We start from the raw sequence: 69,894 nt of genomic DNA, 5'->3' as shown, positions 1-69,894 counted from the left end.
CTTCTCTCCCTCTTTGTCTCTCTCTAAAATTGATTTAAAATTTTTTTTGAAGCATCCATACTGTATGATTGCACTTACATGAGGTACTTAGAGTAGTCAAATTCGTCGACAGAAAGTAGGACGGTTGTTCTCATGGACAGGAGAGGAGAGGATGGAGAGTGAGTGTTTCTTGGATCCAGAGTCTCTGTTTTGCAAGAGGAGAACAATCTGGACATGCGTGGTCGCGGTGGTTGTACAACGTTGTGGATGGATTCAACGCCACTGCACGGTTCGCTTAAAATCCGCAAAGACGGTTAACTTCGTCATGTGCGTTTCACTCAAGCTCTCAAATACATCTCCCCTCACCTTTGTGTTTCTGCTTTACGGTTTTACCTTTCACGTTTAGGTATCAAATCCAACAGGACTTGACCTTTTTCACACAGTGTGAGGGAGGGACTGAGCTCCACGCCTTCCATTTCCCGAGCCCGTTTCCCGGCCTTTGCTGCTAACTCACCCACGTCTCCCCTGCCGGTCCCGGGCGCCGGCTCTCTCCTGTGCCCGCCCCTCGCGGACGGATCCATCTCCTTGCGTGTCCTCTGCCAGAACCAGAGTGTGACCGCTGCGACTTGCGGTGTGACTTCGCGTGGACGGACTGCCCTACATCCCCTCGCTCTTCGTCTGCCAAATCCTCACGGCTGCTCGTGGACCTTACTCACCTGGATGCATTTCACAACCCAGTTTTTCGGTTCCTCTGACTTTAGGGAGAAAAGCAGCAATCTCTCACTCGCGGAAGACTCTCCTGGAATTTTACCATTGTGTGTGTGTACGGGGCAAGCTCTGAGGTCGACTTTGGAACCTAGGGATGAAACTCCAAGAGTTAACAGATTTAAAGTCCATTCCGTGGGGGTCTGATCAGCCTGTAAAGACTCGCTGCCAAAGCACTTCTTCGCCTTCCGAGGCTCCTACGGCGGGCAGTGTGTTGCCATGGTAACGGTTACTTTTAGTTAGTACTTTTTATAGATGAAAGTGTTACACCCTGGAGTCTCTTCTTGTAAATGAACAAACCTACAGACAGTGTGGCGCTTCATTTGATGTGGATATTGAATGGCACAGAGCCAGACTGAAGCCACCAGACATGGGCCATTTTTAGCAGTTCTATCTGATGGGGACATGCCCTGTTACCAGAAATATCACATTTCCATCAAAAGGTTTGACGAAATGCAAGTTAACCCCTTGTATCCACTGAAATGTGTCAATAATTAATAAACTGTGACCCTGGCCAGGTAGCTCAGTGGGTTAGAGTGTTGTCCTAATACGTCAAGGTTGCGGGTTCGATCCCCAGTCAGAGCACATACAAGAAGCAACCAATGAAGCCTGGCTGGCGTAGCTCAGTGGATTGAGCGCGGGCTGGGAACCAAAGTGTCCCAGGTTCGATTCCCAGCCAGGGTACATTCCTGGGTTGCAAGCCATAACCCCCAGCAACCGCACATTGATGTTTCTCTCTCTCTCTCTCTATCTCCCTCCCTTCCCTCTCTAAAAAATAAATAAATAAAATATTTAAAAAAAAAGAAGCAACCAAAGAATGCATCAGTAAGTGGAGTAACAAATCAATGTCTCCCCTCCCCCCCGCCTTTCTCTCCTTTCCTCTCTCTAAAACTCAATGAATAAAAATTAAAATAAGTAAATAAACAGCGGCAGAAATGCATGTGTCCATCAGGAGTTCGCACACATTACTTCGTTTTCTACCTTGGAGCAAAATCCCCAGCTCCTGTGAGGAACCCGAAGACTTGGAGAGCGCTGTGTCTCATGAATGGATGGAGGAGATGCCACTGGGCACTGTGGGTTGGAGGAGCACGCAGTCTGAGTCCGGGTCTTGGCTCTGACCTTTACTAGCTATATAGTCTTGAACTTCAGTTTCCTCCACCAGAAAACGGAGATTATCATATTTACTTTGTCGAGCAAATGCATCTTCAGTTAGTGGCACCTATGGTTACACATATGACTAGGCAATGATTTCAAGTCAATAGTAAAGGCCAAAGGGGGTGGAAACATCCACTTTAAAAGCGTCAAGGGACCCTGGCTGTCATGGCGCAGTGCATTGAGCACTGGCCTGCAAACCAAAGGGTCGCCGGTTCGATTCCCAGTCAGGGCACATGCCTGGGTTGCCCCCACTAGGGGGACACACAAGAAGCAACCATACATTGATGTTTCTCTCCTTCTCTCTTCCTCCCTTCCTCTCTCTCTCTAAAAATAAATAAAATTTTAAAAATTAAAAGTAAATTGTTAAAGTGCTGAGGGAAGTGAATACCACAGTGGCTGCAAGGCATCAGGGAGGAGACAGGGGCCCTCTGCTTCCATGCACAGAAGGAAAAGGAACACAGACAAGACCGCAGCAGGGCTGCGCATCTGGGCAGGGGCACCAGGGGGCACTGGTGGGTGAGGATCGGTCAGTGAGGGACAGTGGGGCCAGAGGCCCCACAGGCGGGCAGAGAGTGACATGGCAATAAGAAGAATTGTAGACAAAAGGTCCAGGGAAACTGAGAGGCACTCGGAGACGGCATGAGGGCTGCGCGTGCCCCCGGCTTGAGGAGAGAAGGGCTTGAACTGAAGGATCTGGAGAATAAGATAAGATACAAATCTCAAAGCCGTACAGGGAAGGCCTCCTCCAGGGACGCAGGGATTAGTTGTGCTGGAACTAGAAAGAGCGGGCGGAGCCAGACCCTGTCTGGAAGGCTTTGATCTTTTCTGATAAACAGTCGTTTCAAGCCACAGCAACAAGGGCAACAACGCGTGCTTGGAATAGCTGCCATGCATGCCCTTTTGGAAACAGCGTTTCCAGACACATTGAGGAACACGGTCTCACTGGGCTCCCAAAAGAGGTTGGTGAGACAGAGCGGGCAGACGGTCCGGCCCTGTCCAAAACAGGCAGAGACCATTGCGAGAAAAGTTACATCCGCAGTCGAGGCAAAACAATTTCTGGGATTTATTCCATCTCAAAAAATACACAAATATCTCCAAGCGGCTTCTTTGCCGGTGTGGTTCAACATCATGGACAAGGTCAGTTTCATTGGCCAGTGCTCTGGGAATCCGGAAGAAACTGCTGAAAAGTGGACATTCCCCAAAGCGGTCCCCAAGAGTGCTTGGGGTCAGACCTGGCTGTCCAGATGGCAGAGCCGTTAGTGTTCGATGACATTAAGTATACAGGTCCTCACGTGGTCACAGAGGGACACTTCCTCACCCAAGTCTCCAGCCTGCTGTCTCTCCTGAGCTCTTCCACGGCTTCTATGGCTGCTGGTCGCGGCCCTGGATGCTGTTCCTCACACCCACCGGGAATACGGCTCAGCTCTCTGCCCTGACTTTCCCGTTGTGGTCCATGATATTCCCTCTCTTCCAGCCCCTAGTGTGACAGGCAGCTTCCCACATGGCCCCCAGTGACCCCCACCTCCTGGTGCTCACACCCTTGCATAGACCCTGCCCCCTGTGTGTACAGGCTGGACACAATGACTTGATATGAATGAATAAAATAGAGCAAAGGTAATGGGATGTCACTTCTGTGATTAGGTTACAAAAGACCGAGACTCCATCTTTTTTATACACGCTTGCCTCGGATTCATCTTCCATGTTTGTTTGTTTGTTTTTCCTGATAAAACAAGCTGGAGACACCCACACGGCAAGAAATGGGGCGGGGGGGGGGGCAGCCGACCAATCACCTGCCAGTGAGGAGTCGAGAGCCTCGTTCTCACCTCTCCTGAGGAACTGAGTCCCGCCCACAGCCGCGCAAGTGAGCTGGGCAGTGGATCCTGCTCCCGTCAAACCTTCAGATGAGACCACAGCCCTGCCCAGCAGCTCGCTTGCAGCCCTTTGAGAGACCGAGCCTGGGTTCCTGACCCACAGGTCATGCCAAATAATGTGTTGGGGTAAGTAAGGCGTGAGATAATTTCTTATGCAGCCACGGAGGACTAATATGGCCATAGTCCAACACTTGGAGTTACCTCTGATCCTATCGATCATAATAAAGCACCTGCGAGTTCTCCCACACTTTCCAAAGCCCTGAAATGTATGCTCTTCTGGAATCCAAGGGGAGGTGATGGGCTTTTTAGGGAGGGAGAAGTCGCTCAGTATACGCCTCCAGGTCCTCTGTCCCCTGCTGGACACCTGTTCCTCAGTCTCCCCCTGCTCCAGCTTTTTGCTGGAAGAAAACACTCTCTCTGCTCTTCTTCCTTGCACTTGCCATGTTCCAGAACTCGACTTCAGTCCAGACTACATTCTTCCATGATCTTGACCTGGATTCTAACCCCAGAGCCTGACTGCTGGGTTTCTGTGCCTGGCCCGGCCCCCAGACCCTTCCCCCCTACTGCTGCATTTGATGCTGGGTTTGTGGTGTTCCTGACCTTGCATTGCACGCACACAAGTCCAAACGACCTTGGCAGCCCTGCAGGACAGTTCAGTTCCCTCTCCCAGCCTTTCAAGGGCAGGTCCTAAGCAACCACTTCAGGGCCCCGGCCAGGCTGGGCACACTCTCTGAGAGGCCGGTGCCAAGTTTTGAGCTGGTGGTTCCTATCTTTCCAGGGGCTGTGGGATGGGACCATAAGCATGCCAGTTCTCCAAAGGGAGATATGACCACAAGAGCTCCAAGTGGAGTTTGGCAACAGGCAGCGATGACTCACGAAAAACAGGGGGAGGCAATGTGGCAACGGAGAATCGGCTCGCAGCCCCTCTCAGCAATGATGGAGGAGGCGGTGGACTCAGAGCTGGAAACACAGAGTAAAACGTCCTCTTACTGGCTTCCAAGGAGTGTGCTTGATGGACGCCCGTCTGCCTGCCCAACCTCCTCCCTATCTCGAGCCCTCTGCCCCCACCGATTTCTAGTCCAGAATTCTTTCCTTTAGAAAATATTTATGGCATGGGCCCTGGCCTGTGTGGCTCAGTTGGCCGGAGCATTGTCCTATAACTGAAAGGCTGCAGGTTCGATTCCCAGGCCGGGTGTGTACAGGAGACAACTGATCGATGTCTCTCTCTCTCTCTCCCCCTTCCTTCCTCTCTCTCTAAAAGCAATGAAAAAATGTCCTCAAGTGAAGATAAAAATAAATAAAAATTAAAAAACGTTTATTAAATGAATGAACCTCACAGACAATACGTGAAGCGAAAGAGTCTGGACTCTAAAGTGTAAGTACTGTGTGGTTCATTTCGATGACATTTTAGAACAAGCAAAATTCATCTAGTGGGAAAAAAAATTGTATTAGCGGCCTCGGTGGTGAAGGGTCGCTGGGAAGAGAGATTCAGAGCAAATGGGTTCCCTAACCGTACACACTTGTTGACATCGAACAGCCGATTCTGTCATGGCGTCATCTCGATATATGTAATTTTTACCTCCAGTGAACCCCCCCAAAAGTAATGACTGAGTGAAGGTCAGGGAATGGATTGAATTATAGAAGCAGAAATGGCAGAATGTCGGCAATTACTGAAGCTGGTAATTGGTACACAGGGGCTCATTACATGATTCTTTTTTTTAAAGACTTTATTTATTTATTATATATTTTTAAAATATTCTATTTATTTTTTTAGAGAGAGGGGAAGGGAGGGAGGGAAACATCGATTCGTTGCCTCTCACACTTCCCTAACCAGGGACCTGGCCCGTACCCCAGGCACGTACCCTGACTGGGAATTGAACCAGCGAACTTTTGGTTCCCCGAGAGAAACATCCACCGGTTGCCTCTCGCACGCCCCCCTTCCGTTCCTCTAAACCTGTGCGAATCCCACTCACGATTTGGCAGCGCGACTCAGAACAGGACTCGAGAAGATGAGGACCTTGTCGCAGCAGGCAAATCAACTTACTGTGTCTTTCAGTGAGAATGTCCTAGTAGGTTATTTTCATGAGAAGAATGTCGGCAGGACTAAACATTGTGCTAAGTTGATGTGGTGGATTTACGCTCTGGTTCAAATTTGATTCTTGGACCAACAGCCAGTCCTGGGACCAGCACTCAGGCAGTGGCTCCTGAGAGCCACCTGGGGAGCATCCCGATTGGCTAACTCAGAATCCTTGGGGGCGGGGCCCGAATCCCTGGTGGGCGGGGCCCAGGCGCAGCCTGGGGAGAATGGGTGATGGACGTCATCTCTTCAGGAAGCCTTCTCTGTGCCGGCTCACGGAGAGCTTTGTTTTATCCAGCCCGCTCAACCTTGCTGACTTCCACTCTGCCAGCTAGCGTTTCGGGGCCTTGTCCTGATCACACTTGCTGGGTCCATGTTTGGTTTCTTCAGCGAGGATGTGTGCATATGTGTTCTTGAGCGTAGAAACCATCCTTTTACTTTGCATTCCTCGCGACACTTAGCACTGTGGTGCTCGGTGAACATGCGCTCAACATTTTTATTTAGAAAACAATGGACTGCTTCCTTATTAATAGTGGGCTGTATTCTTTAATTTAATATATTCATTTAATTATACATTCTTTAAAATAGATATTCCTATGGTCTGAATGTGTGTCCCCCAGAACCCATATGTTGAAATCCTAACCCCTTGGGATGGGATTGGAAAGTGGGGTTTTTGGAAGGAGCTCAGGTCCGAGGCTGGGGCGCTCAGGATGGGATCAGTGACCTTATGAAGGGGACCCCACAGGGGTCCCCCACCCCTTCTGTCCTCTGAGGATGTAACAGTGTGCAGCCAAGAGGGAGCCCCAAATAGGGATTTGTAAGGGGGACCAGAAGAGCTTGGAGATGATTGGCTCCACACTACAGGGTCACACCTGCTGGGAATGCTGGCATCTGTGGCCAATTGTGGGAGGAGCCAGAAATGAGGCTGCAGAGGAAGCTTGGCGCTGGGATTTAAAGGAAGGCACAGCAGCCATTGAGCGTCTCTCTTTTGGCGACCACACAGCTTTGGCGAGAGTCAGGACCACGAGGCTTTGGAAGTGTTCGCTTTTGCCACGTGGAGGGTGCCGGAAGGACTGTGTGCATTTGTGGAGAACGTTAATTTGTATTATTTCAAATAAATAACAAATTCCTTTCCTTTTCACTGATCTCTGATATTAAGAGACGTCTTTCCTCAGGTGGTGGGCAAAACGAACCCAGTAGATGGGGAGGAACCCCTGGAGAAAAAGGGGAGTCCTTTATATCATTCAGCACCACCCCCTGTCTGTTCTGTAACAAGGACACAGAGCAAAGACAGCCATCCATGAACTAGGTAGCAGGTCTCAGCAGACGCCAAGTCCGCTAGCACTATGATCTTGGACTTCTTAGCCTCCAGAACAGTGAGAACTAAATGTGTGATGTTCATAAATTGTCCCATTTATGGCATTTTGTTTTAACAGCCTCAATGGACTAAGACATATATATGTATACTTATAAATGTACCAAGAATTACTTTTCAAGGTACTAAACTAAAGGTTTGTAACTAGGATGTGTTCTTTTATGAAGGAAGTATTTTTTAAATGTATAGTCCTGGCTGGTGTGGCTCAGTGGCTTAAGAGCCAGCCTGTGAACCAAAAGGTTGCCAGTTCGATTCCCAGTCAGAGCACTTGCCTGGGTTGTGGGCCAGGTCCCTGGATGGGGGTGTGTGAGAGGCAACCGATGGATGTATCTCTTGCACATCAATGTTTCTCTGCTCTTCTTTTTCCCTTCCTTCTCCTCTCTCTAAAGATAAACAAATAAAATGTTTTTTTTAAAAGGTGTAAACTTATACTTTTCAGTTATTTAATGTTGTTTTACCAATTCAATGCATTTCCTCTTTAATAGATTCTAAGTCTATTATTCTTCAGAGATTCTGTATTTATTATTTGTGCTATCTGACCTCCTGTAAAGCATTCAAATGCTGGGATGGTTGTAGGGGAAACATTAATTCTAAGGAGGTTCCTGGAAGTGGTGCCGACGCACGCAACCCACCATTCTTACCAGCCGACCGCCAGCGAGAGGGGAGCTCGAGCTGCGCGCTCCGAATCAGCATCAGAGTGACCTTCACACGGGATGGCGCGGAACGTTTTCTTCCCCAATGAAATATGGAAAAATTTAGCAGCAGAGAGTGAGCTTGGCCTCAAATGCTCCCTGAAGGGAGACCACGACGTTCTCCTGGGTGACAGCCCGGTACAAATGCCCACCGGGGAAGCTGCCAGAAACTGCACTGCTCTGATTTAGACAGGGCATTAAGCAGAGCCGGGCCCGCTGGAACCGCCGAGATAAAGACGGTCCCAGCCTTGGATTCGCCCTATCTCCCCGAAACATTCTCCTCATGCAAGACTTAGCAATGGAAATAAACAACAGCTTCAGCTGTTAACTGCGTGTATCATGAAAGGTGGCGAAGTTTGGGTTTTTGTTCATGGTTTTTGTGTTTTTTTTTGTCCTTTTAATTGCTCCGTTAGCCATGAAAGTCATTATTTGCATTCCTTTATGATACTAAGCGTGAAGGTAACTATGAAAGCAAATGGAGAACTAATGTCACCTCCCAGAAGCCCCCGTTTCATTGAACCTGAAGAGCTTTCTTCTGCAGGCAATTTTGTTCTGAATGGAAGGCCGTCATCCCTTCCTAATGGGGTGATTGAGCAGACTCGAGTTAGGAGAGGAGTCGGCAGCACTCATGGGAGTGGCAGGAATGCATTAACGGTGATGTATTCCTTGAAGAAAAACAGTCACTGTCAAGTTCAAACAATGTGCCATTTCATCACTACTTCATGGTATCATCCGAGGGGGATAGATCTCCATGTTTGCATTAAGTGAGGATTGTGGTTTATCTTAGCCAGGGACTGGCACGCCACCTCCATCACACACCCTGTGAGTGTACACCGTCGAAGGGCGAAAGGAGAACGGTATCGTTTGTCATTCGCAATTCATTTGATAAAGTGATTTATGGTAGGGAAAGGAAGCATTAGGAGCCCATACGCGCTCATGTTACATTTTTGAATGTTCCTAGCTCTCAGCTGTGGATTCTCGATAAGTCGTGTTTCAGGATATTGAACTAGAACTGTGCTCACACTTTTCCAAAATCATTACAGCCGTGTGTTTGGGGTTATACCGTAGAATATTGAGCGCTGCCTCAGTTTTTCTAAGTCTGAACAATTATAGTTGGTGTTTTTCTTCCAGTGAATGCAACCTGGAAAAACAAACACTTTGAACTTGGTAGGTGGTGTTGGAACACAGTTATCTTTATTTAATGAGATTAATGGAGGATGGAGAAAATCATTTTTCAGGGGGACTGTTTCTTCTCTGATGGCTAGAGGGCAGAGTTGAGAGTGTTACAGGTAATTTGGGAATTTTTAGATCACCTACAGATGTAAAAAGGCATTTATACTCAGTTTACCAATATTTTTAATGGTAAGCACGTTTTCAGACTTACCGGTCTGACTGTAGCTTAAACATAGACAAGATTCAATGTGAGTCTTTTTTCTTGTTTCAAGTATTGCTTTTCTAAAATTTTAATTTTTAGATAGAGAGGAAGGGGAGAGAGAGAGAGAGAAAAAGGGAGAAAAAGAAACATCGATTTGTTGTTCCATTTATTTATGCATTTATTGGTTGACTCTTTTTTAAAAATTTGTATTTATTTTGAGAGAGAGAGAGGAAGGCAGGGAGAAAGAGAAGCAGAGAAACATCGATGGGCAAGAGATACATCCATCGATTGCCTCTCCACGCCCCCAGCTGGGGACCTGGCCTGCAACCCAGGCATGTGCCCTGACTGGGAATCGAACCAGCGACACTTTGGTTTGCAGGCTGGCACTCAGTCCTCTGAGCCACACCAACCAGAGCCATTGGTTGATTTTTGTATGTGCCCTGACTGGGTATCGAACCTGCAACTTTGGTGTATCAGGACAACACTCTAACCAATAGAGCTGCCTGGCCAGGGCCAAGTACTGTTTTATAAAAGTGACATTGATTGGCTTGGAATGGGTAAACCTAACAATTTAATCTGCCAAATGCCATATCTCATCCATAAAGAGTCTGAAGAGTAAATGTTAATGTCTAGGCCAGAAATTATTTTTTAAAAATTCACAGTGTATCTATTCCATTTTGATTACTGAATTAACAAATCTTTTAAAAAAACTTTCAGCCCTGACTGGGTTGGCTCAGTGGGCTGGGCATCCTCCCGCAAGGTGAAAGGTCGCTGGTTCGATTCCCGGCCAGGGCACATGCCTGGGTTGCAGGTTCGGTCCCAGTGGGGCGTGTGTGAGAGGCAACTGATGGATGTTTCTCTCTCACATCGATGTTTCTCTCCCTCTCTTGCTCCCTTCCTTCCTCTCTCTCTAAAAATAAATAAAATCTTTATAACAAAATAAAGAAAACCTTCATATGTACTATGGCCATATGACTTATTCCATATAGTGATATGAATTATTGAACACGAGAGAAGGTCTCCCTTTCAACTCACCGAGAACAACAAGGAGAAGGGGAGAAGAAACAGAAATGGCCCCTTTGTCCTGGCAGGTCCTGTCCTGGGAAGGTCTGTGACCAGCGGGCACCCGACCTCAGCCAGGTGAACAGGGCTCCCAGAACAGCACGCTCTCCATGCAGAGCCCTCACTCCCGAGCCACCAACCCGGCCCCAGCCAGAGCGTCGCCTCCTGGTCCTGCAGGAGGACCCACCAGCGCAGGCACCCAAGGCCACCCAGGCCGGGCTCGGGGACCTCTGGGAGCTTTGCCCTGAGACTCCGTGGCTGCCCTCACACTCAGAAAAGGGACAGACAGCAGGCTGCAGACTTTCTGAGTGAACAGACTCCGATAATGGCCCCCAAGTACATATTCATATTAAGAAGCCCGAGAAATGGCAAAATCAATTATGCACCCTCATGCAAAACACTAACTGTTGGCCATACACTTTTCTACTATGCTTACTAATGATTGTGACTTATTTAGAAGCAAGCCCTAAGCAAACTCAAGAGAATGGATGGTGTACATTTTTCATGCCTTTTAGAGGCGGGAGGACATTGAATGGAGTGGGGACCATTTGGACGGTCGTTTTGAGTTCTTGGTTTATTCAAATCCTTCCTGTTAGAGAGTCTGTACCTGAAGAAATGGCCACAGAGGATACCATAATTCACATTTTTTTTGCTTCTTTTTTTTTTTCCTTACCGGAGGACATGCTTAGTGATTTTAGAGAGAGGGGAAGGGAGGAAGAGAGAGAAAGAGAGAAACATGGGTCTGTTGCTGGGGATCCAACCCACCACCCAGTATGTGCCCTAATTGGGAATCAAACCAATGACCTTTCGGTTTATGGGATGATGCTCCAACCACCTGAGCCACACTGGCCAGTGTAGTTCAAGGTTTCTTCTAGCTCATAAAACATGTAATTTGGGAGACAAAAAAAGCAGGCGAAGGCCACTCCTATCTGGGCCACTCCAGAACATACCACAGTAGGGGAAGCACAGCACGATCCTTCTCCCGAGCCAGATTTTAGAGTTTCACGAGCGACGAGCACAGTTATCTGAGACACTGTAAATGCGCCCATCTGGGGCCCCGACAAAGAACAAAGGCTAAACACAGTCAGGCACACACTTCAACAGCATCAACTGCCTGTAACAAAAGGCTGCTGTCCAAGGACCGTTCTTTGTACACTGTGGGACAAGCCAGGAAGTCACCAGTGGTTTGGGCACGACTCAGAAGATACGGTATCAGCAAAACGTCATGTGCACGGCCAGAGGACACGGTGAGCGGAGAGCCACGAGGGGAGGAAAACAACGGAAAGGAAAACGGGGGCTTTTCAAAGCTGGTCAACACACAGATTGTTCACGTACTTGTTAAATAACTGAAGACCTCGTTCTTGACCTTGACCTTCAGTCGTAGGGGCACTGCTGGGTTCGGGCTGAGTGCCAACTCCCGCTTTTCCTTCTGCAGCGGACACATCTCGTAAGGTCCTGTGTGTTTGCTCTGCGGTATAATATAAACAGATGTCACAGTTCTGGTAAGAAGCTCACCCACTGCCTCTTCTCCCCGCTGCTTCTCTCAAGTTACATGTTGCTGGAGGTTTGGCTATTCCGACTTGTATACAGAAGGATGAAAGTTATTTAGTTCAGCCCTGGCCGGCGTAGCTCAGTGGATTGAGCGAGGGCTTTGAACCAAAGTGTCGCAGGTTCGATTCCCAGTTAGGGCACATGCCTGGGTTGCAGGCCACGGCCCCCAGCAACCACACATTGATGTTTCTCTCTCTCTCTTTCTCCCTCCCTTCCCTCTCTAAAAATAAATAAATAAAATTAAAAAAGACACTCAAATTCTGTTTAAAAAAAAGAAAGTTATTTAGTTCATATTTATCAAGACAAATATCCATTGGCTCATGGAAAAAATGGATCATGCCCTGGCCGGGTAGCTCAGTTGGTTAGAGCATTGTCCCAATATGCCAAGGTTGTGGGTTCGATCCCTGGTCAAGGCACATACAAGAAGCACCCAATGAATGCATCAAAAAGTGGAACAACAGCCCTGGCTGGCGCAGGTCAGTGGATTGAGCGTGGGCTTCAAACCAAAGGGTCGCAGGTTCGATTCCCAGTCAGGGCACATGCCTGAGCTGCGGGCTAGGTCCCCAGTGGGAGCCACTATGTCTGCTTACTCATTTTTAAAAATTAAAGGAATGAACAAACTTTAAAAAAAAGCAGAACAGATCAGGTAGTTCTCTCCTTCCCTCTGTCTCTAAAATCAATAAATAAATTTTTAAAAAGGGATTTAAAAAAAAGAAGCCCCTTATAAACATGCATTTTCACCTATTCAACTTTTTCAGTGGATGGACCATTTTACTGAACATTATGGGGTTGTAGTGTGGGAAGGTTTATGATAAGACTGTAATTCACAACTTCCCTAAAAAACACGGGATAGTTTTTCCATGGAAACAAATCAAAAATACTTGTAACCGGTGTAAAGCGGGGGCCCTTCTGGTTCCATCTTGGAGCAACATTGTGGCCCCATGAAGACCAACAACCAAACACAGCTTCTAAAGAGCTCAGAGTGTTTCCTGCGTTCTCACAGGCTGCAGTGGGCACCCACGTACGCAGGCAGCAGCATCACAGACAGGGGCCCCCTTCTTTTGCCTCAGTCCCTGTCCCTCCTGTGGCTGTCCCAGGACCTCTGCCACCGTCACTTCCCCCAAACCCTCCCCTGAGTCCAGCTCTGTGTTGCTTTTCTCTCCCCCACCCCACCCCCCACTCCTCATGTCTTCCTTATATTGGCCAACCCCACCCTTCTCTTAGCGGGAGAGAACCCCTTCTCTCTAGAAGGAAGGAGCTAGGGAAATTGGGATATTCATCACAGGGCTCCCTTTGGAAGGCTAGGAGAAGAGAAACAGAGGAAAAGACTTCTGTGCTGATATTTTAAAATAGCTTTATCCTATATAATGCAGACATATATACAATGCACATATATGTTCTATATAATGCACATACCATAAGATTCATCCTTTGGAAGTAATACAGTTCAGTGGTTTTTAGTCGAATCATGGACATACTCAACAATCACACTGTCTAATTTCAGGCCACTGGACCCCATTCCCCCCACTTCCAGCCCTGGGCAGCCACTAGTCTACTTCCTGTCTCTGTGGATTCGTCTATTATGAACTTTCCATAGGAAGGGAATCATACCACACGTGGCATTTTGTGACTGGCTTCTCTCTTAGCATAAGGTTTTCAAAGTTCATCCATGCTGTAGCATGTATCTGGTTTCCATCCTTTTTTTTTCTTTTTTAAAAAGATTTTACTTATTTACTTTTAGAGAGAAAGGAAGGGAGTGAAAAAGAGAAGGAGAGAAACATCAATGTGTGGTTGCCTATTGCCCATCCCCTACCGGGGACCTGGCCCGTAAAGCAACCCAGGCATGTGCCCTGACTGGGAATCGAACCAGTGACCCTTTGGTTCGCAGGCCAGCACTCAATCCACTGAGCCACACCAGTCAGGGCACCATTCCTTTTTATGGCCGAATAATGTTCCATTGTTGGGCATCTGGGTGGTTTCTACTTGTTGGCTCTTAGTTGTGAGTTGTGCAGTCATGAACACTTTGCCAGGTTTTTGTGCGGACATATGTTTTCATCTCTTTTGGGCGTATCCCTAGGAGCGGAGTTGCTGGGTCACGTGGTAGCTCGTAACCTTCTGAGGAACTGTGATCAAAACTAAAATTGTCCCCCAGCTTGTCTTGGAGGTCAAGTAAGGTTTTATCTGGTGTCAGCAACACTTCTTTCTTTTTTTTTAGAATATTTATTTTTTCATTTCTTGATTTTTAGAGAGAGAAAGGAAATATCAATTTGTTGTTCCACTTATTGATGCATTCATTGATTGCTTCATGTATGTGCCCTGACTGGGGATCGAACCCGCAGCCTTGGTATATTGGGATGACACTCTAACCAACCAAGCTACCCAGCCAGGGCCCAGCATTAACTTCTGGATCATGAGGTTTTTAGAGCGAAGCATTGGATATTTTTGTTACAATAAAAATTCACGCTGTGTGGAAGCTCATTATTACTGCAGCTGGGACACCCAGTATTTGATCAGACCCTCAAGGAAGCTTACTACTTTCCAGAGCCAACTAGGTCCTTACCTTGGTAATAAAGAAAGAAGCAGGTGAGCAGGTAAGGGCAGAATTCTTCCAGATGAGAGCAAAAAGCACAGAAAGCCTTCGGACCTTTGGAGCAAAGCTTCAGAAGAAAAGACTCCACTCTCTCCCCATAGCAGTCCCGGGACATGACGTCACGGTACTCCTGCAAGGAGAACACGCCCTCGTACACTAACGCTGGGAGCACCCCGCTCACGTTCAATTCACTCAGTATCTTCTCTTTATAAGTCCCGGGTATTTCCGCGAGCTGCCTGCGCCTCTTCTTCTTCTCTCTCTGTGCCGCGAACTCACAGCCATAGAACCAGGCCCTGGCCCCTCTCTCGACCATCTGGGCTCGGGGAGAGCCGGTGCAAGCTCTCCGCGCTGGGCCACGCTGCTCTGGGGCTCGGTCTGCGCCACATGGACACCTGCAGGCGGACTCGCCCGCCCTCTGGAAGGACTGCGTATCTGTGGGGAGAGCGGGGGCGCCTAGGATTAAACCTGAGGTGCTGACCGTCGCGGCCTAAGAGGATTGCGCTGTATTCCTTAGTCCCTCGCGGCAGTTAGATCCAAAAGACGAAGGACAGACGCCAGCTGTTGAAATTCTTCCTCAGATTCCCAGATGATCGTTGTCCCAGGCTCCTCCTTGCCTTCCCCCAAATGCTGGTTTTCAATGTTATGCATGCAGCACACGCATAGTCTATACTGAGTGGTGTCATTACAGTGGTGGGGGCTGTGCAGTATCAGGCTCTGTGTCTGTCTCTTCCTGTCACCATAGTTTGGGCTTAGACGCAGCCTTGGGGGAAAGCTGGGGGCGGTAGAAGTAGCCAAAGCCAGGGGTGGCAAAATAATGTTTAGATTTTGTGTGTTTTTAAGATTTTATTTACTTATTTTTAGAGAGGGGAAAGGAGGGAGAAAGAGAGGGAAACATCAATGTGTGGTTGCCACTTGCACGCCCCCTGCTGGGGACCTGGCCTGCAACCCAGGCATTGGCCCGCAACCCAGGCATTGGCCCTGGCGGGAATTGAACCGGAAACTCTGGTTTGCAGGCTAATGCTCAATCTACTGAGCCTCTCCAACCAGGTATGTATTTATTTTTAGAGAGAAGGGAAGGGAGGGAAAAAGAGAGGGAGACAAGCATCGCTGTGAGAGAGAAACACTGATCGGTTGCCTCTTGCATGCGCCCTGACCAAGGATTGAACCTGCACCCCAGGCATGTGTCCTGACTGGGAATCGAACCAGTGACCTTTCACTTTGCAGGAGGGCTCCCAACCCACTGAGCCACAGTAGTCAGGGCCAGTGCTGGTTATGTGATTCAGCTGCCTACCGGACCCCTCTCCTCTGATCTGGCCCTGGTGTCCACTTAATGAAGCAGATTAGAGGGAAGGATGATCCCTGGCTCGGGGAGGGGGGCAGGGCTTCTAGCACGAGCAATGCCTTACCGTGGATCGCTTGAATATAACATGATACCTCCAAGCCAGCCTCCATGGCCACCTGCCCAGGATGTCCCAGGCCCTGGAGTAACCTCAGGACACTCCACGGCTGGGTCTGTGGGTGACCAGCCCTGTCCCCCAGGTACCCTCTCTCCTGTTCCTCTCCAGGTGCCCACGTGAGTGAATGATGGCATCAGGGTCCTTCTGCCACCCACGCCATACATGTCTCCCCTCTGGGAGCCACCCTAAGACCGTGTGTGGGTAGACAGGAATGGTTTAATGAAGCCCAAGTATGTCTTCCTTTTTCCCATTTAGGAAACTAACAAAAAGATCTGTGGCTATTGAAATACTCTTGCCTGTTGGGTTTATAGAAACAATTAGATATTTTTCTACCGCCTTGGGGTGGAAAATATATTCTTCAGAAATCAAAACTCCCTTGGGGTGGTCGGGCAGCCAGAACCGGGAGAGAAGACTTTTCCTGCCTTTGCTTCTGACTTCACGTGAGACTGTGAGAAAATAACTTTAGACTACCATTGTCCTTGGAGGTGTGACACCTGGAGGCCAATTCCTGGAGACAGCAAAGGACTGGCCTGGATGCAAACTAGCCAATCCAGAGCCCATCTCCCAACCATCTCCTTCACCAGGGTCTCACACTCCAGGCCACCATCCCTCTGCCCGAATCACCCCACCGTCAGGCACCAGACAGCCAGGGACAGCCCCGAGACCCCCAGAGCCTGCCAAAATGCCAACTAGCCGATCCTAAGCCTGCTTACCCTGCCTTGCCTGTTTCTTACTACGGAAACTAAAATAAAGGCTCAGACGTGTTTTCCTCTAACTTCCTGGACCCCCTCCTCTGGGGAACTGGGAATAACAATCTTTTCATAGGCAGCAGTCACCTGATCTGTTGGCCTCAACATACGTGCAGAATAATACACCTACGTTGTAGAACACCCACTGAAAGCACACACCCGGGGCTGGGCTGTGACAATATTGTGAAGCGCTTTGAGCCTCGTGAAAAACCGGATGGGCAGTCCTAGAATCCCCACTGCTTCCCTCTGCACCAGCCCTGTGGGTCCTTGGGGCCGCGCATTGAAAATTCTGAGGGAAATAGTGCCACCTTGTGGTATTGTGCAGTATTTCAGTCCACATTTTTTTCTGTTCTTTTTCTTTTTTAAAAGATTTTTTTAATTTCTTTTTTTTAGAGAGAGGAAGGGAGAAACATCGCTGTGTGAAAGATACGTCCATCGGTTGCCTCTCGCTTGCTCCCACCTGGGGGCCTGGCCTGCAACGCAGACATGTGCTCTGACTGAGAAACCGGCAACCCTTTGGTTCGCCCAGGCCAGCACTCAGTCCGCTGAGCCACACCATCCAGGCCTCTTTTTTTTTCATAGACATTTTCAGAGCAGTTTCAGGTTTACATAGCAAAGTTGAGCAGAATGCACAGCAGGTTCTCGAATGACGTCATTTCATTCAATGTCATTTTCCCACTACGCCATAGGAACCAAACTCTTCTTTGTACCAATTAGCCTACAGTATAGCTGGTTTGGTTATCCCTACAATGCCATGGTTCACATTATTATGCAAAGGCAAAAAAGCCAGACAAAAGAAGAAGTAATTCTGTATGATTTCATTTACAGAAATCTCTAGACAATGAAAACTAACTCATAGTGACAGAAAGCAGACCAGTGGTTGTTTGTGGGTTGGGGTTGGGGGCCCAAGAAAGACGAACTGCCAAGAAGCCAGAGGAAACTTGTGGGGCACCTACATGGGGTCCCCTGACCTGATTGACCCACGACAATACAAAGGTCGCTGCAGAATGGGAGTAGTAGAAATCTGGTGACAGAAGGTTGAGAAGTGACTGAGTCTCTGTCACTGTCCAGAAGCTTCCTGGGGAAGGGTATGAGAAAGAGACAGTGGGTTTAGTGCCATACTTTACGGAACCTTCTCCTGGGAGCTGTTTGCAATTCCAGTTCCCTTAATGTAAATAACTTTGGAACTCCAAAGGCATTTATTAACTGCATCTCATCACACGATACATCCAATTCCATTTTACCAAGGCTGAAATGTACCATCATTTAGGTCGCAAAGACACTGGCCTCAGCTATTCTGAGTTTGAATCTCAGCTCTGTCATGCAGTGGCTGTGTGAATTCTGTCCATTTGCTTAGCCTCTCTGTGCTCCAGTGTCTTCATCTAAAAATGTTTAAGAGTATCTCCTGTTAAAAGTATTATCGTTAATATTTGTAAAAAGCTTGGAACATTCTAAGTTTCCCATATTCTGACCCCTAAGAATGTTAATAGAATCATTTTTCATTCCCACTACAGGAAAGTTTGTGCTCAAGGTTATGAGGGATACCAAAGACATATGTGGGTGGCATTTGCCCCAGCCTCGAGGAACACTATAGCAACTGCCGGTCAGATTTAAAATTTTGTCGAGTTCTTCTGTGTAGCCTGGCCCAGCAGCCTCCAGCCTCTGCTCTTGGTCAGCCTCAGCATGAAGGCCAAGGAGGCTGATTCTCAGCAGCCACTTTTACAACGTTGATGTAAGTTGCAAGAATAGCGAAAGCCAGAATTCTGTAGGGTTAAGACAGGCGCCGTACTGCCAAGGGGAGACATATGATTTTCACAAGATTCTGGACGATTTTTGTTTCAGCCGAGGAATGGCGACAAGTTTATGGCCTGAGAGTACCTTGAGTTTATTCAGGCCCCTCCTCACTCTCCGGGACGAAGCCACCGCGGGATTCCGCACTCGGTAGCCCCTATTGCTTTAGTGTGGTCAGCCTCGGCCCCGCCCCTGCAGTGTGCTGGCCCAGTAGCCCCGCCTCATCAGTGTACAAACCCGCAGTCCCGCCTCGCACCGTCGCCCCGCCTCTCCATAGCCACGCCCCGACAGTGTACAAACCCCAGCCACGCCTCCCCGTAGCCCCGCCCCTGCTAGGTACGTAACCGCAGCCACGCCTCCATGTAGCCCCGCCCCCCTGCCGTGTACGTAACCGCGGTCACGCTACTCCCAGCGCCGGCGACCCGCAGTTCGTTCCTAGTAGCTGCCCTGCATTACGGGTGGCTGCTGCCTCTCCCTACCCACCCAGCGCGGCGTCGCTGGACGAGGGAGGCGGGTGCCATGGCGACTGAGGCCCTGACGGCGGAGACGGTGGCTTTGCGCCTGCAGCAGCAGGAGGAGGACATCACCTGGCTGTGGGAGGAAGTCCTGCGCCTGAGGGAAGAGCTGTTGAACGCGCCCGACCGGTGCCTGGCCGAGGGGCCCTGTCTCACGCGGGATGTGGCGCAGCTCCGGGCCGAGAACCGCGACCTGAGCTACCGCCTGCACCGCCTGCGGGCGTGCCTTGCGGAGGAACTGAGCCACCACGTGAACCTGGAGAGGGCGACGCAGGCGGCAGCGGCGGCTGCAGCGCAGGACGAGGCCGGGCGCTTGGCTCCCGGCGCGCAGGTAGCGGGGCATGGGGACTCCTGGCGAGGGACCGGGTGGGACGCCACCTAGGCCTCGGGCAGCGCCGCGACCCGCGACGTGCCCGCGCAGCGTTTTTCTCGGGAACGACAGGGGCAGGTGCGGGCCGCTCCGGGGGGTGTGCGGGGCCTGGTCCCGCCCAGACCCTGCGGCGCTCCCTGCTCTCAGGTTCCCTCCTGCGGAACCGCGGAGTGGCCTGGACACCGCGGAGTCCCAGCCTTTGCAGCAATCGCCAGACTGACCTCATGGTGCACCTGCTTAGCTTTTCCGTTAAATTGCTGCCACACATTTTTTTCAGTAGCAGAAATAGCATTTTCCATTGGTTGGAAGAAAAAAAAAAAGCTGGCGCGTTTAAAGCTCTGTTCTTTCCTTGGGCAGGAAGACCGTAGCTACATAGGTGAACGTTCTCTCTAAGGATGGCAGTTCTGAGCTAGTTAGGACAGGTGGTGGGTGGGGTTTTGTGTTGAGATCTGTATATGTAACATCATTATTTAATATGGGGTTTTGCTATTTTAGTTCATTGAAGGATACATTATCTTTCTGTAATGTGATACATCCTAAGTTCTGAAGGCTTTTTCAGACCATGGTATCTTTTTCAGTCCTTTCCCAAGGAAAACCACGGTAAAAAAAAATCATGAAGTAATATGATTGAAGTCTCTGGTGGCAGCTACAGAACCATTTTCCAGTGACTTTAAAATACATTAAATATGTTAAAGTGTGTTGCCTGTTCTGAGCAAAAATATATGGAAATGCACAGGCAGGAAAGGCCAAACCTCAGAAAACACCTTGCCCGTTGGGGGTTGTAGGTGGTTCTCAGGACACTCCAGCTATGAGCCTCTAAATGGGGGGGGGCACTTGCTGCCCGCTGGCATGTCCCCCTCCTCCCTCAGGTTTCAGACATGTTGCTCTGTCTTGTCATTGGTGTGAGTTGTTTACAATTTCCCTTTATTTCTCAGCCTCTTGCTAGTCAAAACCAAGAAAAGGACAGTAAAAAGAAGAAGGAAGAGGAACCTGCCAGTGAGGTGAGTCGTTGCTATGGAAATAATGTACAAGACTACGTGGCATTGAAATATGCTCATATAGTTAATACCTCGGGTTTTTCTGTTAAAAAAACATAATTCCTAATCAAATTGCCATTCGGGGCACAGTAGTGTATTTAAAACTTTGCATTCCTTAGATTTAAGAAGTCTTGATTTAGCGATGAGCTAACCATGCAGCTGTGAACTGCTCCTTAGTCTGTATACGTTGAGATGGTTGAGCTCTTCCTTTGTGTTAACCAGCCTTTGTTAGGAGTGAAGAGGGACTCCATAGCCTTAAAGGGCTGAGTCTAGTTGAGGATTTTAGACAACAGCAGGCGGAACAGCTGGAGAGCAAGGTCAGCTGGTGTATAAGTAAGTGCTGAATTATGTGACTCCTCATCCATGGGTATTGAACATGGGGAAAAGGGACATACCAGTGGGCGCAGTAGTTAGCGGGCCTGGGCTTGGAGCTGGACCGTGAGAGCTGAGAAGGAGGTAAGAGGAGCCTTCTGGAGGAGGGCGGGATTGGAGGGATAGTAGAGACTGGCACAGGGCACGGCCTGTGGCATGCTGAGAAGGGGGCGGGACTTACGTAATGCTGAGCCGTTGGGAAAAAGTGTGCTGTGCAAGTTGACCTTAGTGTCCACTAATGATTTTTCAGGTGAAAAATCCACCAAATTTCATAAAGGAACGGTTGAAGCTTTTTGAAACACTGAAGAAAGATCATCAGCTGTTATTTGCTACTCATGAAAAAAAGGGGGACACAAGCAATGGGATCACAGTAAGAGTGGCTGATGGGAGAACCGTCGAAGGGGAAGTCTGGAAGACAACGCCTTACCAAGTGGCCTCTGGCATCAGGTAAACCATGGTTTGGAGAAGCTGTCAGTATCGAGTATTGTAAGCCAGGGCTTGTTGAAACGTGTTCTTGGGGACTACTCAAATCTTTTCTTCTTACTCATTGACTACATCAGATGAAATCAGTTATATTTTTTTTTACCCCCTCTGGCTTCTGACGAGGCCATTTAAATGAGTAATCAAATATCAGAGCACAATCTCATCCTCTTAGAACATCCAGATTTTAGGGTTTTCGTAAAAGCGTAGAGTAGAGGAAAATAGAGTAGAATCCTTGACAGGACGCATGACATTGACTTGGTTCGTTGCCGAGGTTTGAGTTTTTGCAGGTTTTCAGCTGGACTTGGGGTCAGGAGACGTAACTCAAGCCAGTGTTCCACCAGTAGCTGATGTCGGATAGCTCGATGGACCAACTTGGGCAGGTCCTGAAAGCTTTGCAAGCCTGTGTTCTTGCATCTTCTTTGAAATAATAATACTTTCCTCATTTACCTTATGAGGTTGTAAATAGTGAAATGGTATATACGAAAATACTCTGAAAACTGAAGTGTCTCTGGGAATGTACAAAAGGCTTATTAATTGTAGATTGAACATGTTTGTGTTAGGCTTATTATCAGCCTGAATAAGTACTTTGACCTTCCTGGAATTTAAATCCATTAGTGAAAGTGTGTTGTTTGGACTGACGTTAATTCCTAGCGTTGAGTAGAGTTCTACAGAAGCTGTGACTCCAAACCACCGTGTAAATAAGCACCTGCTATTTTAACAGCAGACTTTGCATCAATGGAAATGCTTGGATTTCCCTTGAAAGCCATGGTTAAGGTCATATTTCTTTTTCGGCCTATGTCACATCGTGTACCCTGAAGGCCGCTCCCAGCCCATTGCTGTGTTTTCCAGGAGAGATGGATCGATGTGCTAGAGAAAAACAGGTTTTGAGGCAAAAGTAACTTTATGTTCACTGATAAAGAGTCAGGTTGCAAGTCCTGCAGAGGGATTGCGGGAGTGTCTAAAAATAACACTGTCCAAGACCAAAGGATGAGCAAAGCAGTGGTCATCATCATTTTACTATCAGACAGCAGAACTCCGGACCAAAATCCTAGAATGGGATAACGAGACACATTTTAAGGATAGATGAACATGATAACCCACCCTGATTATTTGTCACAAACCTCTGTGAATTAAACAATGTAGCATAAAATAAGAAACCCAAAGCAGTCGACTTTACTGTGCTTTTCTGAGCTGACAGATCACACAGGCAGAACTTAAGGTTACCCGTGTTTGAACAACGACACTGTAAAATAGGCTTGGGGACCGCTCACCGGTCTCTGCGCTCTGCAGGTAGGGATGGCGCCTGTCTCTTGGCTCCTGCGGCCAGTCTTTGCGCTCCTCAGAATCTTAACAAAACACAGGAACATGCAGTTCGAGTGCTGTGGGTAAAACGGAATCAGGCATGTACTCAGTAACCAGGTGAAATGACAGCAAAGCAAACAGTAAAACTTGGACATTGAAAAAAAGCCTCTTCAAAATAACTCAGGTGAAAGGAAATAAAAACAAACACAGAATTCTTAGGAAACACTTTCTATGAGGAGAATACGTGTCCAGATGCATGGACTGTATCCAAAGTGGTGACCAGACACAGATTTGTAGTACAGAAGGCTTTTGTTTTAGAATAAGAAAGGCTAGAAAGAAACAGATTAAGAATTCAACTGAGACAGTTAGAAAAAGAACAATGAAGAAGGAAACTCTAGGGAAGAGTATTAACTGAAAAACAGGTAGAACAAATAAGGATCCAGTGCGGTGGCCGGATGTCAAAGTTTAGAAATAATAGCTTTATTAAAGTATGCTGTTTGCTCCCTTGGTTAATGGAGAGTTGGTTGCATAGGTAATTATCCCTGCTCATTTACTATGCTGTAGGTGGTTACCTTTTACAGATAATGAAAGAATGTTGCTAATTACTCAAAGAGAAGGATGTTGTAGATCAGGGGGAAAAGTGGTTGAACTGGTTACACTCCCTCCTTGGGAGGTTTAGCACAGATTTTAGGAAGTTACTTTAGAGATACGCACTAAACATTTACTGCCTCAATCCAGGGTGAGGGAGTTTTAGCAAAAGCAAGTCTCAAAGCAGCCCAGGTACAATGCAGGCCTGGTTCCCTACGACAGAACCTATCCGTGGGTGTGGGTCCTCTGTGCCAAGCTCGCTCCCCACTGGCCTTTCCGAGTGGGGGCTGGGCTACTTTTCCCACGCCACTTGGAACAGTCCCCTGTAGAAGTAGGTTCCCAAATAATGCATAGAACGATACTGCTGAAAGTGAGTTTGTATTGGTGTACGTAATTGGTCCAAAATTGTGGAAGGACGTACAGCTAGTGGACATGCAGTCATTTCTGGGTGGAGGGATTGAGGACGCTGTTCTTTTCTGTGCTTTCCAGGCTTCTTAACGTGTTATTTTTGTCCATTTTTAAACAGTAAATTTTATTTAAACGATAACGCACAAAAAAGATTAACATAACACCTAGATAGGAAACAGGCAAAGGACATGGGCAGCTCATAAAAGTAAAACTGGCCAGTAAACATTTCCTTGAGTTAATCAAATAAATCAAACTAAAGTAATTTGATTTCCAACATGATATCGACCACGATTTAAAAAACCTTCTGAGACACGTGGAAGTGGTGCACTCAGATAGTCGGTTCAGAAACCTTTCAGAGGCTCGCGTCCTTTGACGTAGCGATTCCACGTCCGCGGGCTTGTCCCAGAGGCCACCGAGCCGCCTGTGCAGAGGCGTCTGTGCAGGAGTGGAAGCTTTCTTAACAACGGTGCCGCTTCTGGGCTCAGCTGGAAGTCTGTCTGCTGGCAGGGCTGGAATAAAGCGGGCTCTAAAATTTCCATGGCAACCATGCTTTTTAAAAAGTGTGTGTGTGTGTGTGTGTGTGTGTGTAAAGGAGGGGTGGGATGTACCAGAATGTTATGAGTACTTACCTCTGGGTGCGAAGATGTGTATGTGATCTTCGTTTCACTCTGTTTTCCAAGTTCACTACAGTGAACATATATCCCTCTTGTACTTAAAAGAAATGTTACAGAATAAAAAACCGATCTGTCCCAGTAGTTTGCACTGGTACTTTTTATCCTCTTGGAAAAAAAAAAGAAACAAGCCCCTAGAAGTTATTTCAATCCTTTGTTTTAGCGAATCATTCTAGCCCGGGATAAGGTTAACTGCCGAGTGGCTTTTCTCTCACTAGTCAAGAGCTGGCTGAAAGCGCAGTGATAGCCAAGGTCAATGGCGAACTGTGGGACTTGGACCGTCCGCTGGAAGGGGACTGCACTCTGGAGCTGCTGACGTTTGATGATGAGGAAGCTCAAGCTGTAAGTATGGGACACCTAGCCACCAGGCTCGGGCTGCTTTTGTTGTGAATAATATGTATCGGGTCCCTGTCACAACAAGAATGATGCCTTTTGTGGCTCCGTAAGGTTTAAAATGCGTATATTGCTGTTCCATAGTATTTCATAAGTGTTTATGGAATGATCATGCACAAATACATACATACCAGGTTTTCCAAGTAGCTTGTATTTATCATGTCTCAGAATAATTTTTTCCTTAAGTTAGAATGCTGTAATTATTAAAGCAATGTGTATTTGAAATGGATTTTAAAAGGACTCTTAAAAATGGATCTACTTTATAATTTAGTACGTGTAGGAGACTTTTAAAAATGATCAAGACTCAGATATCGTTTAATTACTTGTGGTGGTCTAAAACGGACTCCACATGCTCATGTGGATCTCTGGTAAACATGGCCAGCTTAATGTGGGATTCTCCGGTCCACCACCTGCCTAAACCCAACCTATGATCAGCTGAAGTTAAATGAACTTGTGATGCTCATGCTAAATTTCTTGATTTATTAATCCAAAGTGCAAGAATGCTGTTATAATTACTTTCTCTTTAAAACATGCAGAGCATAACCATTAATACATTATTAACGAAGCCATTTTCAAAAGGGATTCAGAAAGCAGTTTTTAAGGGGAGTAAGTAGCTTTATCCGTATTATTTCATTTTTCTCAGTGGTCCTTAGCAGCTGTCACCTAACTGCATCCCAGGTGTTGTCAAATGCCACCTATTCCCTCAGTCAGCTGACCAGTGTCCGAGGCGCTGGGCGCGTGCATCGGACTCTGTGGGGCCCCACCTCGGGGTGATTCCACCTGGGGGAGGAGGCAGTAAACAAGAGAACTAACAGCCGGTGCTTTCAGAGAGCGTCGGTCTTCAGAGAAAGTCCAGCAGGAGCTGGAACAGAGAGCAGGCGGGACAGACTCTGTGACCGTCTCCCGAGGGCGTCAGCCAGCCCTGCCCTCGGCGGTGCCAGCCCGCTCCACGCCCTCCTTCCCTCGCTCCCCTTCAACGGTGGCTCCTGAACTCTTTGAATCTGTCAGGTGTTTGACGGCAGGGGATGGGGAAACCTGCCGAATTTCACGTGCCATGGAGGCGTTGGCGTCTTTGGAGTTCTTTTCCTCTTTGCGTTCAGTGATATCACGAGAAAGACAACGTTGCTTCTCGTGGAGACTCTCCAGAGGAACGCACCAGCACGCCCCCCAGAGTCACGGCGGGCTGCCTGGCTTCCCATTGTGGGGCTTCCATAAATGCGTGTGGCCGTCGGTGAAAGGGACAAGAAACCCAGCCCCTGACGGGCATTGTCTCCTTAAGTCCCAGGTACCCTGGCAAAGATTGAAAAAATATGCCTTCTACAGTGAAAGCCACTGGGCCTCAGAATGGCTAAGTTGCTTTTCCAAGACCCTGATGCTTCTGTTAGCGTGATTTGGCAACAGAGATTTTGTTGTTGCTCCTGGATTCTGTTTCCCTGTTACGATGGGCCTATTCACGAGATTTTGAACATCAACCAAGTTATGAATGTTGAGCGCATGTCCGTGAGAGAGAAACCCTATAGGAAAACAATTCTAGAAAGCTCAGATCTCCAAAATGATAATTGAATGATTTTGTAAAAGCATCTTCTGCTCTACTGAAAAATTCGTGTCTCTTATACAGCAGACACGTAGACTTTCATTTTAAAAGATGACCCTATTTATAAGAATATTTAGTGCGTAATGCACCATATGAAAGAAGTACTTCGGCCCTCTAGATAAATTCACGTGCAAAATTGCAGTAAAGAAATATTCCCGTAAAGTTGATAAAGACGCACACGAGAAACAAGGGGTGTTTTATGTAGTGACACAGCTTTCAAGTTTAAAGCAGAATAGGTCCTCCCTCTTGTACTGCTCAGTAACAGACTATACGCAGGCACACACACGCTCTACTTTAAAGCTTTGGTGAAATCCCAGGAGCCGTCAGGGGCACGCAGCTCTGTGTGCTAAAGGACTCAGAAGATACGTACTGGGAAGTATGAACGACAAACACAAACTTACGGAAGAGCCGGAGCTGCCCGTTCTGCAATGTGGGTGCAGTCGTGGTCCGGGGCCTCTCCCCGTGGGTGGTGGCCCGAGCCCCGGTGCCCCCTCTGTTTTCCAGGACGCCCCCATCTCCCCTCCCATCCTGCGTACTTTCTCAGCCGAGCTGACAGTTACGACTCCCTTCTTTTAGTACTGTCTGTGGCAAACCTCTGGCTCCTTCTGTCTTTTTGCTGGCTGCGGCTTCTTCATCCGCCTCCAAATGTTAGGAAGTCCCCAGTGCTCGGCACCAGCCCCCTTCTGGCCTTCTCCTCCTGTCCTCCGCTGTCACATCCCCACCAGAGATGAGACTTCATCTCTGCTCTCTGTAACGACACAGCCCTCTGTCGAGACTATGCTGCTGCCCACAGGGTGTCTCCACCTAGACGTTGTACAGGAAGTGTCAGTTCAGTGGGTTAAAATCAACTTTTAACCCCAAACTTAAGACCCAGGTGCTCAGCCTGGAATCCTGGAGGCTGTGTGTGACCGCTGCCCGCCCCTCAGCTCCAGTCTCGGGTTGCTTGGGCCACGTTACTGTCACAGTGCCGCCTGGCCCTGTCCACCTCTGTCCAGGCGCACTGCCACACTGCCCAGGGACCCACAGTGGTGCTGCTGTAGCGCTGCCCAGGGGGTTGTACCCCCACCCCATGCCTCCTTCCGGAAGTCCGTTCTGGTCCTGCTACCAAAGGACGTTTTAAAACGTAAATTGAGTCATTTCCTTTCTGCTTAAAACCCTGTACTGTGCTCTATTGCATTCAGAATAAAGTCCAAATCCTCCCCCAAGGGCCCTGCCCCAGTCAGTGGCCCTTTCTGCCCTCTCCAGCCTTTCTCCAGTCACTCTGTCCCCGCCCCTGTGTGGTACCCCCACAGGCCTTCCCGGGGCCTGTCGGTGGGGGGCCGTCACTGCTGTCTGTCACTGCGGTGCCCGGTCCCTCTCCCAGGGACTCCTGTCTACTGTCTGCGGTTGTGACTTGTGTCTTCCGGTCTCGTATCACTAACACACTGTTCACACAATGGCTATCTGAGCTTGGACAGGGCATCGAAGAGGAGATGTGACTGATGCTGGGCGGCAGCCTGTCACCCCGACACCCACCAAAGCAGAGGGCTCTGCCCTGAGGACTGACCGTGTGGGCGTGTCTGCAGATCACGTCCTGGCCACTGCCCTGGCCGGGGTGGTACAGGGCCTGCCCATCGAGCTCACTCCCTCTGCTCTGACTGATTTTATCAAACAGCTTTCTCATCGTGATTTGTTTCCTCTTGAGGAAAAGGACTTGATTATCTTGTTCCTTTGGCATCTCTATTTATTTGGTGACTGGTCAGTTTTAGTTTGTCCATAAGCCATGGATTCCTTGGGAATTCAAAACCAAATCAACCTTGTGAACTTGTCGAGCTGATGACCCGCCCTCGGACTACAGTGAATTAGCTACGTGTACCTGGTTGGGGTCTCTGCAGCCAGGGGGCGTTCACTCCCTGGCGACGCCCTTTTCAGAGGTCCTCAGTCCCACGCTGGCCAGCACACGAACACTGCCACGTGGATGCCACATTCCGTGAACGGCAGCAGTGTCCTGCGTGAGCGGCCACTTCGGCCCGTTCTCTCCGCATCCGGCTCGGAGGCCACGCCTGGGCCGGGGGAGGGGAGCGCACGCCTGCCTTTCTCCGCTCTGGGCGGAGCCAGGTTTCCGAGTGGCCGCCTGGGCCGAGAGCAGCAGTTTCACACCAGAAACAAGCAGGCGGATGGTCCTGGTGGCATCTCGGGGAGGGCTCCGAAAAACAGTCCCTTCTCCGTGGGCACCAAAGGTCTGTTTCCTTCCAAACAGACGCGGCCCTGTGTCCCATTGTTTATCCCCCTAAAAACGCATCCACTCGCTAACTCAGTCCGCTAGCCCTTTCCACGTGCTCGCTCTGACAGCCCGTGTCCTGTGTCCGCAGGTGTACTGGCACTCCAGTGCCCACGTCCTCGGGGAGGCCATGGAGCTGTACTATGGGGGCCACCTGTGTTATGGGCCGCCCATCGAGAATGGATTTTATTATGACATGTTTGTCGAGGACAGGTAACGCCCCTGAACAGTCCCCTCCTGAACGCGCGTGTCTTTAGCTCCATGTTTTGTGATGGCTCCCTATTAGTGTGGTGGCTGTATATGTTCCATAATATGATTATAGCTTGGTTAATCAGTTTTGAAAAACAATTTTAATGAGTTTAGGGGCAAGGGTAGCTTCTCAAATGTTTTTTTCTTTTCCTAGAAGGAAGTGATACGCTCTTTATCTAATCTGGGACTTGGTAAGAGGGGGGTGCTAGTGAAGACCAGAATCTCAAGGTCAACCCCTGGGGAAATAGTTCAGGTTTTCTCCATGATAACTGAGGGCGCTGTCCACCTGGGGCAGACACCTCCCACGGGTAAAGATCAGGGGGTGGTTCACGGGGGTCTCGCCTTCGGAGGTCTGTGCTGGAGTGCCTCAGCGTCGGGCCAACCCCCACCTTCCCCGGATTCCTCAGACATAGCTCTGCAGGGCACCACCGGCTGCCAGAACTGAAGTCTGGGAGTCCTTCCAGTCCCCCTGCTCCTCCACCACCCCAGCACCCAGGCCTCGGTCCAGCTCTGCCCATTGGATCTCCTAAGTAGATCCCCCACCCGCCTCTCCTCTCTCCTCCTCTCTCCTCCCTTCGTGTACAGCTAGAACGTCTCTTGCCTGGACAACTAACGGCACATTTCGCCTTTCCCTTTCACCTCCACGCTGTTCAGCTCATCTCCCCAAGCGAGCCTGTCTTTAGTCCTCTGTAGCTCCTGCGGAGGGGCTCCTGCAGCGTCATCTCCTGTCACCCCCGCCCCAGGACCCATTCCTCCCACAAAACCTTGACTGCCTGCTGTGTGCTCCGTGCTGGGGTGCTGGTGACGGAGCAGTGAGCAGACCAGTGTGTACTGGAGGAGCCTACAGCCTGGTGGGGGGAGACACACAGTAAACCGACAGCCGCCTCCCACCAGGTGGTGACCCGCGCTGTGAGGGACAACACATGCAGGGGTGGGCAGGTCCGTGTGCCGTGACAGGCAGGTGGCTGGGAAACAGGACGTGACACTGAAGCAGGCCAGGACGAGGGAGGGAGCGAGCTCCTGAGGCTACTGGGGGGACATTTATGGGCCTCCTGGGAAAGAGGCTCCGTGAGACAGCCCGGGCCTGGGAACGCATGCAGCTTGTTTGAGGAGCGGCAGGGAAGCCGGTGTGGCCGGCAGGGGTGAGCGTGCAGCGGGGGGCGGGGGCGAGTGAGAAGGGCAGTCAGCCGAGGCCTGGCAGGAGCCGTTGGCCCCGTGGGCACCCTGCCCCCGCATCTCACTCTCACCGAGCTATCTCCCACCCCAGACCCCACAGTCAGTGAGCGCGGGGACGTGGGGAGCACCAAAGACCATGCTTTTCCATTCGAGCCGGATAGGACCGTGTGAAGGGTGACAAGGACAGCGCAGAAGTAGCGCAGGCCCCATCGCAGACACCGAGGGCGGATCGCTCTGTCTACGCATGCCTCTCGCCCTCTCTGAGCAGTGGGAGTGTCTGCCTTCGGACGAGTGCTTTTGCCTCTCTGAAGTCCCGGGGCCCCAAACTCCGACTCCCTCCATCGAGGAAGCGTGTAGACGAGTGGCAGAGGCTGCAGGCCGGGGCCCACGCAGCAGAGCCCGCCCGGCGTCTGAGGGTTGGTGCTGATTCTCGCCCGCTCTGCCTTTCAGAGCCGTGTCCAGCTCGGAGCTGTCGGCACTGGAGGCCCTCTGCGAGGCCATCGTCAGGGAGGAGCAGCCCTTTGAGAGGCTGGAGGTCAGCAAGGACGTCCTCCTGGACATGTTCAAGGTGATTTCCCGGAGCTGTTTGCAATCAGACAACCTGGGGCTGGGGATGTTAAATAATCAACATAGACAAGTTTTTTTTTGGTTTTTGTTTTGCAAATAATTGGCTGTTGTCACCATATTGTTCCAAACAGTTGGTTGTCACCAGTCACTTGAAGTCCATTTTGTACTATTTCTTGAAACTTTTAATGCATATGTAGGGAGGTAAAGGGCCAGATGAATAGTCTTCATATGTGTGTTCATAAATCTGGTTAATTCTGAGCATTGTTAATATTTAGACTCCTGAATTCAATGATATTTAAAATACCATATATATTTTTCACTTTTTTTCCCTTGAGGGTTTTCTTTTTAATTTTTCTTTTTATTTTTTAGATTTTAGTCTAGGGTAACCTGTGTAAAACTTCAACTTTTTTTATATATTGTTTTGACCAATGTACTTAAATATATTCTTTTCTCTTTTTTGTTTAACTGTATTCTTAATTTTATCTTTTAAATCATACATATCAGAGAAGTCACATAATTTGAAAGCACAATATTGTTAGTTTTGTGGGCTTGAATTAAAATAATAGATTTGGGCCCTGGCTGGTGTGGCTCAGTGTGTTGAGTGCCAGCCTGTGAACCAAAGGGTCGCCAGTTCAATTCCCAGTCAGGGCACATGCCTGGGTTGTGGGCCAGGTCCCCAGTAGAGTGCACTCGAGAGGCAAGGCAACCACACATTGATGTTTCTCTCCCTCTCTTTCTCCCTTCCTTCTCCTCTCTCTAAAAATAAATAAATAAAATCTTTTAAAGATAAATAAACAAATAAATAGATTTGGGGTTTGGTAAAAGTGATAGCTACTCTTTTGTGTGTGTGTGTGTGTGGTAAAATATCCAAAATGTACGATTTACCATTTTAACCATTTTTAAGTGTGCCATTCTGTGGCATTAAGTACGTTCACATTGTCCCACTGTCTCCACCATCCACCTCCAGAGCTATTTTATCTTCCCCAGCTGGGACCCTAAACCCACCAAACACTAACTTTCCATTCCCTCGCCCTCTCTTTCTGTCTTATGAATTTTACTACTCTGAGAAGCTCGCATAAGTGGAGTAATATAATATTTGTTATTTTTGTGGCTGGCTGTTTTACTCAGCTCCAGGTCCTCCCGGTTCACCCACCTTGTAGCACATGTCAGAATTTTTCTCTTTTTCGAGGCTGAATAAAATTCCATCGATGTGTAAGACCACATTTCCTTGATTCATTCGTTAGTGGACCCCTGGGTTGCTCCCGCCTTTTTCATGCTGTTAAAAACGGCACTATGAACGTGGTGTACAAGTACCTGTTCAAGTCCCTGCTTTCAGTTCTTCTGGGTATATGCCCAGTTATGGAATTGCTGAATTATATACAGATTCTGTTTTCTGTTTTGGGCAAACGCCATACTGCTTGCCACAGCGCCTGCGCCATTCTGCATTCCCACCGGCAGTGCACGGGTGTTCGGTTTCTCCACATACTTGCCAACGCTTACTTTCTGTTTCTTTGTTTGTTTTTTGCTAATAGCCGTGCTAATGGGTGTGATATACGTAGTATCTCATTGTGGTTTTGCTCGGCATCTCTGTAATACCTAGTGATGGTAAACATCCTCTCTTGTCCTTACTGACCACTTACATATCTTGTGTGGGGAAGTGTCTGTTCAAGCCCTTTTCCCATTTTGAAATGGGTCGTGGTTTTTTTGTTGTGGAGTTGCAGTTCTTTATATATTTTGGATATTAATTCTATATTAGAAACATGATTTGCATTTTTCTCCCATTCTCTGGGCTGACAGCTGGACTCAGTCAAACCTTTGCAAAGAAAAGTGTTTGGATTTGAACATATCAGTATGAAACAGTTGAGTCCTTCAAATCTATTTTTTTTCTTTCCAACAACTACCTTCTCTGAGTAGTTATTTAATATAAGGCGGCAGCACCGTGGTAGTAGTGACGAAAGCAACAAAGAGAGGAAAAGTCTCTGTTGCGTGTTTGAATGGGATGATAGGATCATTTGATATGAACTCTGTTTTTACACAAATTAATAATGTAGCTGTTTCCACAGCATTATATGCATTTCATGTAGTTAAAATGGGAATCTTCTAGAACACTGCTGTCCAAATAGAAATACAATGTGATCCACAAATAGGAGCCACATACGTGATCTTAAATTTTCTGGTAGCCCGTTTTAAAAGTAAAAGAAAGGTGAAGTTGATTTTTATAACATTTTATTTAACTCAGTATTATCAGAATATCACTTCACCATGTAACCAACATAAAAAAGTAACAACACAGTTCTAGGCTACGAGCTCTCGGTATCCCCGGGGCCCGGCACCCAGGGCACAGTGCACACCCATTCAGTGTTTGTTAGAGAAAGTAGACTATTTTTTTTCCACTTAAACATTTTATGTAATAATATGTAAATCTATTTTCCTTTGCAGTACAACAAGTTTAAATGCCGCATTTTGAATGAGAAGGTTAATACTCCAACTACCACCATTTACAGGTAAAGTGTGTGTAAATTTCAAAACTGCTCAGTGTGTAAAATTTTTAAAAAGATTTTATTTATTTATTTTTAGAGAGAGGGAAAGGGAGGGAGAAAGAGAGGGAGAGAAACAGCAATGTGTGGTTGCCTCTCATGTGCCCCCTACTGGGAACCTGGCCTACAACCCAGGCATGTGCCCTGACTGGGAATTGAACTGGTGACCCTTTGGTTCGCAGGCCAGGGCTCAATACACTGAGCTACACCAGCCAGGGCTCAGTGCGTAAATTTTAAAACTGATAACTTGAAGGTGTTAGCGGGACAAGCAGTTTATCTTTGGGTGGCTGTTTATCTCTAAATTTGCATATTGACATACTGCTTTAGTTAGGGGCTCTGAAATGTTATCACCAAAGAGAAGTTATTATTTTCTTATTTGTATTCATCAGAATGATACTGAAACCCAAATTTTGCTTTCTGAGTGTGAGCTGTTACACAGCATCTTGTTCTCTGTGGGTGAGACAGTGTCAGCCAGTGCCTTACATTTTGGGGGGCTGTTAGGGAAAGACTTCCTGTTTCAGCCCCTGACATTCTTACTGAGGTGGCAGTGGGAGTTGGTAGGGGCCACCTCCCCACACAGGGGCTCTCTGCCGCTTGCTATACTTACTCCCCACCACCTGGTGGGTGCCAAAAGCATCAACCTTCCTGCCTAAGTGGGATGTTCACAGTGAAACGAACAGGAAGTGATGGGAAGCAAAGGCGAAATAATGATACAAAGAGGCAAGTGAAAGCTGTGTACCACGTGGCTGGGCTCTGGTAAACATCGGGCTCCTGAGCCCCTTTCCACTCATCTGCTTTCTCAGCTCTCTTAGGGGTTTGCCTCCCCACTTCTGTGAGCTCTGGCCTGTGGCCGCTGCTGGGAGCAGAGTCCGGGGATTGAGCTGGGGTTCACTCTCACCTTGTACATATTGTGGGTTTGGTGAGGTGTGATCTTAAGGTGAGGTGTCGAGTTGATGCACTTCGTATGCATTTCAGATGACTTTGGTTTTGGAATTTTTGATTATGCAACAATGGGCGGCTTTTAAGAGCCTTAGGATATCACAGTTCCAAGTGGTGTCTCTGTATGGTTTTCTTTTTCCAGAAGAGTCTGTAGCTTTTGAATTTGGGCAAAGAGGGGAAGACTGAAATCTGAGGCTTGATGAATTGTCTCTCTCCTGTAAATTAAAACTTAATTTAAGCTGCCCCTAAGTGAAAAATTGCCCCCACAATATAAAATCAGGGAAAATCCTTCACTAAAACATACGAGGATGTGGTTCATAATGGGCAATCTGAAAAACCATAACAGTGTGTGGGCGTGCCTTTCATTATAGGTGTGGCTCCCTAATTGACCTGTGTAAAGGCCCCCACGTGAGACACACTGGGAAAATTAAAACCATAAAAATTTTCAAGGTAAGGACTTACTATTTTTAATATAGCAAACTTAAGATGGACTAAATAATTAGGGATTTCAGTCATATCTTTTATAATGTGAACATCATGTTATTTTAAAAAACACTTTATTATTTGATTTTTACATGGGCTCTTAATATTTTTTAAACAAATTTGATAATTAGGATATTACGTGCAACATTTTAAAAAAGATTTTATCCAGTTTATTTCCAGAGAGAGAAAAAGGGAGAAAGAGAGGAAGAGAAACATCATTGTGTGGTTGCCCCTTGTGCACCCCCTGCTGGGGACCTGGCCCACAACCCAGGTGTGTGCCCTGACTGGGAATCGAACCAGCAACCCTTGGTTCACAGGCCAGCATTCAGTTCACTGAGCCACACCAGCCAGGGCACATAGAGCTTTTGATTATCATTTGCATTTCTCTTTCATTTGCTATTTAGTGATATTGTGGTTTTCTTGAATCACTCTGATGTGAGCAAGAACATTTATGTGCATGTAGAACATGCCCTGTAGGAAAAAAGCCAAAGCCAAAGGGGACAGGGTGGTAGAATGGAGAAAGCATTGCCCTGGGTATCGAGAGGCACGAGGCTGACTTGTAGACCTGACCTTGACTTCCTCCCACGTACACAAGTGCTATTAGCAGCTCAGTCGTTCACCAGGAGCCGCGGCCCTGCCCGGCCGAGCTTCCCTGCCTGTCTGCTCTTCCTCTGCTGCTACCCCCGTGGCCATCACAGCTGCTGCGTGGCGTTCCCGTCTTTCCACCATCTCTTCACTTTCCCTTCCGAGAACCCATGGCACACTCTTTCCGTAACTGACCGCTGGATTTGGACTGGGCAGGAGTCGTTAGAACCCATTCAAGATCCTTTACTGGAAAATGGGAACATAGTTAAGACTGATTTGATTGATGACAGAATGTCAGACATGCTCAGTGAGACGTGGCTTGGTGTTTAGAATTCCTGCACGTACTGGGAGGGCAATCCCGAAATGGAAACCCTGCAGCGGGTCTACGGGATTTCCTTTCCCGATAACGAGAGGATGAGAGCCTGGGAAAAGCTGCAGGAGGAAGCCAAGAGCCGAGATCACCGGAAGATCGGGAAGGTAGGCCGGGCGTCCCCGTCCCTGCCGGGGTGCCCCTGCCTTGGTTGGCTTACGATGATGTCTCCAAACTAACTTGCTTGAAAAATAGTATTTTGTCTCCCATGTTCTATTTTGCTGGCACTCATAGTTTGCGGTTGAGTTCTTTCCTGCTAACACCCCAGTGCCTTCTAACCTCTTTCCTTCCTGTATCTTTTATCAGACTGAAAACATTACCCCCTTGTCTCATTTGTATCATGATATTAAAAAATAACAATTTAAGGGTTTTATTTATTTATTTTTAGAGAGGGGAAGAGAGGGAGAAAAAGAGGGAGAGAAACATCAATGTGTGGCTGCCTCTCATGCGCCCCCTGCTGGGGACCTGACCCACACCCCAGGCATGTGCCCTGACTGGGAATCAAACTGGCGACCCTTTGGTTTGCAGGCCGGTGCTCAATCCAGTGAGCCACACCAGCCAGGGCAATTAACATTGTTTTTTGAAACTTGTGCATACTTTGAGAACATGCTGTGTATTTGGGAAGTGCAGAAGGAAAGAATGAGATTCAAAAGCTGGAAGACCTGCGTTTTAACCTCAGTCCTGCCACTGCTGAGCTGTGTCCTGTCATGGGCGGGCACTCCCTTGCAGAATTCCACGTGCCCATGTCTTGCTGAGTAGCCTGCCCGACGGATGAGAGGAAGACCCTGGAGATGGTGGCCCTGTGGGCTGGGCCGTCAGTATGTGGGGGTCGTGGTAATGGTCACCGCCACTGAGAGGCTCCGGCCACAGACGTTTCTCATCTCTTTGCAGTGTTTTCTCCCCTGACACCCACCCTCCAGGATCCCAAGGAGGAAAGTAGCGGTGAATATGAGGGGAAATAGAAGCTAAGTGCAAAGCTTAGTGGCCATAAATACGGATTGCAATTTTCTGTGTGCTATTACATATAGTTAGATAGAAGTATTGAGGACTTGGGAACGTCAGTGATTAGAAAATGGAAGTGATGGCTGAGTGTGTATTTTACTTGTAGCGTATCAAGTGCACAGTAGATATTAAACACCGACAGTGAAATTTGAAATCCAGTTCCTGTTTTACTCTAGGATCAGGAGCTTTTCTTTTTCCACGATCTGAGTCCCGGAAGCTGTTTCTTCCTGCCCAGAGGAGCCTTCATTTATAACACCCTCATGGACTTCATACGCGTAAGTGAATTGTTGGAGGGTTTTATTCTTATTCGAGTGCATTTTGCATTTCACTGTTTTCCTTCATAGTAAAAGGGTCAAGTGTTTCCATTCACTTTATTTTAGTAACATTAAGAATTTTGAGCCTAGCAGAGAAATACCGGATTGTGCCTTTTAATAAAAACATTGAGCTGAATTATATTTTCCCCAAATTAAATGCATTCTTGGATTGTATTAATGCCGCTGGTGTGCGTGTAAGTGTCTGGAACGTGCACAGTACAGAGGTGAGCACGAGGCAGACGCAGCGTGGAGATCCTAGTGACAGCGGGGAAAGGAGGGGATCCTGTCAGGCTCAGTGTGCTGACCGGTGAAGCATCGCTTCCCAGAATGCGGTCCTCGGGGCGCGGCTGCTCCGCCACCGTCTGTGGTGGTTTGGCAGCTCCAGGGCAAAGAGCGGGAAGACCGCTCTGAAAAATACTGGCCCGCAGGCCAAGTTCATAGATCACTAAGTCTCCGATGGGACTGTGTGCTGTAAGTACTGTTCAGATGTGCTCCATGTGGACCACTGGGGTTACATTTCCTTTCCTTTTTAAAAAGGATTTTATTTATTTATTTTTAGAGAGAGGGGAAGGGAGGGAGAGAGAGGGGGAGGAAGAAACGTCACTCTGAGAGAGTAACATTGATCGACTACCTGTCACACGCCCCCTGACCAGGGACCAAACCTGAACCCAGGCCTGCACCCTGACCAGGAATCGAACCTGAGACCTCCTGGTTTGTGAGGGGACGCCCAACCCCCTGAGCCACACCGTTGAGGCTACATTTTCTCTCTCGTGCTCCTCTTGTCTGTCTTGCAATCCGTGATCACCTAACACTTTCATTGGCCCCGTTTTCTAAGTGCCTGTCTCTAATTCGTCCTCACCTTCCTGTCAGGACTCCTGACACTCCTTGCAGCATCTTCTGGTGATTTGGGTAATCTCTCAGTAAATTTTTTTTTCCCAAATTTGATCTTCTCGCTGCAGAATTATCTCTTAAGACTTGTTTTCCATCATCATCCTGGTTTCTCCCCCCATCTCTTTTCTGTGCTGATTCTCTTCTTTCCCGATCCCTCCTTGCTTCTCTCTCTCATCTGGGGAAGCGCTTTCCCCAAGAACCTCCTGGGAAAAAGGGCCCGTGGCACGACGTGCTGGTTACTCTCTGAGTCACCCGTCTCTTTTTCCTCCCCTTCTTTTCTTGCACGATGCCCCGGGAAGCTCCGCTCTGTGGACTTGCCCCCCTGGGCTCATACCTTCTGTAGGGATTGGTCAGGTGAAGCCATCATAGATCAGAGAGCAGAGCGGCGAGACTTGAAGAATCACTGCATATTATCGGAGACATGTGCACGTGGTGATGATGCGCTGTCTCTGCTGGAAAATCAACACAGCCCCCAGCACCTTGAACTCTAGGTGTGGGGCGGAGTGTCGGAGAGTAAGCAGAAGCCTCCGTTGGTGGCCTTCAAGGAGTCTCTTCTCTCTTATAGATGCAGGACAGACCTGGATGATGGTCAGGCCCAAGGTCTGATCGTATGAGTTGCAGAGGTGTGCGGCCATTTAAGTACGCAGCCCCCAAGGTCTCTTACGCTAAGGTAAGGGCGCAGGTAGGCAGGATGGGGCCCCGAGTCTTGGAACGGGAATGTTTGGCAGACAGAGATGAGGCGGGTGACTTTGAACCCCCAGATACCCTTGTCTGAAAAAATTGTCCTTTCTGTGCAAAACACACACACACACAGACACAATGTTATAGGGACTCAAACTATTTCTTTCCTTGGTTTTCTGTTATATGGTCTTGCCTCTTCCCATACGTAGTCTTTTGTTATTAATATGCTAGGTGTTGTATACAGAAATAACTAGAGTCGCTCTCAGGTCAGGAACTGCAGGACGGTTAGGACTCAGTTCTGTTCTCCCTGGGCCCTGGTTCCACCCTTTGAATCCCCTTGTCGTCTTAGAGGAAGTGGCCCGGGTGTACAGCTGAGCAGCTTTCTCGGTGTTCTCAGCGCAGGGTGTCTGTGTGAACGTCAGCTTTCATTCTACTTGGGCAAGTACCGAGGAGCGTGACCTCAGTGTCACAGGGCGAGCTTGAGTTTCCAGGGAGATGCCAGCCGTCTTCTGAAGGGACTGTCCTTTCCTGTTCCCGCCGGCAGGGGGGACGGGTTCCTTCGGTGAAAGTCCCCAGCCTCACCGTTTCCCCTGCTGGGGTCTGACCTACCCGATGCGCTGGCGCCGGCTGGGATATGGGGTGGGGAGGATGGTAGCCCCCTCGCTCCTCCGCTCATAACCCACTTGGAGAGTTTTCGCCTCCCGCTCCCACACCTTTGGATTCCGTGCATTTCCAAACTGAACTTGTCTTCGCAGACATTTAGTATCTCAAACCCTTGACCTTCTGTGCGGGGATGGTCCTGACAGGTGAGCCAAGGGTTTAACTGAAGAGCATCTGGTGAAGGAAGTATTTACAGAGGCGTGGGCCTTGGTTAGATAACTCACAGGGGCCGGTCCTGAACCCAGGGATTACCCACGCAGGTCTCCCTCCCCCTCCGCCAGAGGAGGTGAGAAACAATCATGTTACCCGAACCCAGAGAGAGCTCGAAGCCTTGGGAGAGGCTGCTGGACAGAAACTGTTAGGAGCTCACAGCCCAGGACACAATAAACCCAGAGCGAGGGAGGAGTGGGGGAGGGAAATAAATATCCCGACTTCTGTCTTCTGCTGCCTTCTGGCTGCCTTCAGAACCTCTCCTTGGTCAAACTCAACTGGAAGTCAGAAGGCAGGAAAGCCGGGCAGTATCCTCCACAGAAGTCCCCTTGTGGGGACACAGAGCAGGGCTCAGAGGACAGGAAAGTGGGTCAGGACAGGGCAGGACAGGAGGTGGCCCATGAGAGGAACCAGCACAGTGCCCCCCCCCCCTTGGTGACTCAAAGTCAGCTTTGGTCCTTTGCTCGGAGGAGGACATTTGTTTGTTCACCCCAAGTCCCGTCAGCCAGCGTGTCACCATGTGGGGTGGGGTCGGCTCGATGCCATTGGGAACCTAAGCTGTGACATTAGCCACCACCGTGCCCTGCGTCCAAGCAGGCAGGGAAGAATGTTTAATGCAGCGGGTCCGGCCCCAGCCCGTGGAAATGGGCACCAGTGGGCAAGTCAGCGCCGCCGCCTCCCACCAGCCCTCCACCCCTCCACGTGCCCCCTTCCCTGCCGGCACCTCGGACGGGCAGGGCTGTCCTTGGTGCGTCTCCTGGTTTCCCGGGGCGCCTAAGGAAGTGCCATAAACTGAGTGGCCCTGAGCCCCTTGGAGGTATCGTCTTGCAGTCCTAGGGGCCAGACGTGGGGAGGGAAGCAGCCGGCAGAGCCACGCCCCGTCTGGAACCCGGGAGGGAATCAGCCCCTCTTTGCGCTTCTCTGGAGGGGGGTGGTGGGTCAGCCACGGTTGGTGCGCCCTGGCTTGTCAGGGCCTCGCTCCAGTCTCCGCCTTCACGTGGCCTTCTCCCGTGTGTCTTCACGTCACCTCTCCTCCACGTGCGTCGTCTGTCTGTCTGTCTGTCTCTCCTCAAATTTCCTCTTTCTGTAGGGGCACCGCTCCCATTGGAGCGAGACTCATCTAACGACCTCCTCTTAACTCGGTCACCTCGTCAAAGCCTCTGTGTCCAAGGAAGGCCCCACTCTGAGGTCCCGCGGGCTAGGACTCCAACCTATCTTTTGTGGGGGATACAGTTCCACCCCTAGTAGTGGGTGGCCCACATCTTCTTCCCAAAGGACCCGAGTTCTCAGCGATCCTGCCTGGTGGGGGTTGCGAGGGTTCATGGAAACGCTCGAGGCTCCCCTCTGCATTCCCGCCGGAGTCTCCTCACTCCATTGTAGCTGTGCACTGCCTTCCCCTGCAACTGGGGTCAGTCCTCCCAGCCAGGGAGTCAGTCCTTCTCTGCCTGTTGGCTTGGTAGCCTAGGGGTCCGCATCCCCAAATGGACCCAGCTTCCAATGGAGGTGTGTCTGTTTTTTGTTGTTTTTGTTTGTTTGTGAAAGCGTTCTTTCCTTGGGCACCAAGGCCCATTACTGAGAGAGAAATTCTAAAGCTTTAGAGATAAAAAAAATATTCTAAAAGTTTCCAGAGAGAAAAAGCCAAAGACATAGCACCGGGTAGCAGAACGGTAATGAAATTTCCAGTGAAAACACTAAAAAACAGAAGACAGGACCAATGCCTGAAAAATTCGGGCCCCAGAAACTGTCAGCCCAAAGTGGGCCTGTGTCCCGCCCCACCCCTGCAGCTCCAGCTGCTTGCCCAGGTTTGCCGGTCGAGGTGGCGGTTATGCACTCCGGGTCCCAGAGTATGTCACCTTCCTCTTCTCTGCTTTCTCTTTGGCCCTTTGGACTTAGGCTTTTATAAATATCTCAATTCCTGATTTCCAGAGAATTCAAGCATTCCATACTACATACTATTGCACAGTATAAAGTAAATATATGTAACGTGAAAATTCTACTGAGCATGCGTTATTCTTCTTTCACGTTGCTGGAAGGACCACACCTGAAGCTGAGGGCATGTTCATTGTCAATGGATACGGACTGCCCTGAGTGTCAGACACCGGCCCATGGCCTGACTTCTCCCGGTGCCGTGGTCTGCCCTTGCCGGTGTGGTGAGCTTCAAGTGCGTTTCCTTGCAGGAGGAGTACCACCGCCGTCATTTCACGGAGGTGCTGTCCCCCACCGTGTACAACAGCAAGCTCTGGGAGGCCTCAGGCCACTGGCAGCATTACAGCGAGAACATGTTCGCCTTCGACGTGGAGAAGGACACCTTCGCCCTGAAGCCCATGAACTGTCCGGGGCACTGGTGAGCACTGGACGTCACGCAGACCTTTCCCGGGAGTGCGGGGCCACTCCTTCACAACGAGCTTTCAGTGTTGTTCTGTGTTTTGGTTTGGGGAGTTAAGCGATTCCTTTGACTTGAAGGATGCTGGTTACTAGTCATCTTTGCCAAGTTATTTCACTCTGGAGAGTGAGTTTACTGTTTAATAAATGATAGATCTTTGGCAGGTGTGCAGTGTTAGCTGGAAACCATTTAATTTTTTGTGCTTCTTAGAGATAGTATTATGTACCAATCTTTTTTTTTGCTCTAAGTTTATTTATTTATTTATTTTTAGAGAGAGGGGAAGGGAGGGAGAAAGAGAGGGAGAGAAACATCAATGTGTAGTTGCCCCCTGCATGCCCCCTACTGGGGACTTAACCCTCAACTCAGGCGCGTGCCCTGACTGGGAATCGAACCAGTGACCCTTTGGATCTCAGTCCAGTGCTCAATCCACTGAACCACACCAGCCAGGGCTATTTATGAATTTTTATAAATTATTACAGTATTTCTCTTCATAGTCATAATACATTTCAAATAACACACATTTGCCAAACATTTATTCTTTTTAAAAATATTTTATCTATTTATTTTTAGAGAGGGAAGGGAGGAAGAAAGAGAGAGAGAGAGACATCAGTGTGCAGTTGCTGGGGGCCGTGGCCTGCAACCCAGGCATGTGCCCTGACTGGGAATCGAACCTTCGATGCTTTGGTTCGCAGCCTGCCCTCAATCCACTGAGCTACACCAGCCAGGGCTAAACATTTTATTCTTACATGTTGTTTGGATTGATTATAATAAGACCAGTGAGGTTGGAATGAATGGGCAAATGGGTTTCATTGATTCCGAGGTAACTTTTCCTCCCACATTTCGACATCTTTTGACATTGAGATGCACCTACAATTGGGGCATCTTAGCACTATGTCTTAATTTAATGAATGGGTTATTTTTATTCTTCGTGGTACATAAAATAGTGGCACATCTTTCACTCAGTGTTGTCTTAGACTCTCTGCAAGAATGTAATTATCATAAAGTTGGTATGCAAATTAAGTTTATAAGACAAGCCAGTTGTACAACTGGGAGTGAGTAGACACGATTCTCCACGCCAAAAACAAACCTCAGTTATTATAGTTTTGCGTCATCGACATACATGGTTTCACGTAAGTTGACTGTAGAAGGTATGTATTGAAACAAACCTCTGAACACTGAAGAAAACTTTGTCCTTTTCAGTAGATGCTGGAAGAAGTTCAGCTTTATGCTGGCAGCATGTAAACAGTATTTACGTACCTTTAGTTGCTTGAAAACTGGCAGATAAATGGTCTATAACCTCTCTTTTTAAACAGAATGGGGAAGTCTACCTAGTGCTTTGCATTCTCTAAAACACTTGCATTAACAACTTCTTAACTCAGGTTCCCGTGAGGTGCCATTTGAAGCCATAGCCTGTGGTTTCAGCTCTAATTCTGAGGAAGGCCAAGTAGAAGAAGAGAACGTAACTTTGTGTTTCACGCCTCCGAATAAAAAAGTCAGACATCAGTGGCTTAGTGGGGAGCGGGCACAGGAGCCACCGGAGTGCTTTCTGCAGAAGGGAAGCCATGAACTTGACGGAGAGCATCAGCCACAGTGCTTAGTGCTAGAAACACGGAGGGGATTAAGGCAGCCCACTTCCTCAGGGAGCAGAGCGGGGCAGGGACAGAGGTACAGAGAGCCAGTTTTTAAAAAGTAAGACGGGTGTCAAAATAGTGACCTGTTCCAGGTCACCCTGGAGCCCAAGGGAAGCCTAGCCAGCCCTGTCTGGGGAAGGCTCCACCCACGAAGTAGCCTTCGAAATGAATTGCAAAGGGCGAGTGGAAATTCACCGGGTGAATGGGAATAGGGGTTTCTGGTTCTTAGGGCGCTATAGTGACGCAAGTTCAAGGTTCAGTAATCCACAGGAGAAGAAATGTTCTTAAAACGTGTGATCTAAGAAGCAGGGTAAAGCGTTTACAGATCTTGAGGTGTAACTGTAATTTGTTGGTATTTAGTTATTTAATCCTTCCCGTGCTGAGTGAAAACTACGTGTTTACTGCCTCTTCTCCAGTCTAATGTTTGCCCATCGTCCACGGTCCTGGAGGGAAATGCCTGTCAGATTTGCCGATTTTGGAGTTCTCCACAGGAACGAGCTGTCGGGGACGCTAAGCGGCCTGACCCGAGTCAGGCGCTTCCAGCAGGACGACGCGCACATCTTCTGCACGGCCGAGCAGGTGAGCCGCCGTGCAGGTGAGCCGCCAGGCAGCGCTGGGAGTCCGCGTCTTGCTCTGGTCAGAGTCGCTGAGATAAGGAGTCTGGTCTAGTCTCTGAGGCCTTGCTCAGCTCTGACATCCTGTCACTGTCTGATTTGGATGCGCAGAGTAGTAATCTCTTCGCATGATACTTATTATTGTTTTTCTTATAAGCTTCCTCCAGTTTTGTTAACTTAAATGCATTAAGTCTAATATCTCAGGAACTTTGGATGTTTTTGTTTTTCAGTATTGTGTAGAAGTTAGACTTTACTTTTTTGCAGGTTTTCACATTAATTCAAATTACAATTGTCACTCGAAGGGCACTGTCCAACAATTTAACCTAACTGACATTTATAGAACACTCCAGCCAATAAGAGTACACGCCCTCTGAAAGTGCACAGGGAACAGTCACCACGATAGACAATATTCCGGGCCATACAACAAGGCCAAATGAATTTAAAAGGGTTCCGTGCATGCAAAGTGTGTTTTCTGGTCACAGTGGGATTAAATTAGAAGTCAGTAACAGAGAGTTGTCTGGAGAATCCCCAAATATTTGGTGAGTGAATAACACACTTCTAAACAACCCATATGTCCAAGAAGAAATCAAAAGGGGAACTAGAAAATATCGAATACCACATGAAGGGAAGCAGAAAGCCAGCACACCCAGATCTGTGGGGGTTACTAACACGGCCCTGCGGGGGGGGGGGGTGCTGAGTTCCTACATTAGGACAGACGAGTGTTCCAGATCAGGACCTAAGCCTCCACTTAATACACTAAAAATAGAAGAGCAAATTACAGTGTAAGTAAGCAGAAGGAAGAAAAGAATAACATCAGAAATAATGAAATTGAAAAAAGAAAAACAACATGAAAAATCAGTATTTTTTTAAAATTGATTCGCTGAGACCGATAAAAATGCATAAACCTTTCATCAAACTGAACAGAGAAAAAGGAAAAGACATGAATTAAAAATATGAGGGATGAGAGAAGTGAGATCACTGCAGAATCTATAAATATTGAAAGGATAATAAGCCAATGCTATGAACAACTTGATGCCAATAAATTCAATGACCTAGATGAAATGGACAGCTTCTTTGGAGGTATTTACGTATTTCTTACTGCCTTGGGTCAGTTTTGCCTTTTCGTCCCCCTGATCGAGAGGTGGCAGTCTTTATTATTGATTAAGACTTTTCCTCTTTCATAGTAAACATGCTTCGTGCTGCATATTTACCGTTTAGCACTGCCACTGCTGTGTGACTTTCAGTGTTGTGCTCTTCTTTTCACTCTGCTCGGTGTGTTTTTTCTTGAATTTCTCTTGCGATTTCCTCTTGAACCCACGGCTTATTTAGAAGTGTGTGTTCAGTTTCCAAGTGTTGGATATTTTCCTCTTATCTTTCTGTTATTGATTTCTACTTTAATTCCACTGTGGTAGAAAAAAACACTTTGTATGACTTCAACTTACAAAAATGTGGTTGAAGTGTGTTTAGTGGCCCAGCATACGGCCCACCTTGGTGTGCGTGCACCTTGGTGTGCGTGTTTTGTGGACACTCAAACAGCCGTGTGTTCTGCTGTTTTCAGGTGGAGTGTTTTCTTTTTAAAATTTAATGTATTTATTTTTAGAGGGGGGAAGGGAGGGAGAAAGAGAGGAAGAAAAACATCATTGTGTGATTGCCTCTTGTGCGCCCCCAACTGGGGACCTGGCCCACAACCCAGGCCTCTGCCCTGACTGGGAATCAAACCAGCAACCCTTTGGTTAGCAGGCCGGCACTCAGTCCACTGAACCCCAGCAGCCAGGGCTGGGTGGAGTGTTTTCTAAACGACAGCAAGACCCTGGTGGTCAGTGGGGATGTGGGATTCGCCCACCTCCTCACTGGTTTTCTGTCTGGTTGTCCCGCAATTGCTGAGAGAGGGGCGATGGAGTCTCCACCTACACTATGGATCTGTCTGTCTCCCCTTTCAATTCTCTCAGCTCCTTCTGCCTGTATTTCGCAGCCCTGACATCTCAGGACACAAGGTCTGCGTGCAGACGCCAGTCACACTTCCCTCTTCTAGCAGTGAGCATGGGGATGATGAAGTTAAAAACAGTGTCGTTCACAATCACTTGAAATACAAGTAGTACTTAGGTGGGAATCTAACAAAATATGCAGAGGACGTGTGTGATACAAGCCGCAGCATGCCGATGGGAGAAAGCCCAGGCACCCGCTCACTAGCCGTTTCCAGAACTGGCTCCTCTTGCTTCCCACACCGCTGTGCCCTCCTTCCGGGGCACCGGCTTCGCCCGGGCGGCCTTCGCTTTTCACCCCTGTCCAGTTCATCGCCAGCCCTATTGATAGCTCTCCCTAGACATGTGATTAGTTCCTGAATAATTTCATGCATTCCCGCATGCCCCGCATCCAGCACAGGGCTTAAGGGGGTGGAGGTGACCACTGTCAGTCAGTCACTGAAAGGACAGCTGCCCTGCAAACGCATCAGACTCCCTGCATTCCTGACGCTTCTCGCTTGTTCAGGCCGCCATCACCGCGCTCCTGAAATCCCACTGGCTTCCTTATGGGCCGCTCTTCTACCCTTGCCAGTCCATTTCCCACACTTCGGAAGGACCAATTGGGTCGTGTTAGTCTCCTTTAAAAAAAACAAAACCCCACTGATTCTTGCACTGCTCTCAGGCTGAAGAGCACAGACTTTCCCCTGGCTCCGAAGGCTGTTTTCTCTGGCTCCCATCCGCCTCCTGCCTGGTCACCTCCCACCGCCCCCGTGTTGTCCCCCTTTTCCATCACGCAGGGCCCGGTCCCAGGGCAGCGCCCTGTGGCTTCCCTGTCCTCTGAGCCTCCCCACTCAGCACTGCCTCTGCCCCGGAGCGCCTGCCCTTCCCCTGTGTGGAGGACCTCACCCTGCCCTCCTGCTGCAGCGTGGCCGCCGCTTCCTCTGGGCAGGCAGGCGCCCCTCCCCCTTCATGTGGCACTGTCAGGGTGAGGCGCCCTCGCCTGCTCCTCTGTCCACCCCGGCACCGGGCTGGGCGCTGGCAGCCTGCGCATGCCTGGCACGTGCTGCTCATTCCGTGAGCACCCAAGGAAGGGACGGAAGGACAACCCATACTGTGTCATTAACTGTACTCCACAATGAGAACGTGCTTTATTTCTATTCAATGTGAACAATGTTTTTTTTAGATGCCATAATGGATTTACTTTGGTGTTCTACTTAAAATATTTTCTTTGCTCCCATTTCAGATCGAAGAGGAAATAAAGGGCTGTTTGCAGTTTTTGCAATCTGTGTACTCCACCTTTGGCTTCTCCTTTCAGTTAAACTTGTCCACGAGGCCTGACAACTTCTTAGGAGAGATGGCGCTGTGGGATGAAGCCGAAAAGGTAGGAGGGACAGAGTGCGTCCCGTCCGTTTTTGTGACCAGGGACGGCGCCCGAGTGTCCGTAGTCACCGTGTGTGAAGAGGCGGTGGAATTCTGAATGGGACGTTCTGGGGTAAAGGTGCCAGTTGTAGGACGTGGTTACCAGTTCTCTGCATAATAATGATAACTGCAATACCGTATGTTTGTTTCACAATTTAAAGTTTATAGCAAGGTTTGTTTATACTCCTTTTTTTGAGGATTTTAGTTTATTTATTTTTAGAGAGGGTAAGGGAGGGAGAAAGAGAGAGAGAGAAACATCAATGTGTGGTTGCCTCTCATGCGCCTCCTACTGGGGACCTGGCCCACAACCCAGGCATGTGCTCTGACTGGAATCAAACCGGTGACCCCTTGGTTCTCAGGCTGGGTCTCAATCCACTGAGCCGCACAAGCCAGGGCTGTTTATACTCTTTTCAGTGCCAGTCACTAATGATAACCAGTGTCGTCGTTTTTAAAGAAGCACTTTGGCTCCTGCTTCAGCAGCCCTGGTCTGTCCTGTCCCCCTGGAACTGGTGTAAACCCCTCAGCTCCCTGGAGCTGCATCCGTTAGCCCCACCCCAAACCTCCCCTGTGCCCCACCTTTGCAGAGTTGCAGTGACTCATTAAGATCCTTAACAACATCACAGCCCCATGGCCACACCAGTCCAAGCAAATGGACATGTCTGAGCCCAGCTCATGCACAAGTGAGGCCTCCAGTGCTATGGGGGTCCAAAGCCTTGGTGTACTTGGGGAAGGCGGACAGACAGACAGCAGGGGAGAAACGAGCCCTTGATATCCCCTTCACCAGGTGCTGGACAGTATCCGCGGTCAAGGCCTGCAAAGCGGGTGGTTCAGGCCCCCCTCACACCTGCACTTGCTCCCCCCGCCCCCACCTAAACCAAGAGCTGTCTCAGCCTTCCCTGGCTACCCCTACCAGGCCTTGCTCTCCCTGTGTCCTCAGACGCCCCGTAACAAGCAGTGACCTCTGCCTTATGCTGTTCCCCCAGACCTGGCCTCTGTGGGGCCTTTAATTCCCTGAGAGCCCCCAGATCCCTTCCACAACCTAGGTGTCTGTTGTCACTGGGCTTATTGTCCCTGCACCCTGCGAACACATGCACGTGTCTCCTCTTCTTTCAAAGACAGAGGAGAGGGAGGACCTGCGTCCATGGTGCTGGCCTTCGCTGTTCCTAAGGAGGAGGGAAGCTGCTTCCCCAGGCCCCCAGCCAGCGCCAGCTCCCAGCCCACCCTGACGGAGGGCCCTGGGACCCCAGGAGTCAGCGTACTCTGACCCTGCTTCCGCCCGAGACACCACCATGTTAGACTTCCTGTCGGGCCCTTTGTTCCCACGTGTCAGCCCCTTCGTGGGCATCCATGTATCTGGGGATGGCAGGGATTTGAATGGCATTTTGGATGGTGTATCAGTGTTCTGGCCAGGGACGTGCGTCCCCAAGAACCTGTATTCGCAGGGAGTAGCAGCAGATTGAAAGACCCTTTTACTCTGAGTACTTCTGTGTACACCAGCCACCCTCAGGTGTAAGGATCTCCGTAAAGCTCAACTGAAAAGAACCTCTGTGGTTTAGGCTGAAGACCAGAGGGGGCCTCCTGCTCCCACACCCTATCAATCCCCCACCTCATCGATGTGAATGGATGGGAGGATGCCAGAGAGGCGCCCCGCCCCCTTGGTCCTCTCATCCACCTAACGCAGAGCAGAGGCGGCAGCCAGATCAAGTGTTTCGTGCCTTTGATGTGGGGAGGGCCACCAACAAGAGCTGCCTGGGAACTGTCACGAGGAGATGGGGCCTGAGAAGTGTGTCCTGCCTTGGCCCAAGGGTCTCAGTGTCCCTCTGGAGCAGTTTAGTAACTTATCTTCTCTTCCCACCAAATAAACGGTGTGTGTTTATTAACTACCATCTTAATCATCTCTATGTGGTCATCACTTGGTAGTTTATCGAATGCAAAAGAAGCTCAATAAACATATGTTGAACTAAAATAGAATGTACTTAAGATTCATAAGAGCTTCCTTTCCTGAGCCAGTGACAAAAAGGATGAAATGTACAGGGCAGTAGATGTTTCCAATGTTCTCATCTCTTTTAAAAAACAGCAGCTGCAGAAGAGCCTTGTGGACTTTGGAAGGCCCTGGAAGGTGAGCCCCGGAGATGGAGCCTTTTACGGCCCTAAAGTAAGTTGACCACGTGCTTCAGAAAGAGCACAGTGTAAAAGGAGAACAGACACTGTGTCTAAGCAAACGTCGCTTCCTTTGCAGATCGATATAAAAATCAAGGACGCTCTTGGCCGATCGCACCAGTGCGCTACCATCCAGCTGGACTTCCAACTGCCCATCCGATTCAACCTCACCTACGTGAGGTGAGTGACCGGCCGTGACACGTGTGCGGAACTCGTATCCGGACTCTGTCACAGCTGTTTTCAGAGTCCTTTGTATATTCTACATATAAGCCCTTCAATGTAGACGTGATTTGCAAATATTTTCTCCTAATCTGTGGCTCCTTTTATTTTTTTTTTTCATTTTTTTATAGTGTCTTCACTTTCCCTTTAATCTCGAGTTTTTTATTTCAACGATGTCTCATTTACATAGTTTTTCTTGTACAGATTATATTTTTGGCTCATGACTACAAATGCTTTGCCTAAGCACCAGTAATGAAAATTTATTCTGTGCTTTATTTTAGAGGTTTCCAAGTATTAAGCTTTGTGTTTCAATCTAAGGTCCATTTTGAGTTAGCTTTTGTCTGAGAAGTTTAGGGCAGAGTTCCCTGGTGACATCGAGGTGCCTGATTGTCCGTCCTATGTCTAATCACTGGTTGTAGAGGGCAGCCCTTCTCCATCGACTCGCCACTGTACCCTTATCAAAAATGATGAGTATTTCTGTGGGTCTCTTTCTAGATGTGCGGTTCTGTCTCCCTGACGCACTGATCGCCCTTTCGTGAGTGCCATGCCGTTTGGAGAACCGCAGCTGTGTAGTCGGTCTTATCAGTGAGATGATGTGAATCCTTTGTTCTTTTACAGAATTGTTTTGCTGCTGCTTCTTCTTTTGCTTCTAACAGATCTACAAAAGTTCCTGGTGGGAATTTTTATTGGCATTTAATTGAATCTAGAGATCAATTTGGATAGATTTTCCTTAACTGTATTTGCATCTTCCAATCCTTGAGCTTCTTTGATTTCGTTCATCATTTCTTTTATCTTTTGTGGATTTCCATGTATAAGTCCTCTGTACATGTCTCGTTAGCTTTATTCCTAAGTATTTCATTTGGAGGAAGCGACTGTCAATGGTATTGTATTTCTAACTTTGTCATTCATGTGTTCGTTGCTACTATTGCAAATACGACCAATTTTTTATGTTGGTGTTGTATCCTGAGACTTTGCTGAACTTACTAGTTCTAGGAGGGTTTTTTGGTCTTTGTAAAAATTTGAGGATTTTCTCTGTAGACAGTTAAGCCATCTGCAGATAGGGATGTTTATTTCTTTGCCTCTTGCTACCGTCCCTTGCCCGTGGCTCTGGCTGGAGCTCCCAGTACCGTGTGGAGCAAACTGGACGGGAGCGGACATGGTTACCGCATTCTCGGTCTCAGGAAAACAGACAGTCGTTCACCCCTGAGTCCGGTGTCACCTGTGGGTCTTTGTTCACGCTGTGTGTCAGGTCGAGGGAGTTCTCTCTCCCAGGCTTTCTGAGGGTTTTAAAAATCACGAACGGGTGTTGAGTTCTGTCCCATTCTTTTACTGCATCAGTTGGTGTGACCGTGCGGTTTCTTCTCCAGCCTGCTCACCCGGTGGATCACAGTAAGAATACTGCACCTTGCATGGCTGGGGTGCAATCCCACCTGGCCAGGCACTGTTTGGATGCGTGCTGGATTCAGTCTCCTAACAGTTGGTTGAGAACTTTTGCGTGTGTGTTCACGGGGGACACTGGTTTGGAGTTTTCTTGTCTTTGGTTTTAGTGTCCGGGTGACACTGGCCTCGTAAAATGAGTTGGGAAGTGGTCCCCTCTCTCCTGTTTCTGGAAGGGATTGGTGCCGTTGGGTGGGAGGAACTGCTATCTGCACGTGCTGCTTGGAATTCTGGGAGGAAGATTTGCCTTCTTCACGTGTTTGTCTCTTCGACTGTTTATTTCTATCAGTACAGGCTTGTGAATATCAATTTCATACTTTGGGTTATAATAAAATAGAATATTTTAAAGTTTTTCTTGCCCAAATCGTGCCAGCCTTTGCCATTGGTCATTCTTTTGTGTCGGCTCCTGAGTCCCTTTTAAATGCTCCATCCTTTATCTTTCTTTATTTAAAGAAAAAATTAGCCTGCCTTTGCCCACTGGCACTGTGAGATGCTGCAGGCTCATTTGCATCTTTCCCTGACCCAGCTTTTGAGTCAGCCATCTTTCCAGTGAGAAATGGAATTTTTAGAACTGAAAACTATGATAAATGTAATGTTGGAGGATAATACATAGAAATCAAGATCTGGGCCCCGGGGAGACCTACCTGGCTTTTTTCTGTTTTATAAAAGATATTATCATTAGGAGAAAACTTTATTTCTTAAAATTTTTTTTATTTATTGATTTGAGAGAGAGAGAGAGAGAGAGAGAGAGAGGAGGGGAGTGAAAGGGAGAGAGAAGGAAATAGAGAGAGAAACAATGATTTGTTGCTGTTCCACTTACTGATGCATTCATTGGTCGATTCTTGTATGTGCCCTGACCGGGGATTGAACCTGCAACCTTGGCATATTGGGACGGCACTCCAACCAACTGAGCTACCCAGCCAGTTGTTTGGGCAGAAAACAAAAGGGCAGAAAAATTTATTTCTAATAAAGATCACATGGTATGCTTAAAGATTTAAGAGGAAGCCATTGCTTTACATAGTTTAGGAAAATAACTCTTTAAGAAGCTAAAGTCCTTCCTGAATCTTAAGGAAACACTTCAATGTGTAATTTTTATTTTTTCAGCAAGGAAGGGGACGATAAGAAGAACCCTGTGATCATTCATCGGGCCATCTTGGGCTCGGTGGAAAGAATGATAGCCATTCTGTCGGAAAACTACGGGGGGAAATGGTAAGTGACGTGGAAAAGAAAAATCCGTGTCTTTTTCTTAAAACTCATGTCTAAAAGATCAAATTAATCAAACATGAAAAATCGGGTGGCTCCTGCCTATGATTAGCAAGGGTCCGCACAGCAAGTACAAAAATCCTGTTACCGCTGCCAAGCCGGAAAACAAGGGCGGGCGGGCATGGAAGCTCCCTTACGTCTCCGGGAGCTCAGCAGCGTTGCACAGCCACCCTCTCGCCACGGCAAGCCCTGCATAGTCACTGACCGGAAAACACGAGGCCCATGCTCCCAGGGTCCCACCTCTCGCCCACCTGCCATCCCACCTTCAACCCGTGTTGTTACCTCTCGGGGCACCAGGCGACCTTGGACTGTGGAGGAAACCCTGGTCCGCACGTGGCCCTGAGCAGCGCGTTGGCACAAATCCAGAGAGAACTGCTGTAGCCCGGCCCCCTCGGGGACGAAGCGAGGAAGGCGAATGCCCGTAGGCGCAGGAGTTTGAGGGGTGCCTCCTGTAGTCCGCCGGGCCTGGAGGGGGGATGGCCGGGTGTGGAGGGGCGCTGGAGCGCGAGCTCCAGTTGCTGCTGTGGCTGCAGGGTCAGAGACTGGGAAGTCATTGGACTGGAAAATACAGGACGAGTGGGTTTGCAGGAGAGGAGTGGGGATGACGTAGCTCAGAATGGGCCACAGGGCGGTGGGATTGCCCACCCAGTGGCCCCACTGTGAGCACATTTTCCGCATTGAAATGCGAGAGGCTGATTCTGTGATGGGCAGCTTCCTTCTCCCCCTCGTGGTGGCTCAGTGACCGATGACCAGCGTGGCCCCTAGGACAAGCGTGATGCACTCAGCAACTCGGACCCCACCCAGGTCCACCCGCCAGGCCCCTCCTGAAGCCTCCCTCTGCCTTCGTGTGTGATGGGCCCTGATCCCTGACATGCCACCGTCACCCCGATGGGACAGCCGCCTCTCTTCAGGCTGGTGGTTGACGTCGTGTCCCTTTCGCCGTGTGAGGGCCCATGATGTGTCCTCACTGGAAAAGACACACACTCTGATTTGCTTTGCTCTTCCTCTCTGCCCAGCCTCCAGCAGGGCCCCACGCAGATTCCACTGAGCCCAGCCCCTCTCAGAAGCACGGGTCCTTATGACCACGGAAGTGATTTTGTAGCAAAAGGAGGGCACCGGGCTGGCATGGTGGGGTTCAGCAGCGTGCTTATGGGGTGATTAGCCTCTCCACCCAGCTGCCAGCCCCCGCTTCCCTCCCCTTCCTATCAAAATGCCCAGTACAGCATTCTACCTCCTAAGACAGACTGGTTTACTGCCGCACTGCTCTGTGGAAGCTGCTCTCTTACAGCCCTTACTTTAAATAAACCTTAGGTTGTTTTTTAATCATGTAGTAAGGGGTCATTCTGAAAAGCTATATTTTTATATATTTTTCAGGCCTTTCTGGCTGTCTCCTCGTCAAGTAATGGTCATCCCCGTGGGGCCAACTTGTGAAAAATACGCACTTCAGGTAAAACCAGAGACGCTTAAAGTACCTAATCGTCCTGGCACCCAGTGTGGGGAGGATATTGACTTGAAATGTGCTCATGCCTTAAAGCGCTGCCTCACTGGCACGTGCACTTAGCAGTGACGTTTTCAGTGATGGGGCACCACCTGGATCGTGCCTCTGTGCCATGTCAGAACCACCACCTTTCTTAATGCTTTCGAGAAATTGGTATTTAAAACTTCTCACATTTATTTCTTTGCCATGTGGCTCCATCAGGGAAAAATACTTATATTATCTATTGCAATGTAACAAATGACCCCAAAACTTAGCAGCTTAGAACAACAAACATCTATTGGCTCAGAGTTTCTGGAAGTCAGGATCTGGGAGCAGCTTGGCTGCGTGGTGCTGGCTCAGGGCGCCCATGAGGCTGCAGGGGGTGCCAGCCGCCTGGGCCGCAGCCCCCAGGCCCGCTCCCATCTTCAGAGACCCCCGCAGCGGTGGCCTGAACGTGCTCCTCACGTGGCAGCCGGTTTCCCCCAGAGCGAGTGATCTGAAGGAGCTGGGGGGTGAAGGTGCTTTGTCATCTCAGGTGTGACTTGCTGTCGCTCCCACCCGTCTCTATGGTCATGTAGACCCAGCTGGTACAGGGTGGGGGCACCACGCCAGGGTGTGGCTGCCGTAATGTAATAACACGGCGTTTTATGTCCTTACAGGTATCTGGTGCCTTTTCTGAAGAAGGGTTCATGGCCGACGTTGATTTGGATCATAGTTGTACGCTAAATAAGAAAATCCGAAATGCACAGCTGGCTCAGTATAACTTTATTTTGGGTAATTTAAATTTATATCTCTCCTCCTAAATGCTCGCTGTTTGCGCTTCAATTCCAAAAGCGGAAATAAAGAACATGGGGTGACTGACGCCCTGATTATACCAGGTATCAGTTTAAGTGTTGAATCACTTATACACGAGATTCCACAGTGTGATGGTTGGCGCTCCGGACTCTGAATTACTTACACACGAAGCAGAGTGTGTGGTGGTCTGGGAAGGCTGTTCCTCTGTGTTCTGTTCTTTGCTGGGAGAACAGTTACAGAGCTTCCCGTGGATCCTGTGGTCTAACAATACCAGCATGAATTAATGTCTCAGACGAACAGTGGGGAAAATATGAAAATTATCTCATCAGTTGAATTACACTCTTTCCCTTTCAGCTATCTTCCAGGCTGAAAATCTTCTCCTTTGCTTTTCTGGTTTATTAGAAATCTTTAGGATTAAACTAATCCATGGACAAGGTTCCAGGGTTACGATGATCCAAAGAAAAGAATTAAGTGAAAAAAATGTCCTGTGGGCACGTGACTAATTGAATGCAGAAACTAAAATTTTGACTTTAAAAATGATTTGAAAGCAAGAGAAATTGATACTGCTTTGCCTGCAGGCATGAGATTAGCTCCTGTAAATTGAAAGTTTCGGTAGGAGGCAAAATAAATATGCATAGAACTTTCCTGTCAACAATTTGTCATCGGAAGGGTTGGACTCTGTAGTAAGCATGGTGATGCTCTGATCAGGCTTCTGGTGGTGACAGAGCTTTTGTGTAGCTTAGACAGAGATGGAATTTGTTGGATGGGCACTGGAGTGTCCATCCACACGGAACGTAGAATTTAACAGCCAAACCACTAGAAGAGTGACTAGATGGAGGCGCGTAACTCTTCCCAGGGCTGTCTCCCCATTCTGGTCCCTGTTCTGCTCCGGTCCATCATGCTTCTCTTGGATTTTTACTTTATTCCCCTCACTCGACCACTTTCTTCCTTCCAGATGGCAAGGAACGGGGTGGCAGATCCCTTTGTCATCTCACAGTATGGGTCACTGGAGAGAACACATTTTTTTTAGGCTACACTGCAGAAAACTCTGGTTGGCTGGTTGAGACACCCCCTGATGCACCAGGGGGTGGAGTCAAGGTATCCATAAGTAAGAGCTCCCCGCATCCCTGTGCACCCCAAGACCACAGGAGACCATAGTAGTTCTCTCAGGTAGACGAGAGGTGGGATTAGAAGTGGTTCCTTCCCTCAAGGAACTAATGGCCATCAGATGGGTATTTAGTGATTAATAATAAAAACTGAAGAAATGCTCCATAAGACACCTGTCATGTGACTACTCACTTAATATTTCATAAATTGCTGACTTAAAATGTGATTTTTCTTTTCCACAGTGGTTGGAGAAAAGGAAAAAGCAAATAATGCTGTAAATGTTCGAACAAGGGACAACAAAATTCATGGAGAGGTTGCACTCACTTCTGCCATTGATAAACTGAAGAATCTCAAGACGTCACGTATTCTTAATGCTGAGGAAGAATTTTGAAGTCCTTCTTTGTACTCCTTTCTGTGTAACCCTGTTTTGAACCCCAAAAATGCTTATTTCTTAATTACTGTTAGTGCCTCTTCTGGGAGCTTTAGACCTGCTGACAGTCAGTCCCCCAATGGGTGCAGTGGGAGAGGAGATGATGAAAGAGTAGCTGATACAGACAAAGTTTAATTCGCTAATGTGTCTGAGAGCGGTAAGAGGACAAGCTCGGGAAGTATTCAATTTCCCAGATGTCTTGAGAGACTTAAGTGGGAAAAGGTTATTCACTGAAAAAGGGAAATACCAGGACAAGACGTGTGTGTGATAAAAGATAGATTTCAAATAAAAGTCTGCAAAGCTTTTTGGAATACAACAGGAAATCTTATTTCCTAACAACATTATGTTGTCAGTTGTTTTACCCAAGTTCACACTGAAACTTTATCTCCAAAATTGGAGTCATTGCTTAATTTGCTTTAACTAAGCAAGAACTGCAAGAGAAGCTGTACTCAATATTGGATTATTGGCAAAGGACTCAACTCATATTCAGCGTTGTAGAATCTGCTGTAGTTTGCACTGTAATTTCAGAGTTGCCGTTTTAATGATTCTAATGAACAACTAAGCTTTGTTCATCTTTAGAAAATACAAATTTCCGAATAAAAGGCATCATAGTGTTTCAGCTATGGTTTTATACCAAAATATCTGCCTCCCTAGAGTTAAATGACCTTTTTGATGTGAAAATGACGGTCCACTGCTCTATGTACTCAAATGGATTTCTGATTTTAATTAAGAGGAGTACCTCACTGCTCAGAACAGAATTAATGGGCTTTATACCAATAGAGAATTTAGCTACCAACCATTAGTAGTCACTTTTGTGTTTATTTGGCTATGTACTATGGAATGCAAAATAAATTTAGGACATGTTCTCTCAACACACATATCATTTAGTTTCTTGAACAGTTGGTAAAGAAAACAGTATTATATATCAGACCTCGTAGTGCTATAAGGTGCAAACTATATAATTTTCAAGCTAATATTTATTGAGGCCAAGCACTCCTCGATATCTTTATTTTTTCATTCACCGAATGAGCTAGTGAAGGAGTGGGGAGTCAGAAGCCGCCCCTCTGAAACCCTCCCTCCCCCCATGATCTTGTGATGAGTGGGTGGGAAGAGCGAGTCAATCGCTCAGGACAAAGAACGCTGCTAGAAACAAGTGCAGACTGCTGTGTGAGTGTGCAGGAAGCCTGCGGCGTGGGGCACCTCGCCCCTCCCCACGGCTGGCCTCCAGGGAGGGGCCCATGCTTGAACCCTCGCCTTATAGCAGGGCTCTTGCCCCAGTGCCCAGGAGCCTGAAGACCTGCTGGCTCTATACTTAATGTCCAGTCTTGTCCCGGTCTTAGAGGAACTTTTGTAAGTAGCGTGTCCTGAAGGAGGCGGCCAGGGGAACCAGGGCAGGCTGGGGAGAAACGAGAGCTGGGCACTGACTGTGCCAGCCCCAGGACCGCGGGGCCACCTGGCACGCCTGGAGGGGCTTCCCAGTTTGGGCCAGTTTCTTCATATGTAAACAAGACCATTTTGGTATGAAATTAAATGTAACGTCATCAAAATCTTTGCACAGGACCTAGCACATAGTAGCGGTTTTTCTCCAAACATACATATCCAGCCTCATGTAAACGGTGGCCAACTCTCCTATGTGCCCGTCTCTGTCTTCAGTCACTTCAGGTGTGCATTTCTGCCCCGGATGACCTTTCCCGGTCTCCAGCCGCGGAAGGCGGGGTGAGCGGCACCACCGGGGGCTTGGGCAGCGCTTGGAAACGCAGCAAACAGGCTGCATCTCGGAAGCCCATCTCCACCCTAGCTCCCGGTGAGCTTCCGGACCTGGTGCCGCAAAGCCCCTGCGCCCTGGGTTTCCCGGGGACTGGGGTGGGGTGGGGGCGGGAATTGTGCCTGGCTCCGCCCCCTTCGTACCTCCGCCCCTCGGAAGAACTGTCGCCCGCCGCCCGGAAGTGCGTCGCGCCGGCAAGATGGCGGCGGCAGCTGGCCGTTTGAGGGCTGTGGCCCGCCTTAGCCGTGTGCTCCTCTTCCTCTCACAGTTTTATATCTTGTCGGGCGGTGGTGAGTTCAAGGCCGAGAGCTGCTCTGGGTCTGGCTGGGTGGCAGGGATCCCCGGGATCTGCAGGAAGCGTCCAAGAGGCTGGGACGCTGAGAGCCGGGAGGAAGGGTGGCGGGGCGCTGCAGCTCAAGCCGGGCGCGCCCTGGCCGCGGGTCTGGGGCTGCGCCTCCGCGCGGGTACTCTGGAGCTGCAAGTTTAGCCACGGAGTCCAGGGCCTGCGGGTTCGGGGTGGGCGGAGCGCGACCTGCACCGCGGGACTGATCCCGACACCACGCTTTGTTCCCTAGTTGACCCTGGATTTAAGTGGGTGTCGACCCTGTGGGCATTTCATTCTTTGTTTTTTTGGGGCAGTGGAGCTGTGAGATTCTCACAAGCGGTTATTGCGTGACGTCGACCCTGCCTGTTAATCACATGCCAAGATGTTCATATCCCAGGATAACATGTTTCTCTAATTGTAGGATCCTTAAATTTAGAGCATTCGCAGCCGCTGGCTCAGTCAATAAGGGACCCGGGCCCAACACGTACTTTCACAGTAGTTCCCAGGGCAGCAGGTACTAGTTGTTTTCTATTCTAGTAAATGTGTACTTCTATCTAGCGGGTTAGCCCTCTCTTTTTTGGATTAAGATCTCTTTTAGCATATGAAATCACTTTCCTTTTTTTTTGAATACTTTGTTTATTGTATTTTAGATTACATGAGTTAAGTAAGAGCAGTTAGGTATCTTCTGTAGGCAGCTGCTTTTTCTATACCTTTTGGCAGTCCCACACTCTTCATTTCCATCTTTTTATTTCTATTATTTTTTCACTCCATCAAGATAACCCTCAACCGGTACTTATTTCCCTTCGGGAAATTTTTTCTGCTTCTTAACCGCTGTTCCTGGTGTTGGGGATTAAAGGCACCCCCAAGGCAGTTTGAAATGGAAGGAACACAGAAGGTCAGGTAGAGATGTGGAGTCTACCTCCCAGTTGTGCTGCTGGGAGTTTGAACAAATTATTCACACATTTGGGCTTTGGTTTTCTCACCATTAAGGTGCTGGGGTTCTCTTGGCTTTGTGATTCTAAGTGTCCCATCTTCCAGCCTCAATAGTCGCAGGAACAAAAGAAAAGGAAAATGGTATTTTCTAGCGTTGCCCACCTGCTACAATGACTTAAAGACAGACCAGCTTTAAATGAGTATTAGTGTGTTTTGCTAAATTTAACTTTTGTTTCTACAGCTTCTTCCCTTTAGAAGTATTTGGTGGATCATAATTTGGATGTAAGAGGCAACACAGCAGTATACTTGAATTTAAAACAGATTTTTTTTTAAATAGTGAAAGTGTGAGAATTTTCTACCCTTTTGGACCTTTTTGAAAGTTTCTCAAAGCAAAACAAAGCTTCTCTTCCTCCTAAGAATACTTGCAATTTTGATCCTCTCTCAACTGATAGAAATACACTGTACTCCTGGCTAGGCTGGCTGGGGGAAAAACCTGCAACCCCCTGAACAAGTTGTTAATATAGAAAACTGTTTTGACTCCTGATAGTATAAAACTGTAAATGCGATCAACGAATTAAAGCTTATATTGAAGGAGCAATGTGCAGTAATGGCAGCGAACAGTTCAAGGATCACTGGGTTCATTTCCAAATTGGAGTTCAAGTGGAAAGAATATCCGATTGGAAACTTGAGGGACTGGGATTCTTGTTCCAGTTTGCCTCTCCCTCTGTGATCTTGAACAAACCCCACCACCCCTAAGTCTTAGTTTTTTTCATTTGGTAGCATGGTAGAGTTTTTGAGGCCCTAATTTACATCTAGCATTAAATATACATTTTATATATATGGGCACCTTTGAGTTTCATGGTCATTTGGGGACAGTCATCAAGTACTTTTTCCTCCGCTGCGGAGCTCTCCGTGAAGTCCCACTGCTGGCTGGTGGCAGGGCTCTGTCTGAGCAACAGGCGTCCGGCTCCAGCTCTGCTGTTGCTCTTCCAGCGTCGTATCTCCTTGCTAGTGCTCATACCCTGTGTATCTTTAGAAAATTGTTTCTCTTTTGTCACTATTGTAAGAGAATGAGCCTCTGTCTCACTTCGCGCAGAAAGCCCCAACTTGCCCCCGTACTTGATGAAGTGCCCCAGCAACGGTCCGTGCAGCCGCCTCCCCGCAGACTGTATCGAGTGCAGGACAAACGCCTCCTGTGTCTACGGGAAGCCCGCTGCTTTTGACTGCACGGTCAAGCCACAGGTTACCTGCGTTGTGAGTACCACACCTTAATGTACCCTAAATAAGCTCCTGGTAAACCTGGCGTTATCAGGAGCGCCTAGACTTGAGTGGTGGGGGTGCGGCAATTCTGAAAGAAAGCGCCTGCGTTTTGTAAGTAATATTTTAGGATTCAAGTCAACTCTGTCCAAAGACTGGAGCTTCCATTTCCAAGTGAGGTTTGGTCACAAGGGTTGAGATGGGAATTTTTTGATGTATGGAGAAATTGAAGCAACTCTCAGCCTTCCTGCAGAAAGTGGGACATGGGAAAAGCTCGCATGCACGGACTTGCCTGTTAGAGACCACCCCGTCACAATCTTCCTGTCTATGTCCCATCTCTGATGCTTCGGCTGAGGGGAAGGAGCGTGGAGGGGCATCTCTAAGGATGCCCACTTTGGAGCTGCTTGCCCTGGGCTCCTGGTGGAATGGCAGGCTCTGCAGGCAGCCCCGGCCCGCTGGATGGGAACAGCCCAGGGAGACGTGGGCACCACACTTTCCAGCAAGCGGGCCAGGTGGCTGTTGCCTATGCATTGAGGGATGCTGTCTGAGCACCTGCATGAGGCAGAGTAGCAGGGGGTGATGTTGCCAGGCCTGGCCGTGTGATTTATTCATCTCTCTTGTTACATGAGGAAAGGGGCCCAGAACAGCTTTTTCTGGTGTCTCCGTGGAGACACGGCTCTTTTTGGAAAATGGTTGAGGAAGACAACAGTTTCCGCGCCACGCCTTTTGCAGATTTCCTGTAGCTTGGCCAGCAGCTCGGGCATTTCCTTTGCCAAGAGCAGAGTCCCCCCACCCCTCCCGTAATTTTTGGAACTTGACCTACGAAGGGCTGGGTCGGAAAGTTCTCTCTGCCCCCAGGCCTTTGCTAGAGCTCTCCTGAAGTCTAGGATGAGGGAGGGAGTGTGGAGGCTTTGCTCCGAAGGGGAAATGCTATTTCATGGGCTCAGTGTCCAAATGTAGTTTTTTATAAACTTAAGGGTTTGCCGTCTCCATATATTGATGTTACCCATTGGTGCGCACTGTAACATCACGCTAATTGCCAGGCAGGCATCACGACCACCCGGGAATTAACCAGTCCGTGTTTGTTGCTGTGTCTTAAATAGACTTTCCTCCCCGCCGACCTAATGGCTAGACCTGTTGGGAGTCTTCTGCAGTGATGGGTGTTGTGAGGCTGGCGCATCGGAGGCACTTAGCGAAAATGGGAGAACTTGCTGCCTGAGGGGAGCGTTTGCAGAAATAGCTTCCTTTGTTGTTTGCCTCAGCTTCTTCGACATTCGTCTCCCCAAACTGGCCATTGAGCAAGAAGGGTGCTCCATTTCTTCCTTCTTTAGGTGTTGCAAACACTAGCTGTTTCGTTTAGTGGGAAATAGCAGAGGAGAAGACAAACAATGAAAGGCTGAGAGATTACAGAGCTTGGGGGAGTTCTGAACTCCCAGGTCGAGGTCCCTGGTCAGGGTCCCCACCCTGGGCTGCGATGGGCCCCAGGTGGGATTCTTCTTCCTCTGCAGTCCCTTCCTCTCACCTGCGCTCTGTACCCGCCAGGAATAGGGAGCCCTCTAAAGTAGCAGGTGCCCGTCCTCAGGGGTGGGATTTGAACTCTGCCCCAGGAGGGTCTGGTGGACGTGCCTCCTTCAGGAGGGCAGCAGTGAAATACGTGGATAGACTGTCAAGAGCCAGAGGTCCTAGAACCACTGTCACCAGGTGATCCAGGACAAGCCACGCTTTCTTATGTGTCACGTGGCAGTCTCCAGGGCCCCTTCTCGGTGAGTGAGTTAGCCTTTCAGGAAGAGATGATCTATGGCCGGCACGTGCGCATGTGCAGATGCTCCCTCCCTCGTGCTGCACTCAGGCCCTCGTCCTCACCTCCCTCTCACTTTGAACTTCAGATTAAGGGAAAGAAGTAAACTCCCCAGTCCTTCTCCATGCACACTGCTAGGGACTCACAGGCCAGGGGACTCTCCCCCGGGGGGCACCAATCAAGGGCATATTGTATAAGGACCCCGTTATGTGTATATGGAGACATAAGTGTGGAAACCCTGCAACCCCTCCCGTGTGAGATCACTGCTGTTCCAGCGGTAGTGGCTGATGTCCGACCAGTGACGTCCGCCGCTACCGAGCTCGGCAGGAGGGGTGCTCTTTGTGACGTGCTAGTGTCCCCGCAGCAGGTGCAGGGCCTTCCGGTGGGTCTGTTTGTCAGTAGGACAGCTGTGTCACAGAGGGGAGGTAACAGACCTTCTTCCTCCAGACCAGCTTCTGAAGGGGTCTGTGTTTCTCTGTGGTAAGAAGGATCCCATAAATGTTGGGCTGCCTGGGCAGCTATCAGGAAAAACGTGGAATCCCTGTCTTGTCCAAAATAAATTACAGATAGGTCAAATAGTTCATGTGAGGAAAAAAAAAAAGTCGCAAAGTACTAGAGCAAGCATAAGCTATGTCTTGTTAAAAATCTCAAGATAGGGCCCTGGCTCGTGTGGCCCAGTGGATTGAATGCCAGCCCTGCAAACCAAAGAGTCATTGGGTCAATTCTCAATCAGGGTAGGTGTCTGGATTGTGGACCAGGGTTTAGAGCCAGGTCCCCAGCAGGGGGAGCTCGAGAGGCAACCACACATTGATATTTCTTTCCTCTTCCTCCCTCCCTTCCCCGTCTCTAAAAATAAATAAATAAAAATTTTTAAAAAAATCTCAAGGTAGAGAATATTTTTCTAAACATAAAATAAAATTTAGAAGCCATAAAGACAAGTAAGTGTTGAACTAGTAAAAATTAGAGATTTCTGCATGATCTAAAGAAGCATGAAGACAAAAGATAAACGACACACTAGGAGAAAGTATCTCTAATCATCACAAATAATGCATTGATGCCCAGAATATAAAAAGATTTCCTAGGAGCCAGTGAGAAAAGATGACAGTTCTCTAGGAAAACGGTGTCAGGACACAGCATATGGTTCATAGAAAAGGAAGCACAAATGGACTTCCAGCATATGAAAAAAAAGTTTACTCTTTCTCATAATGAAACAAATGTACAGTGTGTTTTTCACCTGTTAGATTGGCCACAAAACAAAAGGTTTGTGACACTTGAGTTTGCGAGGGTGGAAGTGACACATCTCGTCAGTGTGGGCAGCGGGGCCGCCGTCCTGGGCAGTGTGTCGCCCTGGGAGACTTACAGGTGCGTGGAGCTCCCAGCCTAGCAGTCCGTGTCTGGGAATCGGCCTTACAGATGGTGCACATGGGTGCAAATAGATGCACCCAAGGGTGTTCTCGGCTGCGCTGTTCACCTAAGCGAGAGATTTGAGACAAGCTGACTGTCCTGGAGAGAACTATGTAATTTGTGGTTCCCTGTGTAATGAAATGAATACATTGACTGCAGCTGCTATAAAGAGCTACACAGCTCCAGAGATCTGTACGGATATGGACGGAATTAAGTGAAAGGGAAGTATCAGTGGGAAAGTTAAATTTTACAGAAATGAATCCAGGCGTAGAAGAGACTCCCCTGAAGGCCAGTGGGTAAGCAGCTGTCGGTGCTGGGGAGGCCGGCTTCCTCCGCACACTCCAGTCCTGTCTGGGAGTGGGCGCCCCGTGTGTGTATTAGCTAGTTTAAAAAAACGACTGGTAAGAAACGTGCGTTACAATCGTGTCACTACAAATCTGCAGATGTTTAAAACGGCACTGCCTAAAGCTGGTGGTTTCCTGCTCAGTTTGGGACGCTGTCCAAAAAAGTAGTTACACATTGATAAAAAAAAAAATTAATAAGTATGATGACTTCCAGAGGGGATTGTAGGACCATTTAAAAATGATTTCAAACAATATGTAATTAAAGTGGGGGGTAAATGGATACAAAATGCTTTCAGTATAATTCTGCTTCTGTAAATTTATATTACAGAATTAAAAGATGAAATGAGATTAAAAGTGGGTCTTTTTTTGGAGAGGTGACAGGGGTTCTTTTTTTTTGTAATTTCCAAATGTGCAATTTACAGAGAACACGTGCTACTTTTATAAGCAGAAAACACAAGAATGACTTTTAAAGTTGAAACGAAAAAGTCTGGTCTCAGAAGCGAAGGGCCAGCAGTGAACCCCTGTTGAGTCTGTACGTGTGGTTGTAAGTGGGCAGACCTTCGGGGCTGCCTGTGAGGGAGCAGCAGTAGCGGCCTGGACAGGGTGCAGGTGACATCTGGGGAGGTTTGGGACTGGCCGCCCTGTGCGCGGTGCTTCTAGGAGCATTAGCTGGCGGGGGGGGTCCAGGATTCTACTCCTGACTTGCAGTACAGTGACCTCGAACACATGTCCTCCTCCCTCCTTTCACCTGTGTGTGACTCCCTGGCTTTATAAAGAAACTTTCCTCTTTCCTGTACAAAAGTACGCATGCTTTTTCAAAAAGATTAAAAATTTTTGTTTTTTGTTTTTAGAGAGAAGGTAAGGGAGGGGAAAAGAGGGAGAGAAACATTAATGTGTGATTGCCTCTCGAGTTCCCCCTACTGGGGACCTGGCCCACAACCCAGGCATGTGCCCTGACTGGGAATCAAACCAGCGACTCCTTAGTTAGCAGGCCGGCACTCAATCCACTGAGCTATACCAGCAGCCAGGGCAAAAAGTACACATGCTTAATGTTATGTAATAATATTACAAATTTAGCAAGGTACAAGTGATAGCCTAATCTTACCACCCTAAAATAACCTTAATGGTTTTGATGTGAATAAGTAGAATTCCTCTAGTAGTAGTAGATTTCCTCTAGAAAAGTAGAATTCCTCTACTTTTTTTCCTTGGGTATACATTTTTGGGTGTAAATTTTTATGAGCATAGGATCACTCATTTGTTTTGCGTGTGTAATGGTTTGGTACCTGTTTCCATGCCACTTCCTGCCAGATCATCAAGTATGTTACAGACTTGTGCCATACGACTTGTTTCCTTTTCTTGACGCGTTAATGAGCTGCCACTCCATTGCCGGTGGTGAATTCTGTGTCCTTTGCTCCCTAGGATCAGGACTTCAGGTCCCAAAAGAACTTCGTCATCAACATGACCTGCAGGTTCTGCTGGCAGCTCCCCGAGACCGAGTACGAGTGCTCCAACTCCACCGCCTGCATGACGGTGTCCTGTCCCCGGCAGCGCTACACTGCCAACTGCACGGTGCGGGACCACGTGCACTGCCTGGGTGAGCCCCGCGGGCGCCGCGCAGCGGGGCGGCACGACGGTTTATGCTCCCAGCTCGCTCACGGGGCTGGAATCAGAGAGTCGAGAATTAAGTTTAAATTACGTCGTCAGGAGCATTCATCGGCACTTTGCAGTTATGCCTCCATTGTAAACTCAGTGAACTAAAAAAAAGTCCAGAAAATTTGCCGTGTGCTTATCTTTTCAAATGTTATATCTGATAAAACGAGAACTCCATCAGGTATGAAGTCTGATAATACCGTAATTGACTTTCATCTACCTAACGACTAACGCAGCGCTTTCCTGACAGCCTTCAGAGGTTCCCACCCCTTTGAACTTTGGTCTCATCCCACTTCCTTCTCTTTACATTACAGGGCTGTCCCGTCTGTGCCGCAGATACAGTGTGAGGTGGTGTTACTCCGCGGCGCGGGCGGTAGCACGGGATAGAACACTAGTCAGTGGAGGGTCTTCGGGGACTCGTTCCCTCGCAGCATTTTGGCGCTTGGGATTCTTCTGCGCGCCTTCGCTTTTTTTTTTTTTTTTTTAACTTCTGAATAATGATCCTTCATAAGAGCGTGTCATTGTTCATTCATTCTTCCGTGTGATTGGGTTCGTCGTATTACAGGTTGTGTGACTGTTAAAGTTTTCCTCCTTGGCCCTTGGCTGCGCGCGGGCGGGACCGGTCAGACTCGGGCAGTCTGCCCAGCATGCGCCGTCTTCCAGGCGGTTCTCAGCTCCCACCCCGTGAGCTGCCTGACTCTTCCTGATGACCCGCGTGCGCTCCCATACTCGCTGTCCCTGGTTTGTCTGTTTCTGAAGGGTTCCGAGGCATTCTTTTATATGTTCGATGCTAACGTTTTGACGTCCCTAAAATCCTCTCTCTGGTTAACCCCCCCCCCCTCCCGGTTTGTTTTTGGTGTCTTTTGATGATCAGAACTTGAAATTTGAGCTGGTTGAAGGTTGTTAGTGTTTCCTAGTTAGCCCCTTTTGGTTGTAAGAAATCTCTTCTTATTCCAGGCTTGTGGAAATACTTTTTCTTTTCTTTTCTCTTTTCTTTTCTTTTCTTTTCTTTTCTTTTCTTTTCTTTTCTTTTCTTTTTTCTTTTCTTTTCTTTTCTTAGCTGTGAGTCGGACCTCTCACATGTAGGTCTGTGATCCATCGCAGCAGGCTGTGGTCTGTGGGGTGAGGCGGGTCCAGGCTCTTCCCACACGGACAGCCAGTGCTCCCGGGACCCTTTGTTCCGTGGACGTGCTTCTGTGCAGGTGGGTGGGCTCCCCCTTGACTGTCTGCCTCAGCAGCATGCTGGCATCTCCACCCTCCTGCTTCCGGTCTTGAGAGCCGGCGGGGCATTCCCCAGTCTTCATGCTGCAGCCTTCACCTGACCAGTGTCCGTGTTCAGTCTGCGCTTAGAGACGGCAGCGCTCTCTGTTTTCACCCTTCACTCCAGGGAACACTGTTGTAACCAGTGTGTGCTTTGTAGGTTTTTACTTACAAGGCCTCTGGTTACAGTTAAGGGTCCGTGTACGGGTACTTTTTTAAAGATTTTTTATTTATTTACATTTAGAAAGAGGAGAGGGAGAAAGAGAAGGAGAGAACATCAATGTGTGGTTGCCTGTGGCACGCCCCTCCCTAGGGACCTGGCCTGCAGCCCAGGTGTGTTCCCCAACCGGGAATCGAACCGGCGACCCTTTGGTTTAGGCTGGCACTCAGTCCCCTGAGCCACACCAACCAGGGCTGTGTAAGAGTATTTTCATACCCACGTTTCTAATAGAGCATTTTCTCTTTGTTAAAGGTAACCGGACTTTCCCGAAAATGCTGTACTGCAACTGGACTGGAGGTTACAAGTGGTCCACAGCCCTGGCGCTGAGGTGAGCTTTGTCACTGAGTAGCTGACGGTGCCGTTTGGATTTTGTTGAGTGGCTTCTTCCAGAGGTTGAGCTCAGATGAGCTCCTCCTCCACTCGATCCTCCCACGGGTCCGACAGACCTGAGGGCACAGAGCGGTGGGAGTTCCTTAGGTGATCAGACCAGCACGTTTATGTGCTTTAATGGCAGGAAGTTGGCTTTTCTCCCAAGAGGCCTGCCCGTGACTTAACTGAGTCATGGTTACAGATCATGAGAACCGGCCTGAGTTTCCCATTGTGAACATACCATGAGTCAGAAAATACCGTATAGTATTTCAGGTTCCGTGTTTTGCTGTGTATAACGTGCACCTGCGGTCTCATGCGCATTATACACAGGGTTGTTACGCCCGTGGCGTGTCATCATTATACCCACGTATAGTGCACGTCCTTATTTTCCCCTCAAAAATTTGGGCAAGAAAGTGTGCACTATACATGGCAAAATATGGTAGGTAGCTTTATGATGTATATTTTAATTTTAGTAACTTCTTTATTTTAAAAAGTAATACATGCATAATACTGAACACTGGAAAAAGTGAAAACGACAAAGAAATTAAAAGTCACCTAGAATTCCACCATCCAGAAATAATTATGGACTTAGAATTTTTACCTAGAAATGTGCTTGAATTTTTTTTTTAACTTTCCCACAGTTTGGGGGGAGCGTTGTGCCCATTCTTCCCAGTAGAGGGAAGCACAGGAGGGAGCTGGCGAAGGGTTCGCTAACTAAAAGCTGTGCCGTTCCTGGGCGAAGGGGCAGAGTCAGAGCCTGAGGCCCCGTGGCCTGCAGAGAGCCCTGGGGCAGGGGTTCTTAGCCTGGTCACTGTTGGCATCGGGGCCCAGGGATTCCTTGTTGGGGGCACGCCCTGAGCATAGTAGGATGTTCAGCAGCATCTGCAGACTCTCCCTACTAGACGCCAGTAGCTTCTCCTGCCCTGCAGATATGGCCGGGTGTCCCCGTGTGGAAAATGTCACTTAAAGTCAGCCCTTGGCGTACGCAGACCCCCACCAGGGATTGGAAATACTCATTTGGTGCTGTGACATGTGAAATAATCCTTGTCTCCTAAAAGAGAGTTAGGGTCATTAGAGAGCCTTTCCCGGGTGTGACTGAGTGGTGTTATGGGGTCACCCCTGGCTGTGGGCAGTCGGGGGGCATCTGGTGGATTCCAGTCCTGTTTGGTGTTACAGCATCACCCTCGGCGGGTTCGGAGCCGACCGCTTCTACCTGGGCCAGTGGAGAGAAGGCCTCGGCAAGCTCTTCAGCTTCGGGGGCCTGGGCATATGGACGCTGATAGACGTGCTGCTGATCGGCGTCGGCTACGTGGGCCCAGCAGACGGCTCCCTGTACATTTAGCTGCGGTCATGCGCTTCAGAGAGGAGCAGCGCCCCGAGGAAGTCCTTCTGCCTGCAGGGGTCAGTGTGTCATGAGTGACGCGTTTGTGTGTTTTTAATGTACAGCATCTGTACTTTGCCTGCCTTGATGAAGGTCAAATTAAAAAAAAAAAAAGCAAAACAAAACACTGAACAATGCTAATCTGGAATTTGGTTTTATTTGCCTTAAATGTATTTTTTTTTTCTGTGAAAAAATTTAAACTTACTTTAACTAGAGGCACAAACTCCGCAGTGTTTGGAAATCTATTTCATTCCTCTGACTTTAGTTTTCTGTTGCTTAAGTCAAAGTGTCTCACTCCATTCTCGGCCCAGATGTGACCCGGCTCGAAAGCTGCTCAGCCGCGACTGCGGAAGGCTGCAGCTAAATAAAGTCACCTCCCTGCACTCGCTGCTCTGTGAGTCCGGCAGTGTCAAGGACGTGGTCTGGTCTTTCTGTGTCACTTTCAAGTAAACTCTCAAACTTTCGTGTCTAGTTGCTGTGGTTTGAATTTTATTAGCAATGTAAAAGGTTGTAAGAATACTGAAAAGTGAATAAAATTATAACTTGCTTTAAGAAACATTGTAGACTGGTTTTCTGTATTAAAAGATCATCTCGAGCAAGAGGGGTAAAGTGTTTCTCTTTTAGGGCAGGACCCTGTGCCGACAAAGGCAAGTTGGCCCTTACGACACGGGGTTAGGGCGCCGATGCCCGAGTCATCAAAAGCCCACGTGCGAGTAGCATCAGCCCTGCAGATGCGGGGGTTCCCAGTGCAGGTCGGAAGGCCAGCTGACCCTGGAACAGCGCAGGTTTTGAGCTGCGTGGGTTGAAATCTGCGCGGACGTGAACCTGCCGAGTGCAAGCCTTTGCTCTGCAGTCACTGCGGTCAGAGCTGGCTGGCTTGTGGACGCGCTGTGAAGTGCTCCCTGTGTTTTTTAGGATGAGGAATGTTTTTTTTTGAGTCTCTAGGTCCTTTTTTGGAAAGAAAAACCATTATTCATCCAAAATGGGTTTTGCAAAGGTTTCCTTTGAAACATGACAATGCTTAGCATTTTCCTTTCAAATTGGGCATCTGTTAATAGAAGATTTAACCAGCCAATCAGATCTAAAAGCTATAAGATATTTTTCGAGAATATCTCCATAAATCTCATGGAACAAAACCATATTTTT

General features: G+C 48.5%; 2 protein-coding genes across 5 annotated transcripts; both read left to right on the top strand.

Annotated features, from left to right (window-relative positions):
- The first annotated feature begins 18,900 nt into the window (after nt 1-18,900).
- Nucleotides 18,901-56,681, top strand: TARS3 (threonyl-tRNA synthetase 3). Of its 3 annotated transcripts, XM_045825102.1 has the most exons (19): nt 18,901-19,335; nt 20,310-20,375; nt 21,034-21,230; nt 24,454-24,577; nt 28,574-28,695; nt 30,358-30,475; nt 32,914-32,978; nt 34,322-34,400; nt 35,349-35,495; nt 36,567-36,665; nt 41,324-41,490; nt 43,577-43,739; nt 46,979-47,116; nt 49,232-49,309; nt 49,394-49,494; nt 52,075-52,179; nt 53,608-53,680; nt 54,370-54,484; nt 55,855-56,681. In XM_045825102.1, the coding sequence occupies exons 1-19, from the start codon at nt 19,009-19,011 to the stop codon at nt 56,001-56,003; spliced, it is 2,433 nt and encodes an 810-aa protein (XP_045681058.1). In that variant the 5' UTR covers nt 18,901-19,008; the 3' UTR covers nt 56,004-56,681. The 3 variants fall into 3 exon arrangements, 2 of the variants coding, with proteins under 2 accessions (XP_045681058.1, XP_045681059.1); XM_045825103.1 differs by lacking the exon at nt 49,232-49,309; XR_006784098.1 differs by lacking the exons at nt 54,370-54,484; nt 55,855-56,681 and having other exon boundaries at nt 52,079-52,179; nt 53,608-53,673.
- Nucleotides 56,682-57,990: 1,309 nt separating this feature from the next.
- TM2D3 (TM2 domain containing 3) lies at nt 57,991-69,304 on the top strand. 2 transcript variants are annotated; one of them, XM_045824713.1, is made up of 6 exons: nt 57,991-58,097; nt 58,554-58,646; nt 60,162-60,319; nt 65,288-65,462; nt 67,251-67,326; nt 68,544-69,304. In XM_045824713.1, the coding sequence occupies exons 1-6, from the start codon at nt 58,007-58,009 to the stop codon at nt 68,707-68,709; spliced, it is 759 nt and encodes a 252-aa protein (XP_045680669.1). In that variant the 5' UTR covers nt 57,991-58,006; the 3' UTR covers nt 68,710-69,304. The 2 variants fall into 2 exon arrangements, with proteins under 2 accessions (XP_045680669.1, XP_045680670.1); XM_045824714.1 differs by lacking the exon at nt 58,554-58,646.
- Nucleotides 69,305-69,894: the final 590 nt, after the last annotated feature.

Source organism: Phyllostomus hastatus, unplaced genomic scaffold (assembly GCF_019186645.2).
Source record: "Phyllostomus hastatus isolate PE091 unplaced genomic scaffold, TTU_PhHast_1.1 phas_scaffold_555, whole genome shotgun sequence".
Lineage (NCBI taxonomy): Eukaryota > Metazoa > Chordata > Mammalia > Chiroptera > Phyllostomidae > Phyllostomus > Phyllostomus hastatus.
Note: the sequence above shows the minus strand (reverse complement) of the source record. Positions and strands in the feature narration are given on the sequence as shown.

Bases quoted from the DNA above. Each gene is read 5' to 3' on its own strand.
- TARS3 (XM_045825102.1), top strand. From the start codon at position 19,009: ATGGCGACTGAGGCCCTGACGGCGGAGACGGTGGCTTTGCGCCTGCAG. The intron at 32,979-34,321 runs GTAAAGTGTGTG...CTTTCATTATAG, and splicing joins CCAACTACCACCATTTACAG to GTGTGGCTCCCTAATTGACC. The intron at 34,401-35,348 runs GTAAGGACTTAC...CTTGGTGTTTAG, and splicing joins AAACCATAAAAATTTTCAAG to AATTCCTGCACGTACTGGGA.
- TM2D3 (XM_045824713.1), top strand. From the start codon at position 58,007: ATGGCGGCGGCAGCTGGCCGTTTGAGGGCTGTGGCCCGCCTTAGCCGT. The intron at 58,098-58,553 runs GTGAGTTCAAGG...CTCTAATTGTAG, and splicing joins TTATATCTTGTCGGGCGGTG to GATCCTTAAATTTAGAGCAT. The intron at 58,647-60,161 runs GTACTAGTTGTT...CACTTCGCGCAG, and splicing joins AGTAGTTCCCAGGGCAGCAG to AAAGCCCCAACTTGCCCCCG.